Raw genomic sequence first — 72089 nt, forward strand, 5'->3', positions numbered from 1 at the left:
ACCGCAAATGTTGCAGAAGTTGATGAAGAAAAAGTTGAGGGGGGTGTCAAGACACTTACGGTCGTCGACGGAAAGGCAGTCCGACCTGGGGACATTTATGGTCCTCCCCAGATGGGGACTCCGAGGCTGGTGTAGGAGTAAATATATGATACGAGTATATTTACTAAAGCTTTTAGTCTGTGTTCATTTGCTTTTGATTTGCTTTTCGTAGGTACCATCACTGTCCTTGGTTCTTTCCAAGTCATTGGTATATTTTCACTTTCAAGTAGGTCTTATTTTTTTGTAGTTCCGTCATTAGTTGTTTGCTATTTAGAAATACTTTGTATATTTCAGGAATTTGTCTGTCAGTCGGCATAAGATCAAGATCAAGGTCATCAGTGATGCTGATGACAGAAGAATGGCAAGGCAGCAGGTCCAGATGATATACCATATGAGTTCTACAAGAGTGGTGGGGAGGTAGTGATAGACAGAATGACTGAATTATTTAACCGCGTGTGGATGAAGAGAGAGTGCCAAGAAAATGGAATACGAGCCGAGTGTGTCTGTTGCATAAGGGAGAATTTAAGAGTAAGAATGAGCTGAAGAGCTACAGGCCAATTGCATTAGTGAATAGGTAAAGTTTTCAGTGCAGTATTGAATGAGAGACTGTGTAAATGGATTGAGAGAGCTGGAGTGCTGGGTAAAGAACAAAATGGTTTTTGTGTGGATAGGGGAGCTGAGGACAATATGTTTGTGGTGAATGAAATGATTGAGAAGAAAAGAAGGATGGGGGTAAATTGTACCTTGGTTTTCTGGATATAGAGAAAGCTTATGATAGAGTGAACAGAGAAATGATAGGTAGATTCTCAGAAAAGATTGGATTGAGTGCAAAGATAGTTAACATAGTACAAAGTATGTATATGGACACAAGAGCTAGATACAGACTAGGAGACATAGAAACAGATTGGGTGAAGAATGAGAGAGGAGTTAGGCAAGGGTGTATATTGTCACCAATCCTTTTTAGAGTTGGTGACAATTTAGTTAGGGCCTTTAGTTAGGGCATGATAGGAATGAAAGATTGGAGAAGACAGGAAAGGAGTGGATGGTGTTGTTGCTGGGACTGTGTAGAGAAGCGAATGAAAGGATGATTGAGGCGGTGAAAGAGTTTCTGGAGAGAATGTGGCGTGCCAGATGTAGGAACAATTAGGACAGAGGATGCTTTTCGTTTCTCTTTTTTTTCCCCCCTTCTACAGAAGTTGCCGATCCAAAGGCCTGGCTCAGGAGTGATCCTGAGCTACCTGTACCATCAAGATGAAGACCAAGATACTACAATCTGGATACAGAATCTTAAGGTAATTCCTTTTTATTTCATATGTAACGTACACTGTCATGTTTCCAAGATGTTTCCAGAGTGATGTTGAGATGTTTTCAGTTTTTTTTTTTCCATATGGAGTGTTACGATGCCTGTGCCTGTGTGGCGCTTCTACGTGAACCTAAAGGCCCCTCCAGCTCGCCACAATTCAGCCGGTTCAGAGTGGATTTAGGATTTTTGTAATAATTGACGTATTTGTTATGACATCATGTTTTCACCTATTTTTCACCAGGTAGGATCAGCACGCCTAGCACTCACGTTTCACCAAGCCAAAATAAACAAGACATTTGTCAAAACGTAAGAGTGGAACATGATCCTGGATGATAGTGTGAAGGTGGCATGATGAAAAGTTAACACCTTCTTGTTAATTTGTTTAACGTTGACTTAATTGTTCTTTTATTGTATTTTCTTTTCCTCTGATTTCTCATACTCAGATTGCTCATTTAGTAATAGGGTATTATTGCAGTTTCAACCAATACACCGTAAGTAACTATAATCCTTCACAGGGTCTACAATTCCTTGTTTGGTGCATTTTTTTCTCCATTTTATCCTGTCGGAAATTAATAATGACTTAAGATGAGAATTTCGAAGGTTTAAGTCAATTCTAGCTTAGATCCACCATTCGTCGCTCGTAGGATAATGTGTTCATGTTTGTTATCAATAGTGCGCATGTCCAATGGCGACGTGACTATGATGAAGTTGGGTTACCTGCTACGAATCAGGTCACATGGAAATTTGTCGGGCAATCACATACAGGCACATGTGTTTAGAGGAGGAAGGAGCACCTGGGACTGTGCTGCGTCACTTAACTATAGCTACGTGGAAGAGACGTGTGCTGGCAGTTTACCGCCAGTTCCTTCAATTTCTTAAGGTATTTTTCGTTAAATAATTACTGTTGGTATGTGGTGATGACTGACAGAATGTACTGTAGGTTACAAAATGTTAGTTAGTTTACCTTATGGGGCTGTTTGGAGATAAGGTAATATTAGGTTAGTAACTTTTAGGGGGGGTGTCCAGGAGGGTCGAAGCTTCCCTGGGTAGGTTATGTTAGGTTAGGATAGCGTAGAAATTTTCCGTTTTCGAAATATGTAGTTCGTCATCCTTAGACTTTCCATGAATGTCAAAAATACCTAATTTTGGCTTTCCCCACCCCAAAAACCCTGCATTCCCACCAGGTCCCTCTGCTTGTTGGCTTTAGCGAAAGAGATAAAGAGGACAGGAGTATTAGTTGAAACTGCAAGTTTAATGGGAAATGGTTGGGTTTATATCTATCCCATTATTTTACTGTTTTTTATCTTTTATCCATATTCATAGTTCCTTTAAGTTTTATTCAAACTTGAAGTGATTTGATTTTCATTTCTTCACTGTATTCAGATTTTCAGAATTCTACATTACTTTTGGGTGAAATCAATTAATTACTGCAGCAGTAAAGCATTATGTTACAGCTTTGTTAAATGTTATTCCTAAGGTGAAGCACATTGGTATTACATTGCCCTATAGCTTCTCACATAAGCAAAAGAGAATCTGTCATTCAATATCCACTTAAAACAGAAAGCTTTCCACCATTATGGCCTCAAATGACAGACAGCTGTGGACATCAGTAAGAAGTTGAAGAAGGATAACTGTAGAAGAGACATCAAGAAGTATAGTTTTCCTCACAGAAGTGTGAACAAATGGAATTAACTCAGTGAAGAATGATAAAAAAAAAAATAATAATAATAATAAAAAAAAAATGTTGATTTCCATGATAAGACCAAGATTGGAATATGCAGCAGTGGTGTGGTCTCCTTAGACCCTTCAAAGCCCTTTGTACTTAAGACCGATGTATCCTGTGAGGGTTTGGGTGCTGTGTTGCTGCAGGAAAAGGACGGCGACATCTTCCCCGTGGCCTATCACAGCAGGAAGCTCAAACCAGCAGAGAACTACAGCACGATAAAACGTGAACTACTCGCCGTAGTAGACGGAATAAAGAAATTCTACTTCTACTTATACGGGGATGAGTTTGTATTGCAGACAGACCACATGGCCTGGAATCTCTGAGTACCTCTAAGAATGCAACTCCCGAATAAGGAGATGGGCTCTGTATTTGCAACAATTTCAGATGCGAGTTCAGTACATCCGTGGCTGAGACAATGTCGGGGCCAACGTGCTATCTCGCCTTCTAGAAGGAACTAGCGCGTCGGCTGAGACGAGCGAGTAGTACCTATTCGTCATCAGTAAATAGATGATCTTGCCATGCGTCTGGTTAGATCACTTTGTTAATATTCTAGATCTGTCTGAAGGAGTGTGCCTATACAAGGAGAAATATTATAACATTTTCCTTGGAAAGAGTTCAAAGAGCAGTCACTAAGATGGTTCTGGAGTTGAGAAATTCAACTTATGGAGAGATTAAGAATGTTGGAAATTCCTACCCTTGAAAACAAGAGAGAGAGAGAGAGAGAGAGAGAGAGAGAGAGAGAGAGAGAGAGAGAGAGAGAGAGAGAGAGAGAGAGAGAGAGAGAGAGAGAGAGAGAGAGAGGAAATTTAATAAATATCTATAAAATGATAAATAATATGGAAAATGTGACAAAGAATGTTTTATAACTTTAGACACACAGAGTACAAGGGGACACAGTAAGAAGTTGAAGAAGGATAACTGTAGAAGAGACATCAAGAAGTATAGTTTTCCTCACAGAAGTGTGAACAAATGGAATGAACTCAGTGAAGACATTATGAACTAAACTAGATAGATACGGAGATGGTATACTATGAGATTGCTCCCCTCCCATAAATCACAACTAAGTAAATGGACACACAGTGGAAAAGATTCATCACTCTCTGGAATTCCTTTTCACTCTCTACTAGTTAGACTTGCTACTCCAACCCACCCCACTCCTTTCCATGTCAGCCTCAGATGCACTAACATTTCCTACTTTAGTTTTCATCTTCCTCATAAAGCCATCCATAAAAATAATTAACAACCATGGAGACATTACTTCCTGCTGCAAAACTCCCTCCAATCTCTCCCTCCTTCCTCATACTCACACTTGTATCTCTATAAAAAGGCTTTAATTCCTTCTGACAACTGCCTCTTAATGCCATAAATCCTAAGAACATCCCAAAGGACTTCCCTGTCAATCCTGTCACATGCATTCTTCAGATTCATGAATGCTGCATACAACTTTTCATCCTATCCTAAGTACTTTTCTGTTATCATTTGAATTGCTAAATACTGATCCACACAGCCATTTCCTTTCCTGAATTCTCTCTGCTTCTCATCAACCTTCACTTCCATCAATTCCATCATTCTTTCACTCAAGACTTTCGTCGACTTTTCCTGGCACACTAAGCAAGCTTATCCCCCTACAACTATTGCATTAATTTCTACAACCGTTATCTTTTGTATAGAGGCATAACAACCATTCATTTGGTACTCCTGCCAGATCATATGCTAGAAGCATCCAGTCTTCTGATGCTTCATTTCCATACTTTTACATTTTTGGAGTTATTCCATTTCACTACAGCTTTAGTCACACTCCAACCTGGCTATCACTTTTTCTACCTCCATGCCAATTCCTCTTTGCATAATCATTCATTCTCTACATGCTTCTGTATCCACAGTAAATAGTATTGCTTCCCCTACTATCTTCTCATTCATTAAACATTCAGAATTCCTTTTCTACTCCTATGCCATCTCCTTGCTACCTACAAGAATTCCATTCTCTCTCTCTCTTCATTTTCATATTCTCATGCTTCTGTCCCCCATATCTCATTATCATTCTTCACATTATCATAATCATCATAACCTCCTATGATCTCATATCAAGATCAAGGTCTCTTCCCCTAACTTCCTCATTGGTGCCTGCTTCTATCCATTCAGGTCCATCTTAGCAAGTTCTCCATCTGCCCTGTTGTATTTCCTATCACTAAAATGCCAGTGTTATTTTTAATTGTCCATTTATTATCTGTTCTACACTTTGCTGGTTAGAAGCAGCTTTTAAGAGCACACTCATCATCGTTTTGTCTGTTAGGTGGTATATAATACCAAAATAAAATTATTAACTTACAAGAAAAACAAAATAAATAAGTAAAAAGAAACAACAATTAACATTTAGGCTTTATATAGCCACTCCAGAATTTAGCCAAAAGATGTGGTGAAACTATATATAGATGATCCTCCAGAAACCATCCCTTGTATTTCACAGGAAATAACTTATATATATATATATATATATATATATATATATATATATATATATATATATATATATATATATATATATATATATATATATATATATATATATATATATATATATATATATATATATATATATATATATATATATATATATATATATATATATATATATATATATATATATATATATATATATATATATATATATATATATATATATATATATATATATATATATAGGAGAGACACCGGCCAAGGGCAACAAAAATCCAATTAAAAAAAAGCCCACTGAGGTACCGGTCCCCGAATAGGATCTGAAGCATTAGTCAAATATTGAAGGATAAGTGTCTTGAAATATACCTCTTGAAGGAATTCAAATCATAGGCGGGTGGAAATACAGAAGCAGCTTGGGAGTTCCAGAATTTACCAGAGAAAGGGATGAATGATTGAGAATACTGATTAATTCTTGCATTAGAGAGGTGGACATAATATGGGTGAGAGAGAGAAGAAACTTTTGTGCAGTAAGGTTGCGGGAGGAGGGAAGGCCTGCAATTAGCAATAGAGAAAAGCAGTTAGCATGAAAATAGCAGTAGAAGATAGCAAGGGATGCAACATTGCAGTGATGAGAAAAACAATCAGACAGAGGCAAGGTGTTGATGAGACGAAAAGCTTTTTGATTCCACCCTGTCTAGAAGAGTGGAATGAGTGGAACCCCCTCTCCCCCAAACATATGAAGCATATTCCATACATAGACATAAGACCCTGTACAAAGTTAGTAGCCATGGGATGAGAAAAACTGGCGGAGATGTCTCAGAATGCCTAACTTCATAGAAGCTGTTTGAGCAAGAGATGAAATGTGAAGTTTACAGTTTAGATTATAAATAAAGGACAGACTGAGATTGTTCAGTGTAGAAGAGGAGGGCAGTCGAGTGTCACTGAAGAAGAGGAGATAGGTGTCTGGAAGGTTGTGTTGAATTTATAGATGAAGGAATTTCAGTTTTTGAGGCACTGAACAATACCAAGTTTGCTCTGCTCCAATCAGAAATTTTAGGTCAGAAATAAGAGGTCAGGCATTCTAAACTGCATGAACTGTAGCATGAGTTCCTGCAGATATTGCCAGTGGTGAAAGTTGAAAATGTTCTATACACATATGCATTTTGAGGTGTTTAGCTGGACATGAAATTCAAGTATGGCTGGGCGACATATACAACAGCTGAGTTGGGCAGGTAACCACATTGGAGAAACATCATTTCTGCATACTCCACATTACTCTAAAGTATGCAATACAATTTGAACGTATTCATTATCATTGTCTTGGTTGGAAACTGTGTGATGTGACTAAAAATCAGGTGATTTGCTGCTAGCCTCACTCCTTCCCACTCTCTGCCTGGGCGCGCATGGTGCCACACAGCCTGTTATTTTATCTGTTGTTTATTACATGCATGCTATCATTGTGTAATGTTTATCGGTAGTCAGTATTGGTATGTTGTTATCACTTGTCTTGTCATGGGATACTGTAAAGCTCCAGAACTTGTAGAAATCATGACTGAATCATTCACAATTTCAGGACTCCATCATGGATACCCACCTGGCCCTGCTGTTGTATCTGTTGCTAGTCCACGCTTGAATTTCATTCCATGGCTGAACAACGCCTCAGAAGGCACATGCGCATGAAATATTTTTCACTTAGAATAACCTGCACTTTTGACCTCTGGCAATATCTGCAGAAACTCGTGTTACACCCTGTATAATCAGGGATATGCGAGTGTTCCAGAGCTTATAAAACTCCCATACTTTCAATTTTCAACTCACAGGAGGGGGCAGTAGACACCTGCCGAAACGATAATTACTCCCAGTGAGGTCTAAAGCACTGTTCAGTGGGTGCTGTGAACTTATCATTAAACCCAGCTGTGATCTCACTGAACGTTTCCCTTTGTGTCTCACAACACAAGGGGGCAGTCACAGCCTGCCCTCTAAAGACAACTCTCTTCCTCCACACAAAACACTACAAGCACCTAATAACAGACACACCTTTCACTCAAAAATTTCAAAATTATTATGGCGATTCCTACACCAGCCTTAGGGTCTCCATCTGGGGAGGGGACGATAAATGTCCCCAGCATGGACTGCCTTTCTGTCGACGATCCTAAGAGTCTTGACACCCCCCTCAACTTTTTCTTCATTAACTTCTGCAACATTCACGGTCTAAGATCTAATTTTCAATCTGTAGAACACTACTTCTCCTCTTCTAAACCTCATCTTCTTTTCCTCAATGAAACTCGGGTGTCTGAGGCACCTGAGAGTAGCCCCTTTCCTGTTCCCTCCTACTTTCTCTATCCTCATTTTCGATCCAAAGCTGGATGTTGCGTTTATGTGCGTAATGACTTAACCTGCTCTCGTGCCCACGCTCTTGAATCTTCTGAGTTTTCCACCATCTGGCTACGACTACAGAGTCACTCTCAAACTAAATTTATCTGTGCTGTATACCTCTCACCTAACTCCTCTTATATAATAAATTCTTTGACTACTTAACTTCCAAAATGGAGCACATTCTGACTCTCTTCCCTTTTGCAGAGATCTCCATTCTTGGAGACTCCAATGTTCACCACCAGCTTTGGCTTTCCTCTCCCTTCACTGACCATCCTGGTGAACTAACCTTCAACTTTGCTATCCTCCATGACCTAGAGCAATTGGTGCAACACCCTACTCGTATTCCTGACCATCTTGGAGATACACCCAACATTCTTGACCTTTTTCTGGCCTCTAATCCTTCTGCTTATGCTGTCACCCTTTCTTCTCCATTGGGCTCCTACGATCACAATCTCATCTCTGTATCTTGTCCTATCGCTCCAGTCCCTCCTCAAGATCCCCCTAAGCGAAGGTGCCTCTGGCGTTTTGCCTCTGCTAGTTGGGGGAACCTGAGGAAGTATTTTGCTGATTTTTCTTGGAATGACTACTGCTTCCGTGTCAGAGACCCGTCTTTGTGTGCTAAGCTCATAACAGAGGTGATAGTGTCTGGCATGGAGGCGTACATTCCTCACTCTTTTTCTCGACCTAAACCTTGGTTTAACACAGCTTGTTCTCGTGCTATACATGATAGAGAGGTGGCCCACAAAAGGTACTTAAGCCTTCCATCACCAGTAATCTCATGCACTTTATATTTCTGCCCGGAACCATGCCAAGTCTGTTCTCCAACTAGCCAAAAGCTCCTTCATTAACAGAAAGTGTCAAAACCTTTCAAGATTTAACTCCCCTCGTGACTTCTGGCATCTAGCCAAAAATATCCCCAATAACTTTGCTTCTTCTTTCCCTCCTTTATTTCAACCAATTGGCACCACTGCTATCACATCTACTTCTAAAGCTGAACTCCTCGCTCAAACCGTTGATAAAAACTCTACCTTGGACGATTCTCCTCCACCCTCTGACTACTTCATGCTACCTATTAAAATTCTTCGCAATGATGTTTTCCATTCCCTAGCTGGCCTAAACCCTCGGAAGGCTTATGAACCTAATGGGGTCCCTCCTATTTTTCTCCGAAACTGTGCCTCCGTGCTTGCACCTTGCCTAGTCAAACTCTTTCAGCTCTGTCTGTCAATATCTACCTTTTCTTCTTGCTGGAAGTTTACCTACATTGGGCCTGTTCCTAAAAAGGGTGATTGTACTAATCCCTCAATGTACTGCCCTATTGCTTTAATTTCCTACCTATCTGTAGTTTTTCATTTTATCATCAATGGGAAAATTCTTAAACATCTATCACTTCACAGCCTTCTATCTTATCGCCAGTATGAGTTCTGTCAAGGCCGCCCTACTGGTGATCTTCTGGCTTTCCTTACTGAGTCTTGGTCATCCTCTTTTAGAGATTTTGGTGAAACTTTTGCTGTTGCCTTGGACATATTAAAGGTTTTGATAGAGTCTGGCACAAAGCTTTGATTTCCAAACTACTTTCCTATGGCTTCTATCCTTCTCTCTGTAATTTCATCTCAAGTTTCTTTTCTGACCGTTCTATTGCTGCTGTGGTAGACAGTCATTGTTCTTCTCCTAAATCTATTAACAGTGGTGTTCCTCAGGATTCTGTCCTGTTACCCACTCTCTTCTTATTATTCATTAATGATCTTGTAAACCAAACTTCATTTCCTATCCACTCCTATGCTGATGATACCACCCTACACTTTTCCACGTCTTTTTATAGACCCTTCAGGAAGTAAACATTTCACGTAGAGAAGTCACAGAACGCTTGACTTCTGATCTTTCTAAAATTTCTGATTGGGGCAGAGCAAACTTGGTATTGTTCAATGCCTCAAAAACTCAATTCTTTCATCTATCAACTCGACACAACCTTCCAGACAACTCTCCCCTCTTCTTCAATGACACTCAACTGTCCCCCTCTTCTACACTGAACATCCTCTGTCTGTCCTTTACTTATAATCTTAACTGGAAACTTCACATCTCATCTCTAGCTAAAATAACTTCTATGAAGTTAGGGGTTCTGAGACGTCTTCCCCAGTTTCCCCCCACTGCCACCTAGCTGCTAACTCTGTACAAGGGCTTTATCCGTCCATGTATGGAGTATGCTTCACATATCTGGGGGGGTTCCACTCATACTGCTCTTCTAGACAGGGTGGAATCAAAAGCTTTTCGTCTCATCAACTCCTCTCCTCTAACTGACTGTCTTCAGCCTCTCTCTCATTACCACAATGTTGCATCTCTAGCTGTCTTCTACTGCTATTTTCATGCTAACTGCTCTTCTGATCTTGCTAACTGCGTGCCTCCTCTCCTCCCACAGCCTCGCTGCACAAGACTTTCTTCTTTCTCTCACCCCTATTCTGTCCACCTCTCTAACGCAAGAGTTAACCAGTATTCTCAATCATTCATCCCTTTCTCTGGTAAACTCTGGAACTTCCTGCCTGCTTCTGTATTTCCACCTTCCTATGACTTGAATTCCTTTAAGAGTGAGGTTTCAAGATACTTATCCTTCAATTTTTTACTACCGCTTTGGACCCTTTTCATGAGACTGGCATTTCAGTGGGCATTTTTTTTTAATCGGATTTTTGTTGCCCTTGGACAGTGTCCCTCCTACATAAAAAAAAAAAAAAACTTTTGAGTTGCTGACGAATGACGCTAAGTTCACTCACTATGCTCCCATGTTTCGTTGGGGTGGGCTACACTCTTCTGTGCCTCTCATAAACCTCAGTAATCTAGCTTTCTTTTGATATCTGGATATTGTTATGACTAACTGGACCAGCTCTCTCCATGTCATCCCCTACATGACTAGCTACAGGGCTTTTGACTTGCACCCTTTACCCCTGGTCACAACTCCAGGGTAAATAAATGAGGTTGTCAGTCTGTTTCTCCTACCAGCAGACAAGAAAATATTTCCCCAACTACCAGTTCCAACAGCTGGGAAAGAATCGATCACCACGTTCTAGCGAAAAGACAATTATAACAGGCAACAACACATGTAAAGTCGAGGTATAATACCTTGGGGAATTACCGCCCAAGTAAACAGACTGTCCACATCTGACAAAGTATTATAGTCCTCTGCCAGGCACTATAATATCCCCCTTCCCAAAAGGAAGAAAGATAAACTACTTCCAGGCAGTGTAAAGTAATCCTCTACATCAAAAAGGGCGTTGGGGACGCCCCCCCCCAGATTGCAGTAGCATTTAACATGACAACACAAATACAGACGAGTGTTCACAAAATAATTAACTTCTCAGTGTAATCAAACTCAGCTTGCTTTTGGCCTTGCCGAGGAGTCACATCCTGATATGTAGTCAACGTGTTCCAAATAACTACACTCCAAGCCAGGCTGATATGGAGACTCGTACACTGCCCATGTAGGCTGGGGCGTACGGCCAGTAATTGCTCATTTATCCCCTTAAAGCAACTGGCTTGTCTAACTATAAAAACCCCCATTTTCCTCCAAGCAACACTGTCTGCATTTGTACGTCTATTTCATGTGGTAGCTGGACTGTGACTGACTGTGGGACTGACTGTTAGTAGAGAATGACTTCCATTTACTGGAGACATACGTGTCAAAGTAGTCTGAGAGAATACTCAAGAACCAATGAAAATTTTTCTCTCTCTTGTACATAGGGATATTATTGAACACATAGCAAGATAAACTAATGAATATACTGGCAAAGTCTGTGAATAAAGAAAAAAGGGAAAAATGATGAAGAGTAGAAATCTTATGTGGAAAGTAATGTTGCAGAGATGTATACCTTTATAGGTTTTGATTCCTGAAACTGTGCCTCCATGTTTGCACTTTGCCTAGTCAAACTCTTTCAGCTCTGTCTGTCAACATCTACCTTTCCTTCTCGCTGGAAGTTTACCTACATTCAGCCTGTTCCTAAAAAGGGTGATTGTTCTATTTCCTCAAACTAATGCCCTATTGCTTTAATTTCCTGCCAATCTGTAGTTTTTAAGTTTATCATAAATGGGAAAATTCTTAAACATCTATCACTTCACAGCCTTCTATCTGATCGCCAGTATGGGTTCTGTCAAGGCCGCTCTACTGGTGATCTTCTGGCTTTCCTTACTGAGTCTTGGTCATCCTCTTTTTAGAGATTTTGGTGAAACTTTTGCTGTGTCTTTAGACATATCAAAAGCTTTTGATAGAGTCTAGCACAAAGCTTTGATTTCCAAACTACCCTCCTATGGCTTCTATCCTTCTCTGTGTAACTTCATCTCATGTTTCCTTTCTGACCATCCTGTTGCTGATATGGTAGATGGTTACGCTACGCTGATGATACCAACCTGCACTTTTCCACGTCTTTTCATAGACGTCCAACACTTCAGAAAGTAAACATTTCACATAGGGAAGCCACAGAAAGCCTGACTTCTGATCTTTCAAAAAAATTCTGATTGTGGCAGAGCAAACATGGTATTTTTCAATGCCTCAAAAATTCAACTCCTCCATCTATCAACTCGACACGACCATCTAGACCTCTTCTACAATGGCACTCAATTGTCCCCCTCTTTTACACTGAACATCCTCAGTCTGTCCTTTACTTAAAGTCTGAACTAGAAACATATATTATCTCAGGCTAAAACGGCTTCCATGAAGTTAGGTATTCTGCCAGTTTTTCTCACCCCCCCTTCCCAGCTGCTAACTCTGTACAAGGGCCTTATCTCTCCATGTATGGAGTATGCTTCACATGTCAGGGGGTTGCATTCATACCGCTCTTCTAGACAGAGTGGAATCAAAAGCCTTTCATCTCATCAACTCTTCTTCTTTAAGTGACTGTCTTCAGCCTCTCTCTCATCGCTGCGATGTTGCATCTCTAGCTAACTTCTACCGGTAATGTTCATGCTAACAGCTCTTCTGATCTTGCTAACTGCATGCCTCCCCTCCTCCTGCAGCCTTACTGCACAAGATATTTTCTTTCTCTCATCCCTATTATGTCCATCTCTCTAATGCAAGAGTTAATGAGTATTCTCAATCATTCATCCCTTTCTCTGGTAAACTCTGGAACTCCCTTCCTGCTTCTGTATTTCCTTGAATTCCTTCATGAGGGAGATTTCAAGACACTTATCCTTCAAATTTTCACTGCTGCTTTGGACCTTTTTCTGGGACTGGCATCTTACTGGGCTTTTTTATTATTTTTTTATTGGAATTTTTTTTGCCCTTGGCCAGTGTCCCTCCTACATAAAAAATAAAAAAAAGATGGTAAAAATCCTACCATCTACTCATACAGTATCACTCCACTAACCATATGTTTGCAACACCATTGTTTGGGAATATTTACATCTTACTGACAACAAAAATTATGCTCACCCAGCCTGCAAGTATATGGAAGGGTTTGACATATATATATATATATATATATATATATATATATATATATATATATATATATATATATATATATATATATATATATATATATATATATATATATATATATATATATATATATATATATATATATATATATATATATATATATATATATATATATATATATATATATATATATATATATATATATATATATATATATATATATATATATATATATATATATATATATATATATATATATATATATATATATATATATATATATATATATATATATATATATATATATATATATATATATATGTGTGTGTGTGTGTGTGTGTGTGTGTGTGTGTGTGTGTGTATGTGTGTGTGTGTGTGTGTGTGTGTGTGTGTGTGTGTGTGTGTGTGTGTGTGTGTGTGTGTGTGTATAAATGTGAGAGCGTATAAATGGGCAGGAGGTTTTCTCTTGTACATATTTTGTTGAAAGTGATACTTAGTTCAGCGTTTATGATTTTCTTCATAATGTTTTCTTTTTTCTCGAATGAGTGTCTTATTCTCTTTTGTAAGAATATTGATGATTTTCCCGCAGGATCGCGATTTCAGGTCCTTGACCCTTCTTCAGTGGGAGAGGAGGTTGTTGTCTTCTCGGAGGTTGTGTAGAGAATGACAGGCCAACTGACTGACTGACTGATAGATTGCCACTTCGTGGAGTGGCGCGGGCCTTTTAGCCTAAAGTCGGCCCACAGGTGGCTGGACAGGCCAATGCCGCAAGCTCTTTTTATACAGCTGCCTCGGGTCTCGGCTCGGGCAGCTCGGCTTCTGATTGGCTGGGAGCGGCTGGGTTTAGGCTTTGCTTCATACTCGGGAGCGCTTGTAGGTCTTGGTTCTATATGTTAAGCTTCGGCTGTAAACTCTTGACATGTAGGGCTTCTAAGATAGGAAGGCGTCTGTTATCCTTGCATGTGGTGATGGTCTCCATTTTTCCTTCAAGGTATTTTCTAGTGGGTGCGGTTTTGTGCACTTGGGTCACGTGGGTCTTGGGCGCGCCAGATGTTAGGTGGTAACTGAGTCTTCTACTTAATTGCATTGTCGTCATGCCGATATAGGTTGATTGAAGGGCTGCACAGTTTCCTTGGATGCAAGTGAACTTATACACGATATAAGACTGCTGCATTTTCTCCTTTTGTTGTGGTGGACTGTTTTCAGATTAGTAGTGTTTCTCTACACAACCTCCGAGAAGACAACAACCTCCCCTGCCACTGATAAAGAGTCAAGGACCCGAAATCGTGATTTGGCTAAGATGATATCCTATGGGAAAATCATCAGTATTCTTACAAAAGAGAATAAGAAACTCCTTCGAGAAAAAGAAAACATCATGAAGGAAATCATAAACGCTGAACTAAGTATCACTTTCAACGATATATATATATATATATATATATATATATATATATATATATATATATATATATATATATATATATATATATATATATATATATATATATATATATATATATATATATATATATATATATATATATATACGAGTATATATATATATATATATATACTATACATACACACACACACACACACACACACACACCATCTGATGCAAATATAAGGCAAACATTTTGTAAGGGAGAGTGAAGAGAAACCACATCCAAGTCACTATTCTTGGACACAGCTTTGGCTGTGGGCAAGAGTGACTCTTTTCACCTAACTTATATAAATATAAAAAATGGGCATTTGAAAGTTTATGTTTTTATATTGTTGTGAGCAGTGATGTAAAGTAAAGAGAAGAAGTAAGAATGAATGGAAGAAGAAGTGAGTGAGATAAAGAATGAAGGAAGAGAGAGAGAGAGAGAGAGAGAGAGAGAGAGAGAGAGAGAGAGAGAGAGAGAGAGAGAGAGAGAGAGAGAGAGAGAGAGAGAGAGAGAGAGAGAGAGGTAGGGAGTACAGAAGCCAGACATATGATTAAGGGTGGCTGTTTGTCCCCTGAGATTTCTATGAAAATCCCTGCACCCATAGACTTTCTTTCCCATGTTAATTTACCCTATCTTTAAATGTTCATTTTAATTGAATCTCACACAGTTAATAGCAGAAGAGTTGCCCTTGAAGATAAAGTGACCAGTATCCACCCAGCCCCTATAGGTTAGTTGTGAGAATCGTCAGAAGTGAAATGTTTTTATTCATATAAGGTGAGGTGCAGCGGACGGGATGCTTGTGTATGTGTGCATCATCCCTCCCTTCCTTGTAACACTACCGGCCCCTTCCCCGTAGCAGCAGAGTGGGAGAAAGTTTTGGCGTGCTTTTCCCATAGTCAGTCACTACCCAGCACTTATACAAGATGGACGTACTGAGACAGGCAGTAGTATTTGGCAGAAACTGGGGATGGAATACAGCTAGTGTGGTCAGTTGCTTTACGGGGATAAGTGAATAATTACTGGCTGTACGTCCCGGCCTATTTAAGCTTTTCGTCTCATCAACTCCTCTTCTCTAACTGACTGTCTTCAGCCTCTCTCTCACCGCCGCAATGTTGCATATCTAGCTGTCTTCCACCGCTATTTTCATGCTAACTGCTCTTCTGATCTTGCTAACTGCATGCCTCCCCTCCTTCCGCGGCCTCGCTGCACAAGACTTTCTTCTTTCTCTCACCCCTTTTCTGTCCACCTCTCTGACGCAAGAGTTAACCAGTATTCTCAATCATTCATCCCTTTCTCTGGTAAACTCTGGAACTCCCTGCCTGCTTCTGTATTTCCACCTTCCTATGACTTGAATTCCTTCAAGAGGAAGGTTTCAAGACACTTATTCATCAATTTTTGACCACTGCTTTGACCCATTTATGGGACTGGCATTTCAGTGAGTATATTTTTATTAGATTTTTGTTGCTCTTGGCCAGTGTCCTTCCTACATAAAAAAAAAAAAAGTAGCATAGGAGTCTCCATAGTAGTCTACCAGGACGTGTACTTAATTATAACGCGTTCCAAATCCAGGGAAGTGACTCCTCAGCAGGCCAGGCCAGCAGGCCAAGTTCTTATACAGTGAGAGATGAACTACCCTACTGTGTGTTTGTAGGGCCTTGTCTATAGTCATGTCTCTTGTTAGAGAGCTTGTTTTGTGTCAAATGCTACTGTTGGCTGAGGCTGCTAAGCCACAGAGGTCTTAAGTGATTAGCAGTGTAGTGAAATTTACTCCCTCCTCAATCCCTGATCAGGCCTGCCATCCAGGAGATGGTAAACGACATGACTAGGTTAGTGGCTATAAGACACTGGTGAAGAGGTGGAGGATTCGTTAGATGGTGATTGTCTAGTAATGTTTTATACCTTGACCACATATATTCTGTTGCTCATTACAATTGTTTCTTTCTAGACGTGGCTAGGCTAGAGGCTATAACACGTGGGTGGACAGTGGGAGGATTTGTTATATGGGGTTTTATACCTTGACCATAAATGTTTTCTTGCTTTTTTTTTTTTTTATGTAGGAAGGACACTGGCCAAGGGCAACAAAAATCTAATAAAAAAAAAATGCCCACTGAAATGCCAGTCCCGTAAAAGGGTCAAAGCAGTGGTCAAAAATTGGTGGATAAGTGTCTTGAAACCTCCCTCTTGAAGGAATTCAAGTCATAGGAAGGTGGAAATACAGAAGCAGGCAGGGAGTTCCAGAGTTTACCAGAGAAAGGGATGAATGATTGAGAATACTGGTTAACTCTTGCGTTAGAGAGGTGGACAGAATAGGGGTGAGAAAAAGAAGCAAGTCTTGTGCAGCGAGGCAGCAGGAGGGGAGGCATGCAGTTAGCAAAATCGGAAGAGCAGTTAGCATGAAAAATAGCGATAGAAGACAGCTAGAGATGCAACATTGCGGCGGTGAGAGAGAGGCTGAAGACAGACAGTTAGAGGAGAGTTGATGAGACGAAAAGCTTTTGATCCCACACTGTCTAGAGGAGCAGTACGAGTGTGAAGCATACTCCATATATGGACGGATAAGGCCCCTGTACAGAGTTAGCAGCTGGGGCGGTGAAAAAAAAACTGGCGGAGACGTCTCAAAATGCCTAACTTCATAGAAGCTGTTTTAGCTAAAGATGAGATGTGAAGTTTCCAGTTCAGATTATAAGTAAAGGACAGACCGAGGATGTTCAATGTAGAAGAGGGGGAGAGTTGAGTGTCAGTGAAGAAGAGGGGATAGTTGTCTGGAAGGTTGTGTCGAGTTGATAGATGGAGGAATTGAGTTTTTGAGGCATTGAACAATACCAAGTTTGCTCTGCCCCAATCAGAAATTTTAGAAAGATCAGAAGTCAAGCGTTCTGTTGCTTCCCTGCGTGAAATGTCTACTTCCTGAAGGCTTGGACGTCTATGAAAAGACGTGGAAAAGTGCAGGGTGATATCATCAGTGTAGGAGTGGATAGGACAAGAAGTTTGGTTTAGAAGATCATTAATGAATAATAAGAAGAGAGTGGGTGACAGGACAGAACCCTGAGGAACAATTCTGTGGCTTCCCTGCGTGAAATGTCTACTTCCTGAAGGGTTGGACGTCTATGAAAAGACGTGGAAAAGTGCAGGGTGGTATCATCAGTATAGGAGTGGATAGGGCAAGAAGTTTGGTTTAGAAGATCATTAATCAATAATAAGAAGAGGATGGGTGACAGGACAGAACCCTGAGGAACACCACTGTTAATATATTTAGGAGAACAGTGACCTTCTACCACAGCAGAAATAGAACGGTCAGAAAGGAAACTTGAGATGAAGTTACAGAGAGAAGGATAGAAGCCAGAGGAGGATAGTTTGGAAATCAAAGTTTTGTGCAAGACTCTATCAAAAGCTTTTGATATGTCCAAGGCAACAGCAAAAGTTTCACCGAAATCTCTAAAAGAGGATGACCAAGACTCAGTAAGGAAAGCCAGAAGATCACCAGTAGAGCGGCCTTGACGGAAACCATACTGGCGATCAGATAGAAGGTTGTGAAGTGATAGATGTTTAAGAAACTTCCTGTTGAGGATAGATTCAAAAACTTTATATAGGCAGGAAATTAAAGCAATAGGATGGTAGTTTGAGGGGTTAGAACGGTCACCCTTTTTAGGAACAGGCTGACTGTAGGCAAACTTCCAGCAAGAAGGAAAGGTAGATGTTGACAGACATAGCTGAAAGAGCTTGACTAAGCAAGGTGCAAGCACGGAGGCACAGTTTCGGAGAAAAATGGGAGAGACCCCATCAGGTCCATAAGCCTTCCGAGGGTTTAGGCCAGCGAGGGCATGGAAAACATCATTGCGAAGAATTTTAATAGGTAGCACGAAGTAGTCAGAGGGTGGAGGAGAGGGAGGAACAAGGCCAGAATCTTCCGAGTTAGAGTTTTTAGCAAAGGTTTGAGCGAAGGGTTCAGCTTTAGAAATAGATGTGATAGCAGTGGTGCCATCTGGTTCAAATAAAGGAGGGAAAGGAGAAGAAGCAAAGTTATTGCAGATATTTTTGGCTAAATGCCAGAAGTCACGAGGGGAGTTAGATCTTGAAAGGTTTTGACACTTTCTATTAATGAAGGAGTTTTTGGCTAGTTGGAGAACAGATTTTGCATGGTTCCGGCCAGAAATATAAAGTGTATGAGATTTTTTTTACCTTTTGGTACCTTTTAGTACTTAAGGCCACTTCTCTATCATGTATAGCACGAGAACAAGCTGTGTTAAACCAAGGTTTGGAAGGTTTAGATCGAGAAAAAGAGTGAGGAATGTACGCCTCCATGCCAGACACTATCACCTCTATTATACGCTCAGCACACAAGGACGGGTCTCTGACACGGAAGCAGTAGTCATTCCAAAGAAAATCAGCAAAATACCTCCTCGGGTCCCCTCAAATAGCAGAGGCAAAATGCCAGACGTACCTCCGCTTAGGGGGATCCTGAGGAGGGATTGAAGCACTAGGACAAGATACATATATGAGATTGTGAACGGAGGTTTGGAAGGTTTAGGTTGAGAAAAAGAGTGAGGAATTTACTCCTCCATGCCAGACACTATCATCTCCATTATTCGCTCAGCACACAAAGACGGGTCTCTGACACAGAAGCAGTAATCATTCCAAGGAAAATCAGCAAAATACCTCCTCAACTAGAAGAGGCAAAACGCAAGAGGCACCTCCGCTTAGCGGGATCTTGAGGAGGGACTGGAGCAATAGGACAAGATTCAGGTATGAGACTGTGATCGGAGGAGCCCAACGGAGAAGAAAGGGTGACAGCATAAGCAGAAGGATTAGAGGTCAGGAAAAGGTCAAGAATGTTGGGCGTATCTCCAAGACGGTCAAGAATACGAGTAGGGTGTTTCACCAATTGCTCTAGGTAGTGGAGGATAGCAAAGTTGAAGGCTAGTTCACCAGGGTTGTCAGTGAAGGGAGAGGAAAGCCAAAGGTGGTGGTGAACATTGAAGTCTCCAAGAATGGAGATCTCTGCAAAATCGAAGAGGGTCAGAATGTGCTCCACTTTGGAAGTTAAGTAGTCAAAAAATTTCTTATAGTCAGAGGAGTTAGGTGAGAGGTATACAGCACAGATAAATTTAGTTTGAGAGTCACTCTGTAGTCGTAGCCAGATGGTGGAAAACTCGTAAGATTCAAGAGCACATAAACACAACATCCAGCTTTTGATAGAAGATGAGGATAGAGAAAGTAGGAGGGAACAGAAAAGGGGCGACTATCAGTTGCCTCAGACACTTGAGTTTCAGTGAGGAAAATATGAGGAGATTTAGAAAAGGAGAGGTGGTGTTCTACAGATTGAAAATTAGATCTTAGACCGCGAATGTTCCAGAAGTTAATGAAGAAAAAGTTGAGGGGGGGGGTGTCAAGACAGGTCGTCGACAGTAAGGCAGTCCGACCTGGGGACATTTATGGTCCCCTCCCCAGATGGGGACTCCGAGGCTGGTGTAGGAGTCGCCATGATGATTTTGAAATTTTTGAGTGAAGGGTGTGTGTGTTATTAGGTGCTTGTAGTTTTGTGTGGAGGAAGAGAGTTGTCTTTAGAGGGCAGGCTGTGACTGCCCCCTTGTGTTGTGAGACACAAAGGGAAACGTTCAGTGAGGTCACAGCTGGGTTTAATGATAAGTTCACAGCACCCCCTGAACAGTGCATTAGACCTCACTGGGAGTAATTATCGTTTCGGCAGGTGTCTACTGCCTGCCTGCCTTGTTACATTTGTTTGTTTTTTCTAGACGTGGCTAGGCTAGAAGCTAAAACAAGTCAGTGGACAGTGGAGGGATTTGTTATGTGGGCAGTTATCCAAGAGAGTTTTATACCTCAACCATATGTTTTGTTGCTTGTTGCAATTGTTTCTTTCAAGACATGGTTGGCGATTCTTACCCAGCTGGTAGAGTTTCTTGTAGTTGTTGTATTTCCCTTGTCTGTGAGTGGGTAAGACAGACTGGCAACCTCATTTGTGTAATCTGGTGTTAGGACAGTTGGTAAGAAGGGTGCATGAGTCAAAAGTGGACCTTGTAATCCATATTAAGCCCTGCACTCAGTCACGTAGGAAGTGACTTGGGAGAAGCTAGTCCAGCTTTGTGAAAGGGTTGTAACAATATGATAAGCATATAGCAATTGTTCCCTATTATGGTATAATTTAAATATAGATCATGTTAAAACACTCCATTATGCAGTGCATACTAACTATAAATAGACATTTTTCTAATTTGGAGACTTCATAGTGGCTACTGCTATCAGCTAAGGGTTAACTACACCCGGATATTTATATGATATTTCCATATGTTCATCTCTTGTGTATTGTTATAAGATTTCCAGCTGAAAAATGTAACAAATTCAAGAGAGTTGGAGCTTGAAAAAGAAATCTCTTGGTGTAGGATGTGACAAGTTGTGACCCCAAAAAATTCCTATATAATAACATAAGAAAACAAGGGAAACTGCAATAAGCCACATGGCCCACACATGGCAGTCCCTGCAAGAAATCTATTTACCTATTTTCACCTGTCATCTTCATCCATAAACTTGTCAAATCTTTTAAAACTCAATAATGACTCAGCACTAACAACCTGATTATTGAGTATTTTTTTTATCTACTACTTTACTTGAGAACCATTTCTTTTTATCTCTTTTAAATCAAACTTTGTCAAGCTTGAATCCATAATTTCTTGTATGATTTGGCACATATTAGTGTTGTATGTGTCATTATTTTAGAATAATGAAAATAAAAAAAGTTGCCTATAATTTTACCAGTATGGAGATCGAGAAGCGAGTGAATTGTGGTCCCACCTACAGTTGAAGATACCACAATATTTCTCAGTTGTTGAAGTGTTCCCATCCCTCCTCCATGGTGACCTGTGGAGCGGCAGTGCAGCAGAGATGGCAGATGGCCCAGGTGAGTTGTATTGGATTTTGCATGTCATTCCATCATTCTCTCTCTCTCTCTCTCTCTCTCTCTCTCTCTCTCTCTCTCTCTCTCTCTCTCTCTCTCTCTCTCTCTCTCTCTCTATCTATCTATCTATCTATCTATCTATCTATCTCTCTCTCTCTCTCTCCCCCTCTCTCTCTCTCTCTCTCTCTCTCTCTCTCTCTCTCTCTCTCTCTCTCTCTCTCTCTCTCTCTCTCTATCTATCTATCTATCTATCTATCTCTCTCTCTCTCTCCCCCCCCCCCCCCCCCCCCTCTCTCTCTCTCTCTCTCTCTCTCTCTCTCTCTCTCTCTCTCTCTCTCTCTCTCTCTCTCTCTGTCTCTCCCACCCCAGTCAGTGGCAGTTTGTATATAGGCACTGCAGAACTGCAGCATCCCTATATTTACTCAATAGCATAAAATGTAATGATTCTTTTTGCCTTTCATTTTTTTCTTGAAATCTTTATACACTATATTCAGTACTGGTATCAATAACCATAATGCTTAATGTCAGTAGCCATCATCTCATTCATGAAAAAAAAAAAATACAAAAATCCTTACCTGGAATTATGGACTCCATAGTTTCAGTGATGTAGTCTTTGGCTGTTGCACACAGGTCCAAGGGAGAGAGAGAGCACTGTCGCTCATGCAGTTCTCATCTTATCTGTGTGGGAAGTAATGTTTCACGGTTGAAGTAGAAAGGTTGGCTGACATGCAGGCTGGGGTGTGAAATGTTGGGGAGAACAGCATCAAGTGCATGCTGAGGGATACATCATTCCGACTTAACTATGCATCTTTTTTTTTTTTTTTTGGTGTTAAAACAGTAAAAAAAAAAAAAAACAGTGAACACTGGCATTTGTTATTCTCAGTTTCTGAAGGAGAAGAAGCTGAAACATATGCATCAATTTATGTTGTTGAAATGAACACTTTAATGCAGACCATGGGGTAGTTTGTTTAGTTCACTTTATAGATACTGAGAGAGAGAGAGAGAGAGAGAGAGAGAGAGAGAGAGAGAGAGAGAGAGAGAGAGAGAGAGAGAGAGAGAGAGAGAGAGAGAGAGAGAGAGAGAGAGAGAGAGAGAGAGAGAGAGAGAGAGAGAGAGAGAGAGGAGAGAGAGAGAGAGAGGAAGTGTGTAGTGTAGATCCAACTGATGGTATGCACTCTAGATCTACATCTGTTGGGCTGATCTATTTTTTTTTATCTCAACTTTGTGTTTATGTTATGGATCAGCATGTATATTGCTTAAAAACTCTGTACAATATCAAGAGTATTTGAATGTGATGAATTGTAGATGTCATATAGATATATGTATAAAGTATATAAATACATTTTTTTGTTTGGTATTTTATCATTATATATAAATTTTATTTAAGTATGCATATTTTCTATTATACAATAGTAAAACAATGCCTAATTTTTTTTCTAGAGCTGCACCCCTACTAATTCAAGCCACAAGCTATCCCTGCTCCTCATCATATGAAGTATGTGTCCTAAAACTTTACCTTGAAGGATGCCACAACTAACACCAGTACCATCTGATGAGTTTTCATTTATAATCATTTGATGCTTGTTTGCATTGACAGCCAGTTTTCTGTCCAGTTCCAATTGTTATACCATGAGATATTCACTTTGCTGATGAAATGTTTATGTAGAATTTTATCAGATGATTTTTAGGGTGAGTACACATTATATCACTTGCTCCAGAGTTATTGTACTCTGTCTACATTATGAGTGATCACATATTGGAATGAAAGTGAGTTGTGGCTGGGATTGGAAGGAGTGGCATGGTGTGTTATGGATGAGAAAAGTAAGGGCAGAGGAAAAGAAAGGTTTGCTTTACTAATGTTCCCAACAATATGGAAGGGTACAGAGGTACATGTGTGGTTTGGATCAGAGATAATATAGGTGGTGGGGAAGACAGAAATAGTTAAGCATGTATAGGTCTGTGTATACACATATGTATAGTGGCACACAAAATGCTGAAGGGTTACTTTGTCCAAACAAGGTTCTTTGAAAATGAAGAAAATTTGCAGATAGCATCATCTTTCCTTAGCAACACCAGAAGCTTATACCAGCAACAACTAATAAGAAAGAATAAGAATGCCAAAACTCTTATTTCTGGACCACAGACAGAGAAAGGTGCACTACGGTGGCTGAAACAGTCACCTGCTGTACCGTCAACAAGGATTGCCACTGTCAAGGATCAGAGTAAACGAAAAGGTTGATGAAGCAAAAATCCTGGAAGCCATTAATATATTTATAAAGACAAAGATAACCAACTCAAGTCTTGTCACTTAACACTTGCAACACAAACACAGGGATAGATGCTCCAACATGGTGAGGCCCCTGGATGACAGACAAGCTCCAACAAGCCCACCCCAGAAACAATTACTCCTCCAAGACATTCCACTCATTGCAGAGGAAGAGGGAACTTGGCCAAGACAATACACTTACATAAACTAAGACCAATCTAGAGGCATAGTGGTTGGAGTTGGCAGATACCCAGGGCCAACCCATGACTCCAAAGGTGTCCAAAAAGAGGGAGCTGCCAGGAGCACAAGAGGCAGGAAGTGCTCAGGAGAGAGCTCAGTTGCTGTCTGCCTTCACCAGCATAAACTAACCACCAGATCACTTGACGCTCCCTAGAGTAAGTTGGTGAAGCCAACTGAGTCAGTTGAAACTTACCTTCAATCCTGAGCCTAAGCCAGATGAAGCAGAGTGAAAGCAGTGAAGCCTGCTTCATGCCAGGCATCTGAGCAGACTAGTGAAGCAAGGAGAATGAGTAGTGAAGCTGCTGGACTGAAGAAAAGTTATTTATCCCTGTAAGAGTTGTGGTAGTTGCCTCCTTACAGTGTGCCATGGAATCACTTGTAGGAGGCATGAAAGGGATAAGTGTGTTCATGGATATAAGGAGACATTTAAGAGATATCCTGGCAACGCTGATATTTACATTAAAAAAAAAAATGGATATTGAATATGGCACAGCAGTCAAGAGTGCATGTTGTGAAAATCAGTTGTCTCATAGGATACATTAAGAGTTAAGATGGGATAAGGAAAGCAATGCAAGCATATACGAGAAATGGTATGAGCACCTTTAGTTTGAATGTTTCGTTTCTAATGGTCTGTTGACATAAACTGTCAGTGTTTAAAGTGATTTTTTTTTTTATTTTTATGTAGGAAGGGCACTGGCTAAGGACAACAAAAATCCAATTAAAAAAAAATGTCCCCTTTAATGACAGCTAGAGGTGCAACATTGCAGTGGTGAGAGAGAGGTTGAAGACAGTCAGTTAGAAGAGAGGAGTTGATGAGACGAAAAACTTTTGATTCCATCCTGTCTAGAAGAGCAGTATGAGTGGAACCCCCCCAGACATGTGAAGCATACTCTATACATGGACGGATAAGGCCCTTTTACAGAGTTAGCAGCTGGGGGGTGAGAAAAACTAGCGGAGACGTCTCATTTATCCACATACATTGTTTTTCCAGTTATCTTTGACCCAGCACCATTTTATGGCCACCATGAGTACGACTTAGCCATTGCTGCCATGTTTGGAGGATTCTCACAACAGTTCTGGGATGAATACCATGCCCTGATTCCAAAGACAGCTGGCTGGAACAATTGACACAAGCTGTACAAATTGTTCCATAATCTGAATCACTGGTCAGTAACTTATAAGAAATACTGGTCATTCTTACAAAGTATTTGTTTTTTTAGTAATGGCTTGTGTTGTTAGCAATGTAATTGTTTGTCACAGTTTTTTTTTTTTCATGTAGACAAGAAAAAATTTTACTGATTATCATGTGAAACTTAATAGTAATTACTTTTTAGTGTTAGTAATCATAGGTGTATAAGCCAGGGAGGGCAGGGGCTACAGTCCTCCACAGATCAAGGCATACAAAAAAATGGGAAGGCAGAAAAGGCAACAAACCAAAACACACACACACACACACACACACACACACACACACACACACACACACACACACACACACACACACACACACACACACACACACACGCACACACACACACACACTACTACTTAAAGAACAATAAACCAGATGTGGTATGTTTAATAGAAACCAAACTAAAAGAGGAAATATAGTTGGAATTTGCAAAGGAAGGATATAACACATGGAGAAGAGACAGGAGAAGAAAGGGAGGAGGAAGAGTGATTATATTGGTAAAAGAGGATATTGTTGTTGAGGAAATGGAATATGGTGATGGAATGGCAGAAACTTTGAGTGTTGTAAGTAAGGTCAAATGAACTGAAAAAAAGGAAAATCATTGTGACATACATACCACCAAAAACTAATGCATAGGACACCAATAAATTTAAAAGTATGCAACTAGTAAGAAAAAAAAAAAAAAAAACAGTATAGAGGAAATGATAAAGAAAAGTAACAAAGTGCACTTAGTAAGTGACTTCATCACTAAAGGAATTAACTGGGAGGAGATGGAAGTGAAGGAAAATGTCGGGACATGGGGTGAAAAACTTATGCAAACAATGATAGTGAATACAGTGAAACACTGGGTGAATGAGCATATAAGATGCAGAGATGAAGAACCATCACAGTTGGAGTTTGTGTTTACAGAAACCCCAGAAATTAGACCAAGCATACATTGTCTGAGCCTACTGGAAAGAAATGATTATGTAATAATAGAAATAGTACCACAGGAGGAAAAAGTGTTGCACAGGAATGAACAATATAGAAATGGGAGACAGAAGGCAAACTTTGCAGAACTTAAAATGAAAAAAAAAAATATGGAAAAATAAAATGGAAAGAGCTATTTGAAAGTAAAGTAGTGCAAGTATAGAGAGGGGGTGCAACAGTTTGTGCCAAGTTATAAAGTGAAAATTAAAAACATGAATGATATAATGCCAGGAGTCTAGAAGCAAGAAAAAAAAAGGACAGGACATGGAAGGAAATGATGAGACAACATAACAGAAATGCTAGAGAAGAATACAAAAAGGCAAGGAATGAATATAGCATAAGAAAAAGAGAAAAAACTTTCAAAGTGACATAGTAAGAAAATGCAAGGAAGAACCCAAACTCTTCCACAGATACATAAACGGGAAAAATGAAGCATAAGGATGACATAAACAAGTTAAAAAGGGAAGGAAGAATTTATAAAACTACTGAGGAAATGAGTGAACTAATGAATGAGAGTTTTCAATCTATATTTACAAAGGAAACCGAATTTGTGGCACCGAAAGCTCTATCACAAAATGAGGGAATACAAGAGATATAAGTAAAGAGACAAGAAATCAAGAAACTGCTAGAAGAGCTGCATGTTAAAAAAGCTATGGGACCAGATAAAAAAAATGGATGGATATTAAAAGAATGCAGAGAACAAATGCAGGAGGTAAAAATTTCACGCAGGGAAGCCACAGAACGCCTGACTTCTGATCTTTCTAAATTTTCTGATTGGTGCAGAGCAAACTTGGTATTGTTCAATGCCTCAAAACTCAATTCCTCCATCTATCAACTCAACACAACCTTCCAGGCAACTATTCCCTCTTCTTCAATGACACTCAACTGTCCCCTTCTTCTACACTGAACATCCTTGGTCTGTCATTTACTTATAATCTGAACTGGAAACTTCACATCTCATCTCTAGCTAAAACAGCTTCTATGAAGTTAGGTGTTCTGAGACGTCTCCGCCAGTTTTTCTCACCCTTCCAGCTGCTAACTCTGTACAAGGGCCTTATCCGTCCATGTATGGAGTATGCTTCGCATGTCTGGGGTGTTCCACTCATAATGCTCTTCTAGACAGAGTGGAATCAAAAGCTTTTCGTCTCCTCATCTCCTCTCCTCTAACTGACTGTCTTCAGCCTCTCTCTCACCGCCGCAATGTTGCATCTCTAGCTGTCTTCTGCCTCTATTTTCATGCTAACTGCTCTTCTGATCTTGCTAACTGTATGCCTCCCCTCCTTCCGCGGCCTCACTGCACAAGACTTTCTTCTTTCTCTCACCCCTATTCTGTCCACCTCTCTAACGCAAGAGTTAACCAGTATTCTCAATCATTCATCCCTTTCTCTGGTAAACTCTGGAACTCCCTGCCTGCTTCTGTATTTCCACCTTCCTATGACTTGAATTCCTTCAAGAGGGAGGTTTAAGACACTTATTCATAAATTTTTGACCACTGCTTTGACCCTTTTATGAGACTGGCATTTCAGTGGGCATTTTTTTTAATTGCATTTTTGTTGCCCTTGGCCAGTGTCCTTTCTACATAATAAAAAAAAAAAAAAAATGGAAGAACCCATATGGGATATAATTAATAGCTTGTTGAGAGAAGAAAAAGGTACCAAGGGAATGGAAAAGAGCTAACATAGTGCCAGTGTACAAAGGGATAAAATGGAACCATTAAATTATAGACCAGTGTCACTAACAAGTATTGTAAGCAAGCTTTGTGAAATAGTAATGAAAGAGATGGGTGGAATATCTAGATGAAAAGATAATTACAGAAAAGCAATTTAGATTCAGGAAAGAGAGATCCTGTGTCAAGAATCTATTAAGCTTCTATATGAAGGTAATAGATGGGAGTGTAAGAGAGGGACAGATGGTTGATGTGGTATACCTGGATCTCTAAAAAGCATTTGATAAAATTCTTCGGAAAAGCCTTGTCTGAAAGCTAGAGAATGGAGGATGACTAAAAGGAACAACACTGAGATGGATGGATGATTATTAAAGGGAGGGAAATAACAACAGTAATCAGAGACACTAATTCAAGTTGGTACAAAGTGACAATGATCTGTGATGGCATCTATTATGTTTCATATATATTATATATGTATATTATATTATATATGTATATTATATTATATTATATATATATATATATATATATATATATATATATATATATATATATATATATATATATATATATATATATATATATATATATATATATATATATATATATATATATATATATATATATATATATATATATATATATATATATATATATATATATATATATATATATATATATATATATATATATATATATATATATATATATATATATATATATATATATATATATATATATATATATATATATATATATATATATATATATATATATATATATATATATATATATATATATATATATATATATATATATATATATATATATATATATATATATATATATATATATATATATATATATATATATATATATATATATATATATATATATATATATATATATATATATATATATATATATATATATATATATATATATATATATATATATATATATATATATATATATATATATATATATATATATATATATATATATATATATATATATATATATATATATATATATATGATATGACAGAGGATCTAAATAGTTATTTAAACCTGTTTGTTGATGATACAAAAATAATGAAAGTAATAAAAAATAAAAGGGACCACAAGGAGTTACAAAAGGATATTGACAAGATATATGCATGGAGCCAAAGATGGAAACTAGAATTTAATGCCAGAAAATGTCATGTGTTGGAAATATGAAAAAAAAGTAAAAAAAAGGCCTTCATGGGAGAAGAAATAATAATGAAAAGTAATGAAGAAAAAGATTTTGGAGTAATGATTCAGGACACATTATCACCTGAAAGACACATAAATGGGATATTTGGCTCTACATACATTATGACAAGCATTAATGGGGCGTTTAACTATTTAGATAAAGAAATGATGAATAAAATTTTAACAAGCATGATACATCCTTAATTGGAATACGCAGCAGTAGTTTGGGCTTCAGATAGAAAAGAAAAGATAAATGGAAACTGGAAAAAAATACAAAGGATAGCAATTAAGATGGTAAGAGAAATGAAAGACTTAAGCTATGAAGAAAGACTTGGAAATGGGATTACCAACACTACAAGAGAGAAGATAAGGAGATTTTAGTTTTTTTTTTTAATGTAGGAAGGATACTGGCCAAGGGCAACAAAAATCTAATAAAAAAAATACCCACTAAAATGCCAGTCCCATGAAAGGGTCGAAGCAGTGGTCAAAAATTGGTGGATAAGTGTCTTGAAACCTCCCTCTTGAAGGAATTCAAGTCATAGGAAGGTGGAAATACAGAAGCAGGCAGGGAGTTCCAGAGTTTACCAGAGAAAGGGATGAATGATTGAGAATACTGGTTAACTCTTGCGTTAGAGAGGTGGACAGAATAGGAGTGAGAGAAAGAAGAAAGTCTTGTGCAGCGAGGACGCGGAAGGAGGGGAGGCATGCAGTTAGCAAGATCAGAAGAGCAGTTGGCATGAAAATAGCGGTAGAAGACAGCTAGATATCCAACATTGCGGCGGTGAGAGAGGGGCTGAAGACAGTCAGTTAGAGGAGAGGAGTTGATGAGACGAAAAGCTTTTGATTCCATCCTGTCTTGAAGAGCAGTATGAGTGGAACCCCCCCAGACATGTGAAGCATACTCCATACATGGACGGATAAGGCCCTTGTACAGAGTTAGCAGCTGGGGGCGGGTGAGAAAAACTGGCGGAGACGTCTTAGAACACCTAACTTCATAGAAGCTGTTTTAGCTAGAGATGAGATGTGAAGTTTCCAGTTCAGATTATAAGTAAAGGACGGATCGAGGATGTTCAGTGTAGAAGAGGGGGACAGTTGAGTGTCATTGAAGAAGAGGAGATAGTTGTCTGGAAGGTTGTTTCGAGTTGATAGATGAAGGAATTGAGTTTTTGAGGCATTAAACAATACCAAGTTTGCTCTGCCCCAATCAGAAATTTTAGAAAGATCAGAAGTCTGGCGTTCTGTGGCTTCCCTGCGTGATATGTTTACCTCCTGAAGGGTTGGACGCCTATGAAAAGACATGGAAAAGTGCAGGGTGGTATCATCAGCGTAGGAGTGGATAGGACAAAAAGTTTGGTTTAGAAGATCATTAATGAATAATAAAAAGAGTGTGGGTGACAGGACAGAACCCTGAGGAACACCACTGTTAATAGATTTAGGAGAAGAACAGTGACCGTCTACCACAGCAGCAATAGAACGGACAGAAAGGAAACTTGAGATGAAGTTACAGAGAGAAGGATAGAAACCGTAGGAGGGTAGTTTGGAAATCAAAGCTTTGTGCCAGACTCTATCAAAGGCTTTTGAGATGTCCAAGGCAACAGCAAAAGTTTCACCAAAGTCTCTAAAAGAGGATGACCAAGACTCAGTAAGGAAAGCCAGAAGATCACCAGTAGAGCGGCCTTGACGGAACCCATACTGGCGATCAGATAGAAGGTTGTGAAATGATAGATGTTTCAGAATCTTCCTGTTGAGGATAGATTCAAAAACTTTAGATAAGCAGGAAATTAAAGCAATAGGACGGTAGTTTGAGGGATTAGAGCGGTCACCCTTTTTTGGGAACAGGTTGAATGTAGGCAAACCTCCAGCAAGAAGGAAAGGTAGATGTTGACAGACAGAGCAGAAAGAGTTTGACTAGGTAAGGTGCAAGCACAGAGGCACAGTTTCGGAGAACAATAGGAGGAACCCCATCAGGTCCATAAGCCTTCCGAGGGTTTAGGCCAGCGTGGGCATGGAAAACATCATTGCGAAGAATTTTAATACGTGGCATGAAGTAGTCAGAGGGTGGAGGAGAGGGAGGAACAAGCCCAGAATCATCCAAGGTAGAGTTTTTAGCAAAGGTTTGAGCAAAGAGTTCAGCTTTAAAAATAGATGTGATAGCAGTGGTGCCATCTGGTTGAAGTAGAGGAGGGAAAGAAGAAGAAGCAAAGTTATTGGAGATATTTTTGGCTAGATGCCAGAAATCACGAGTGGAGTTAGATCTTGAAAGGTTTTGACATTTTCTGTTGATGGAGTTTTTGGCTAGTTGGAGAACAGACTTGGTATGGTTCCGGGCAGAAATATAAAGTGCATGAGATTCTGGTGATGGCAGGCTTAAGTACCTTTTGTGGGCCACCTCTCTATCATGTATAGCACGAGAATAAGCTCTGTTAAACCAAGGTTTAGAAGGTTTAGGACGAGAAAAAGAGTGAGGAATGTACGCCTCCATGCCAGATTCTATCACCTCTGTTATGCGCTTAGCACACAAAGACGGGTCTCTGACACGGAAGCAGTAGTCATTCCAAGGAAAATCAGCAAAATACCTCCTCAGGTCCCCCCAGCTAGCATTGGCAAAACGCCAGAGGCACCTTCGCTTAGGGGGATCCTGAGGAGGGATTGGAGTGATAGGACAAGATAAAGATATGAGATTGTGATCGGAGGAGCCCAACGGAGAAGAAAGGGTGACAGCATAAGCAGAAGGATTAGAGGTCAGGAAAAGGTCAAGAATGTTGGGCGTATCTCCAAGACGGTCAGGAATACGAGTAGGGTGTTGCACCAATTGCTCTAGGTCATGGAGGATAGCAAAGTTGTAGGCTAGTTCACCAGGATGGTCAGTGAAGGGAGAGGAAAGCCAAAGCTGGTGGTGAACATTGAAGTCTCCAAGAATGGAGATCTCTGCAAAAGGGAAGAGGGTCAGAATGTGCTCCACTTTGGAAGTTAAGTAGTCAAAGAATTTCTTATAGTCAGAGGAGTTAGGAGAGAGGTATACAGCACAGATAAATTTAGTATGAGAATGCCTCTGTAGTCGTAGCCAGATGGTGGAAAACTTGGAAGATTCAAGAGCGTGGGCACGAGAGCAAGTTAAGTCATTGCGCACATAAACGCAGCATCCAGCTTTTGATCGAAAATGAGGATAGAGAAAGTAGGAGGGAACAGAAAAGAGGCTACTGTCAGTTGCCTCAGACACCTGAGTTTCAGTGAGGAAAAGAAGATGAGGTTTAGAAGAGGATAGGTGGTGTTCTACAGATTGAAAATTAGATCTTAGACCGCGAATGTTGTAGAAGTTAATGAAGAAAAAGTTGAGGGGGGTGTCAAGACACTTAGGGTCGTCGACGGAAAGGCAGTCCGACCTGGGGACATTTATGGTCCCCTCCCCAGATGGGGACTCCGAGAAGGTGTAGGAGTCGCCATGATTTTAAAATTTTTGAGTGAAGGGTGTGTGTGTTATTAGGTGCTTGTAGTTTTGTGTGGAGGAAGAGAGTTGTCTTTAGAGGGCAGACTGTGACTGCCCCCTTGTGTTGTGAGACACAAAGGGAAACGTTCAGTGAGGCCACAGCTGTGTTTAATGATAATTTCACAGAACCCCCTGAACAGTGCTTTAGACCTCACTGGGAGTAATTATCGTTTCGGCAGGTGTCTACTGCCTCCTCCTCCGAGATATAATAACAATGTACAAATTAGTAAATGATATGGAAAGAATAGACAGTACCACAGATGGAGGAGAGACAGAGAGAGAGAGGCAGATGAAGGGGCATGGGAAGAAAATAAAACAAGAGTGGATGTTTAAGCAACATCATGTAATGCAGCTTCCCACACACACACACACACACACACACACACACACACACACACACACACACACACACACACACACACACACACACACACACACACACACACACACACACACACATTTTGCTGTAGATAAATGTTATGTGATAAGGTTTGGAAGAAATTGAAAGAGACCTGAATTATAAATTGGATATCAGTACAATCCAAGCATCTGAAAAGGAAAAAGTCCTAGGTGTAATAATAAAAAGTAGGCCATCACCTGAATACCATGTAAATGACAAAGTAAGGAACATGAAGCACTTGGCAAATATGAGGATGGCATTTAAATACACAGATGAGGAAAGAGAAAATAATCACAACGTTTGTAAGACCAACACTTGGATATACAGCAGTAGTTTTGAATCCACATCTGAAAAAAAAGAAATGTTGAAAAGCTAGAGGAAGTGCAAAGAGCAGCTACAGAAATGGTATCAGACTTGAAAGACCTTACCAATGAAGAAATTTTTGACAAACTGAGGCTCCTAACAGTAAAGGAGAGACAAAAACAAGGTGACATGATCATGATGTATAAATGTGTAGGAGGAAAAGAAAATGTTGTTACCATAGGTTTTGTGATACAACACTGAACACAGTAAGACATTGCACAAAAAAAAAAAAAATGTATGGAAATATAATTTTCCTGACAGTAGTCAGTAATATTGTTTCTGTTGCCCTGCTAAATCCTGAGGACTAAAGAGGATTTCATGCTTATAAATTGCTGCAAAACAAGATTGAGTTCCTGAGGTAGGCTGTCACCAAAGTTTTAGATATCTACTGCCTAACCTGTTCTCCTGATGGTGGTGGTGGTGGCAACTGTTTCATCATGTGGGAGCAAGTCTCCCGCCATCACTGATTGCCTGATGGGCCCCCCAGCTGCTGATTGGTCACGGAAGTCACGTGGTCAAGAGCTGGATCTTGATTGGAAGCGGCATGAGGGGCAGCGAGGGGACGCGGCAGGCAGGAAACAAAGACCGGCGGCGGCGTGGAGTGATGCACCCGCATCGGCAGGGAGTGGTCCTGCACTCCGATTTGAGTCGCCCAAAAGTTTTGTAAGCGGTTCGTGCTCCTTCAAGAACTCTTTCGAGGGTCAGTAAGTGATCCGGGAGGGGAGCGCGAACTCGTAATAGGTTTCTGTACACCGGTAACGGACAATACACGGAAATTGAAAGACATTGTTTATTTAACCGGCCTGGCTGGGAACAAAGGGTGGCAGGCGGGCGAGGGCGAGAACACCGGGAGCGAGGCCAGCTGGCTAGGTGATTCATGCAGAGAAAGAGGTGAGTTACAGGTCACTTTGCCATTGGAGATAGGGCCGTCACCACCGTCCACACACGACGAACCGGGCTGGCCAGGGTACAGAGGGCCAGGGAGCAACGAGACCGAGGACAAAAGGTGGGTTTTCGTTACATTATGTTTAGTATGTTTATTTGCTGGTTAAGTTTTTGCCCCTCCTAAAATATTGATGTATGTTAACAATTGCAGGAATCATTTTGGCAGTGGGTATCGCAGCGGAAGCCTGAGACTGATGCGAGATTTGTGCTCTTAGATTGTCCTGCTTAAAACCTTAATTGAATGTTTTAGGGAGGTATAGTGTATTGTAAGAACTGTGACATTTTAGTTCATTTCTAGTAAAGTCTGTTGTTTAAGATACAGGTTATTTAAATAAAAGGTACTATAAGAAACAAATCTTAGACTTAGAAGTGTGGATACTTTACTGGATATTGCTTACTGCGTAAGATGTAGCAGTATGAAGACACTAAATTGCCTACCACAAATTAGAAGGGCACTGCTAAAATAAAGTAGGATTCACCATGCTGGAATGCAGTGGCATAGCTACAATGAAAGTCACGTGGTAGAGTGGTTCAATTGACATGGGCAATGGTAGCAGTGTATGAAAGAGGTTGAGTGTTTGGTTCACTGAAGTAGCTCTACTTATAACCATGATGTCATCTTGGCACTGTGACTTCATAGTCATTTGAAAAGACATGACAATTATATCCTTCATTAGTTTGATGAAATACCCTTTAAGATGCATATTTGAAAATTTGCCCCTTTACCTCTCAGATGAAATTCTGACCTTATTGCCTACCACCATGAGTTTATATATATATATATATATATATATATATATATATATATATATATATATATATATATATATATATATATATATATATATATATATATATATATATATATATATATATATATATATATATTTTTTTTTTTTTTTTTTTTTTTTTTTTTTTTTTCATGTAGGAAGGACACTGGCCAAGGGCAACAAAAATCTAATAAAAAAAATGCCCACTTAAATGCCAGTCCCATAAAAGGGTCAAAGCAGTGGTCAAAAATTGATGAATAAGTGTCTTGAAACCTCCCTTTTGAAGGAATTCAAATCATAGGAAGGTGGAAATACAGAAGCAGGCAGGGAGTTCCAGAGTTTACCAAAAAAGGGATGAATGATTGAGAATACTGGTTAACTCTTGCGTTAGAGAGGTGGACAGAATAGGGTTTAGAGAAAGAAGAAAGTCTTGTGCTGCGAGGCCGTGGAAGGAGGGGAGGCATGCAGTTAGCAAGATCAGAAGAGCAGTTAGCATGAAAATAGCGGTAGAAGACAGCTAGATATGCAACATTGCGGCGGTGAGAGAGAGGCTGAAGACAGTCAGTTATAGGAGAGGAGTTGATGAGAGGAAAAGCTTTTGATTCCATCCTGTCTAGAAGAGCAATATGAGTGGAACCCCCCAGAAGCATACTCCATACATGGAAGGATAAGGGCCTTGTACAGAGCTAGCAGCTGGGGGCGGGTGAGAAAAACTGGCGGAGACGTCTCAGAACGCCTAACTTCATAGAAGCTGTTTTAGCTAGAGATGAGATGTGAAGCTTCCAGTTCAGATTATAAGTAAAGGACAGACCGAGGATGTTCAGTGTACAAGAGGGGGACAGTTGAGTGTCATTGAAGAAGAGGGGATAGTTGTCTGGAAGGTTGTGTCGAGTTGATAGATGGAGGAATTGAGTTTTTGAGGCATTGAACAATACCAAGTTTGCTCTGCCCCAATCAGAAATTTTAGAAAGATCAGAAGTCAAGCGTTCTGTGGCTTCCCTGCGTGATATGTTTACCTCTTGAATGGTTGGAAAATGCCGTCAGTCATGTGGCAAAACGCTGCAAGAATAAAACCTCACTTCGCCAAAGTTGGTCTCAACACCTGTGTTATATATATATATATATATATATATATATATATATATATATATATATATATATATATATATATATATATATATATATATATATATATATATATATATATATACCGGGTGGTCCAAAAAAATGTATCCATTTTATTATCGCTATCATTTCTATAAAAATTAACCCAGGCTTCTGTTTTTCAGGTGAAATAGAACAGGCAACAAGATATTCCGTGCAGGAGAGGATCAAGATTGTAGAGGTCTACTTCGCGACGAAATCGGTTATCCAAACTCAACAAAAATTTCGGAGGAACTTTCCAGGGAGAGACGCTCCAACCAGACTCACAATAAAGTGCCTCCTGGACAAATTCAGGGAGATGGGAAGTGTACAGGATAACACTGAAGGTTGCAATGGCTGACCAGTCAGGACAGAAAATAACATTGTGACTGTGAGACAGCGTTTGGAGTAGTCTCCAAGGAAATCTACAAGATGTTTGTCCCAGGAGACTGATCTTTCAAGGAGTTCAGTTATGTGCATAATGTGCCAGGATCTTCAACTATTTCCATATAAGATACAGATATTAAAACATCAGACCGATGCAAATAAGGCTGAGAAACATACCTTTGGGCAAACCATCAGTCAGAGAATCGAAGACCATCTTGATTTCTTGGTATTATTATTATTTTTTTTTTCAGTGACGAGGCAAATTTCCACCTTAGTGGTCTTGTGAACAAACAGAATATGTGCTTTTGGGCTATGGCTCAGCCTCATGAATATCGCCCACCTAATGTGGAGAAAGTGACCGTTTGGTGCGCATTGGGTCGTAATGCCATTATCGGCCCATACTGGTTCGAGGATGCTGATGCACGTCCGGTAACTGTGAAAACAGAGCAATATATTACACTAATGAGAAGAAAATTCATCTCTGCACTGAGATGCAAGTGAGGTGGTGACATGTATACTATGATTTATTAGCAGGATAGAGTAACACTGCATTGCTCCAATGTTTCACTGGAATACCTCCATTGCTACATCCCTGAAGACAGGCTCATCTCCCGTTGTAAGGACCACCCTTGGCCTGCACATTCTCTAGACCTGTTCTCTTTGGATTATTTTCTGTGGGGATACCTAAAAGACAGGATCTATGCTAACAATTCCCAAACTATTGCTGCGCTCAAGAATAACATTCAAACAGAGATTAAGAGAATTCCCCATGACATGCTAAACAAGGTCATTAGAAACTTCAGTGTGCGAGTAGCCACAGTGATTCAGCGCCAAGGAGCTTGGATTGAGCACATTATAAACTACTGAGCTGTGCTCACAAAATGGTGGTATACGGGAAAAAAACCTACACCACACAAAACTTACATGTCTGTAAGCCTGGTCTATAAAAAAAAAAAAAAATGTAAAGTTTTCCTTACAATAATAAAGGCTACTTTATCACAAATGGATACATCTTTTTGGACCACCCTGTATATATATATATATATATATATATATATATATATATATATATATATATATATATATATATATATATATATATATATATATATATATATATATATATATATATATATATATATATATATATATATATATATATATATATATATTAATTTGACAGATTTGAGGACTGTGAGCTAGTGGGACGGTGATTACAAGAACTTACTTCAGCTATGCCTTGAAATGGCACAGGAGTTGCCTTACATTCAAATCCTGTTTGAGAAGGGAACAAGTACACCAGAGAATGGGTAGTGACTCCTTTGGCAGTCTTTACCCAATCAATTCAGGGTTTCCCATTCCATGCCAGTGATTCTACTCAGTTTCTATGGGAACTGAGTAGAATCACATGCAAACATCATGGGATTGAGACAACATCCCATTCATGTTAGACACTTTTCTAGATATTAGTACTACTATTAGACTTAGTAGATATTCATCTCTTCACCTTTTCCACTGCTTAGTAGATATTTTAGAAATGTAAGACTTATCACTTATTGTTTGGTTAGATATATCAGTGGGATCTAATTTATTTTGTGTGTTACTGGATTAAGCAAAAGACCTTAACCTGTAACCCTGCACTGATTGAGAGCAAGTAAACAGATGCAGTTTATATAGATCATTATCCACATAAGTCAAGGGTTTGACATTAATGGCAGCTCTTAATTCCATAAAAATACTATGGAGTTTGTTAGTTACATAAGGTAACTCTAGTGAAAAGTCTTTTTCACTCCTGTGAGTGGCTGTTGATGGCATTACCAGTAGCTGTCAGCCTTTCACAAGGAATGAATGTATCACATATCAATCCATTTAGGTTCATGTTTGATCATCATACCCCTCATATGTTTTCTCTTTTCACACTCTGGGGCCACTAAAGCTCAAAGAACCCAACATTGAAGCCATATGTGCAATTGTTAGAAAAAAAAAAAAGTATCTGCAAACACAGGACTCTTCGCAGCGAACTCTGCAGCATTGGACCCCCCAAAAAATATTGTATTTCTTGGACATATGTTTTGCCAGCCCCACACAAGCAAGCAGGACCTAAGGAAGAAGCTAGAGAAAGGACTTTGAATGTTATTTATAAGGAGATAGAACCCTAACCTGGCATTACAGGTAGGGAAATTAATGAGAAAATCCCACATTTGCTGGCAGGAATATCTGAGCAAACAGTGAGAGATTATTTCAAGAGGGACCTAGATTACAGGTCTATGCCTAAATCATGGGTAACACATGCCTATCATCCTAAAAAAAAAAAAAAAATAGAAAATTAGCTTTAGCTGCTCAGTACAAAGACTGGGTTCTTGATGAGTGGTGCAGGGTGTTATAGTCTGATGAGGCAAACTTTGAAGTGGCTGATATGGCCTTCCTGTTTTGGGCCACGACATCATTGTGTTCAGGTACAATGCCATAATGCAGTGTGAGATCTTGAAAGATACATCCAATTCACACTAAAATACTCTGCAGAGTGGCTTGTATATGTACAGATGAAATAGGACAGGACTGAAACAGCGATACACGGGATAGAATGTTTCCTTAACATGGCTGAATATGAACAGCAGGGCAAGGGATCTTGCTCTCGCCCCTGTGAATGACCTGTTATCTAGAGAGCTGCTAGACCTGCTCCCTGCATCACAGTTTCCCCTAGCTCCATTTCATAATTGATAATTAACGATATTTTGTTATATTATAATATTTGCAGTATATCTAGACAGAATAGGATAATAAAGGAAGAGGCAGTAGACACCTGCCGAAACGATAATTACTCCCAGTGAAATCTAAAGCATTGTTCAGGGGGTGCTGTGAACTTATCATTAAACCCAGCTGTGACCTCACTGAACGTTTCCCTTTGTGTCTCACAACACAAGGGGGCAGTCACAGCCTATCCTCTAAAGACAACTCTCTTCCTCCACACAAAACTGCAGGCACCTAATAACACACACATTTCACTCAAAAATTTCAAAATCATCATGGAGACTCCTACACCAGACTCGGAGTCCCTATCTGGGGAGGGGACCATAAATGTCCCCAGGTCGGACTGCCTTTCTGTCGACGACCCTAAGTGTCTTGACACCCCTCTCAACTTTTTTCTCCATTAACTTCTGCAACATTCGCGGTCTAAGATCTAATTTTCAATCTGTAGAACACCACCTCTCCTCTTCTAAACCTCATCTTCTTTTCCTCACTGAAACTCAGGTGTCTGAGGCAACTAACAGTAGTCCCTTTTCTGTTCCTCCTACTTTATTTATCCTCATTTTCGATCCAAAGCTGGATGTTGCGTTTATGTGCGCAATGATTTAACCTGCTCTCGTGCCCACGCTCTTGAATCTTCCGAGTTTTTCACCATCTGCCTACGACTGCAGAGTCACTCTTAAACTAAATTTAATTGTGCTGTATACCTCTCACCTAACTCCTCTGACTATAAGAAATTCTTTAACTACTTAACTTCCAAAGTGTAGCACATTCTGACCCTCTTCCCTTTTGCAGAGATCTTCATTCTTGGAGACTTTAATGTTCACCACCAGCTTTGGCTTTCCTCTCCCTTCACTGATCATCCTGATGAACTAGCCTTCAACTCTGCTATCCTCCACGACCTAGAGCAATTGGTGAAACACCCTACTCGTACTCCCGACCGTCTTGGAGATACACCCAACATTCTTGAAATTTTCCTGACCTCTAATCCTTCTGCTTATGCTGTCACCCTTTCTTATCCGTTGGGCTCCTCCGATCACAATCTCATATCTGTATCTTGTCCTATCGCTCCAATCCCCTCCTCAGGATCCCAATAAGCGAAGGTACATCTGGCGTTTTGCCTCTGCTAGTTGAGGGGACTTGAGGAGGTATTTTGCTGATTTTCCTTGGAATGACTACTGCTTCCGTGTCAGAGACCCGTCTTTGTGTGCTGAGCTCATAAGTGAGATGATAGTGTCTGGCATGCAGGCGTACATTCCTCACTCTTATTTTCGACCTAAATCTTGGTTTAACACAGCTTGTTATCTTGCTATACATGATAGAGAGGTGGCCCGCAGAAGGTACTTAAGCCTTACATCACCAAAATCTCATGCATTTTGTATATCTGCCCAGAACCATGCCAAGTCTGTTCTTCAACTAGCCAAAAACTCCTCCCTTAACAGAAAGTGTCAAAACCTTTCAAGATCTAACTCAACTCGTGACTTTTGGCATCTAGCCAAAAATATCTCCAATAACTTTTCTTCTTTTTCCTTCCCTCCTTTATTTCAACCAGATGGCACTACTGCTATCACATCTATTTCTAAAGCTGAACTCTTTGCTCAAAACATTTGCTAAAAAATCTATCTTGGACGATTCTGGGCTTGTTCCTTCCTCTCCTCCACCTTCTGACTACTTCATGCCACCTATTAAAATTCTTCACAATGATGTTTTCCATGCCCATGCTGGCCTAAATCCTAGTAAGGCTTATGGACCTGATGGGGTCCCTCCTATTGTTCTCCGAAAATGTACCTCCGTGCTTGCACCTTGCCTAGTCAAACTCTTTCAGCTCTGTCTGTCAATATCTACCTTTCCTTTTTCCTGGAAGTTTACCTACATTCAGCCTGTTCCTAAAAAGGGTGACCGTTCTAATCCCACAAACTACCGTCCTATTGCTTTAATTTCCTGCCTATCTAAAGTTTTTGAATCTATCCTTAACAGGAAAATTCTTAAACATCTATCACTTCACAACCTTCTATGTGACCCATAAAAGGGTCAAAGCAGTAGTAAAAAATTGATGCATACGTGTCTTGAAACCTCCCTCTTTTCAAGGAATTCAAGTCATAGGAAAGTGGAAATACAGAAGCAGGCAGGGAGTTCCAGAGTTTACCAGAGAAGGGGATGAATGATTGAGAATACTGGTTAATTATTGTTTTAGAGAGGTGAACAGAATAGGTGTGAGAGAAAGTAGAAAGACTTGTGCAGCGAGGCCGCGGGAGGGGGGAAGGCATGCAGTTAGCAAGATCAGAAGAGCAGTTAGCAAGATCAGAAGAGCAGTTAGCATGAAAATAGCGGTAGAAGACAGCTAGAGATGCAACATTGCGACGGTGAGAGAGAGGCTGAAGACAGTAGGTTAGAGGAGACGAGCTGATGAGACGAAAAGCTTTTGATTCCACTTTGTCTAGAAGAGCAGTATGAGTGGAACCTCCCCCCAGACATGTGAAGCATACTCGATACATGGACGGATAAAGCCCTTGTACAGAGTTAGCAGCTGGGGGAGTGAGAAAAACTGGCGGAGACGTCTCAGAACGCCTAACTTCATAGAAGATGTTTTAGCTAGAAATGAGATGTGAAGTTTCCAGTTAAGATTATAAGTAAAGGACAGACCAAGGATATTCAGTGTAGAAATGGGGGAACGGGTGAGTGTCATTGAAGAAGAGGGGATAGTTGTCTGGAAGGTTGTGTCGAGTTGATAGATGGAGGAATTGAGTTTTTGGGGCATTGAACAATAGCAAATTTGCTCTGCCCTAATCAAAAATTTTAGAAAGATCAGAAGTCAAACGTTCTGTGGCTTCCTTGCATGAAATGTTTACCTCCTGAAGGGCTGGAAGTCTATGAAAAGACGTGGAAAAGAGCAGGGTAGTATCATCAGCGTAGGATAGATCGGTCAAGAAGTTTGGTTGAGAAGATCATTAATGAATAATAAGAAGAGAGTGGGTGACAGGACACTACCCTGAGGAACATCACTGTTAATAGATTTAGGAGAAGAACAGTAACTGTCTACAACAGCAGTAGTAAAACGGTCAGAAAGGAAAAAAGGTTTAGGCCAGCGAGGGCATGGAAAACATCATTGCGAAGAATTTTATTAAGTGGCATGAAGTAGTCAGAGGGTGGAGGAAAGGGAGGAAAAAGCCCAGAATCGTCCAAGATAGAGTTTTTAGCAAAGGTTTTAGCGAAGAGTTCAGCTTGAGAAATACATATGATAGCAGTAGTGCCATCTGGTTGAAATAAAGGAGGGAAAGAGGAAGAAGCAAAGTTATTGGAGATATTTTTGGCTAGATGCCAGAAGTCACGAGGGGAGTTAGATCTTGAAAGGTTTTGACACTTTCTGTTAATGAAGGAGTTTTTGGCTAGTTGGAGAACAGACTTGGCATGTTTCTGGGCAGAAATATAAAGTACATGAGATTCTGGTGATGGAAGGCTTAAGTACCTTTTGTGGGCCACCTCTCTGTCATGTATAGCACGAGAACAAATTGTGTTAAACCAAGGTTTGGTCGAGAATAAGAGTGAGGAATGTACGCCTCCATGCCAGACACTATCACCTCTGTTATGCACTCAGCTCACAAAGACGGGTTTCTGACACAGAAGCAGTAGTCATTCCAAGGAAAATCACCAAAATACCTCCTCAGATCCCCCCAACTAGCAGAGGCAAAACGCAAGAGGCACCTTCGATTAGAGCGATAGGACAAGATACAGATATGAGATTGTGATCGGAGGAAACCAACGGAGAAGAAAGGGTGACAGAATAAGCAGAAGGATTAGAGGTCAGAAAAAGGTCAAGAATGTTGGGCGTATCTCCAAGACGGTCAGGAATACGAGTAGGGTGTTGCACCAATTGCTCTAGGTCGTGGAGGATAGCAAAGTTGAAGGCTAGTTCACCAGGATGGTCAGTGAAGGGAGAGGAAAGCCAAAGCTGGTGGTGAACATTGAAGTCTCCAAGAATGGAGATCTTTGCAAAAGTGAAGAGAGTCAGAATGTGCTCCACTTTGGAAGTTAGTTGGAATATTAGTCATATTGGCCAACATCAGGCATCGTTTTGACACGGAATGTCTTAACGAGGTTATTACACATTAGTATATGCCTGTTTTTTAAATGTAACAATTATTAAACAAGAATAACCAATGTGTCTACCTGTCTCTTTCCTTCGATAAAGAAAAAAAAAATCGGATATATATATATATATATATATATATATATATATATATATATATATATATATATATATATATATATATATATATATATATATATATATATATATATATATATATATATATATATATATATATATATATATATATATATACTCGTATATTTTTTATTTTTTTTTATGGAGGTTGGACACTGGCCAAGTGCAACAAAAATCCAGTGAAAAAAATAAATAAATAAATGCCCACTGAAATGCCAGTTCCATAAAAGGGTCCAAAGTGGTATTCAAAAATTGAAGGATAAGTGTCTTGAAACCTCCCTCTTGAAGGAATTCAAGTCATTGGAATGAGGAAAGACAGAAGAAGCAGGGAGTTCCAGAGTTTACCAGAGAAAGGCATGAATAATGCCTTTCTCAATGGTATTGAACAATACCAAGTTTGCTTTGCCCCAATCAGAAATTTTAGAAAGATTATAAGTCAAGCGTTCTGTGGTTTCCCTGTGTGAAATGTTTACTTCCTGAAGGGTTGGACGTCTATGAAAAGACGTGAAAAAGTGCAGGGTGGTATCATGAGCGTAGAAGTGGAAAGGACAAGAAGTTTGGTTTAGAAGATAATTAATGAATAGCAAGAAGAGAGTGGGTGATAGGACAGAACCCTGAGGAACACCACTTTTAATAGATTTAGAAGAACAGTGACCGTCTACCACAGCAGCAATTGAACGGTCAGAAAGGAAACTTGAGGTGAAGTTACAGAGATAAATATAGAAGCCGCAGAAGGGTAGTTTGGAAAACAAAGCTTTGTGCCAGGCTTTATCAAAAGCTTTTGATATGTCCAAGGCAACAGCGAAAGTTTCAGCAAAATCTCTAAAAGAGGATGACCAAGACTTAGTAAGGAAAGCCAGAATATCACCAGTAGAGCGTCTTTGATGGAACCCATACTGGCGATTAGATAGAAGGTTGTGAAGTGATAGACGTTTAAGAATCTTCTTGTTGAGGATAGATTCAATAACTTTAGATAGGCAGGAAATTAAAGCAATAGGACGGTAGTATGAGGGATTAGAACAATCACCCTTTTTAGGAACAGGTTGAATGTAGGCAAACTTCCAACAAGAAGGAAAGGTAGATATAAATAGACAGAGCTGAAAGAATTCGACTAAGGAAGGTGCAAGCACTGAGGCACAGTTTCGGAGAACAATAGGAGAGACCTCATCAGGTCCATAAGCCTTCCGATGGTTTAGGCCAGTAAGGGCATGGAAAACATCATTGCGAAGAATTTTAATAGGTGGCACGAAGTAGTTCAGAGGGTGGAGGAGAGGGAGGAACATGCCCAGAATCGTCCAAGGTAGAGTTTTTAGCAAAGGTTTGAGCGAAGAGTTCAGATTTAGAAATAGATGTGATAGCAGTGGTGCCATCTGGTTGAAATAAATGAGGGAAAGAGGAGGAAGCAAAGTTATTGGATATATTTTTGGCTAGATGCCAGAAGTCACGAGAGGAGTTTTATCTTGAAAAGTTTTGACACTTTCTGTTAATGAAGGAGTTTTTGGCTAGTTGGAGAACAGATTTGGCATGGTTCCGGGCAGAAATATAAAGTGCATGAGATTTTGGTGATGGAAGGCTTAAATAGCTTTTGTAGGCCACCTCTCTATTATGAACAGCACAAGAACAAGCTGTGTTAATCCAAGGTTTGGAAGTTTTATGTTGAGATAAAGAGTGAGGAATGTACGGCTCCATGCCATAAACTATCACCTCTGTTATGAGCTCATCCCACAAAGATGGGTCTCTAATATGGAAGCTGTAGTCATTCCAAGGGAAATCAGCAAAATACCTCCTCAGGTCCCCCCAACTAGCAGAGGCAAAACGGCAGAGGCACCTTCGCTTAGGGGGATCCTAGGAAGGGGATTGGAGCGATAGGACAAGATAAAGATATGAGATTGTGATCGGAGGAGCCCAACGCATAAGAAAGGGTGACAGCATAAGCAGATTTAGAAGTCAGGAAAAGGTCAAGAATGTTGAGCGTATCTCCAAGACGGTCAGGAATACGAGTTGGGTGTTGCACCAATTGCTCTAGGTCGTGGAGGATAACAAAGTTGAAGGCTAGTTCACCAGGATGGTCAGTGAAGGGAGAGGAAAGCCAAAGCTGGAGGTGATTAATTTTATTCAACTGATAATATCATAAAGCTTGGAAGACCAGCAATTCACTTCTAAATAACATAAACTTTAAGGAGCAAGTGGTTAAGGCTGCTGCAGTCTCTGTGAGGGACACATTGCCAGTGAACTATATGACTTTTTCTTTGAGCAGCACGCCAGGCAACTCTACTGGTCTGTTCTTCAGTGGTCAAGTGGGTGGAGCTCCAAGGAACTAAAATTCTAAGCCTTTGTGACAACTGAAAAAAAAAATGTCTTTTCCTACTATGGTGTTGGTAAACTGTTGTTTTTACTATAGAATATTTGAATGAACCAATCCAGGTACTCTTGAGCTCATTCTGAATGAACTTGAAGACTGCATGAACCAGTTTCAAGTAGAAGTGTTCATTCAGGATGGGGTACCATGCCACACAGCATAACTATGTATTAATGAACTCGGAAATCCACGGAAACTTAATTCAATAGAGAACATCTGGGCATTCATCAATCATCAGCTGCTGGACATGGACACATATACCCTTCTGTGCCTTTAAAGTGCCATTAAGATAATTGGGACAGCATTAACCATAATTATCTACAAAATCCTTTTGATGCCTTTTCCAAGCATCTTAAGAAGGTTAAGAAGATCCAAAGTTACCCTATATATTGATAATTTTGGTGATCACTTCGGGATCACTCCTAAGCCAGGCCTTTGGATCTGCAACTCCTGTAGAAAGGGGTAAAAAAAAAAGGAGAAACGAATAGCTTCCTCTACACTAATTTTTCCTACATCCTACACGCCACATTCTCTCCAGAAACTCTTTCACCGCCTCGATCATTCTTTCATTCGCCTCTCTTCACAGTCCCAGCAACAACACTATCCATTTCTCCACTCTTTCATTCCTATCATGCCCTAACTCAGCCAGTATCACTTGCATCATCTCATTCCTGTCTCTGGCATACTTCACACATTCCAACACCACATATTCCACCGTCTCATCTTCTCCCATGTCACACATCTGGCACATTTGTAACTCCTTGCATTCACATCCTTACACTGTGCCCTTACTCAGAAGAGATCACCAGCCAGGCTTCCATCATACCACCTTTCATACCTCAGGACGCCTTTCTTCTTGTACCATTCCAGGGTCTTCTTTCTTTCCATCTAATTCTTCCATTCATTCAGCCCCACACATTTCACTTCTTTGTCTATCTCATTTTTCCATTTTCTCACTTCCACTTCAGCTCCCACTTTGCTTCCTCTTGTTACCACCCATTCACACTCATTTTGATTCCTCCCAGCCATTCTTTTCGCCCACACAACTTGTAATCCACTCCTGTCTGTCATTCTCATGCACCTCTTCCTCCATTTGCTTCCACTTTCATTCCTTTGTACTTTCATTCCTTTCATGCCCATCAGCCAGCCTGGGCTCACCTTAACTTCACCACTGGAATGAAAACTAAAAAAAATATCCTGCCTGGGTAAACAAACATAAAACATACAAATAACACTTTAATGGATATCAAAATAAATTAATACACAACTCGTGTAAACTCACAACAACAACAAAAAAAAGAAGAAATAACTAAATGAAACTTATACACCTCAAAATTTCCAGTTGAGGGAAACCACGGGTAATCTTCGTTCACACGAACGCTTTTTTTCCCCTGCTGAGTGATGACAGGCGTCTCCCTCTTGTCACCACAGACTGATAGGGCTCAGGATGGCCACACACTACACCACTCCTCCAGTAGACAGGCACACACTGGTGAAGAGGGCTGCGGCTACGGTCTTTAAGCATCACCGTGAAACTCCTGCAACACACCCATGGTGCACTCTAATCATCCTCTCTCCCGCTCCCTACATTTCATTAACATCCAACGTTTTGCCCAACAATATCTTCACACTGAAATACATTATCACATACCTGCTATGCTGATAAAGCTACACAGTCCAGACCTCTAAAACAACCCCTCATGTGTCCGCGTTCCGCGCCAAAATCCCTTTCGTTCCAAAACAAACACTTCCCATCAAACCCCACGCTAAGCAGCTGAACATCACGATGCGTCTAGCTCCGCCTAACTCCTCACACCTTCCTTGCTAATCTTGCATCATCCATTCTCTCAAGCCTAATCTTGTACCTAAGTGTGGCTTTTGTGTGTCTTTCCCTAAAGGTGAAAGACCATATCCCATATCCCATATCACCTCTCAAGGTTTCAACTGCTGTGCACCTCGGTGCACTCAGTGCCATCCCTGCTACTCTATTCTGGCCCACTTCTAACTTATCAATTTAACTTTCATTCCATGGAATCACATCCATACCATACATTATACTTGGCACAGCCACACTCTTCCACACTTCTCTCAGCACATCATACTTACTTGCTCTCATCCTTGCTGCTCTTCTCAATCGACCTACCCACTGGTTTACCATATCTATCTTTTCATTCTTTGCCTTTCCACAACCACTAGGACTCATCCACATCCCTAAGTACTTGTATTCTTGCACCTGTTTCAACTTATTCTCTCCAAGTCTCCATACCACATTACTTTCATCCTTTGACATATTCACAACCTTGCTTTTCTCACTGCTAAACCTTACTCCAAAGTCTTTTCCATACCCATCCACAACATCCAATAAACTTTGAAGCTCGTCTGCCAATTCACTCATAATAACCACATCATCTGCATAAAGAAGCACACATACTTTATCATTCCCCACACTTACCCCTACATTCATTCTTCTCATTCTAGCTGCTAACTCCTCTGTATACAGGCTAAGAAGGGTTGGTGACAATATACAGCCTTGCCTAACTCCTTTCTCTCACTCTTCACCCAGTCTGTTTCTGTCTCCAAGCCTGTATCTAGCTCTTGTGTCCACATACATACTTTGCACTATGTTAACTATCTTTGCACTCAATCCAGTCTTTTCTAAGACTCTACCTAGCATTTTTCTATTCACTCTGTCATAAGCTTTCTCTATATCCAGAAAACCTAGGTACAATTTCTCCCCATCCTTCTTTTTCTTCTCAGTCATTTAATTAACCACAAACATATTGTCCTCAGCTCTCCTATCCACACCAAATCCATTCTATTCTTAACCCAGCGCTCTAACTCTCTCAATCCATTTATACAATCTCTCATTCAACACTGCACTGAAAACTTTATCTATTGTATTCACTAATGCAATTGGCCTGTAGTTCTTCAACTTATTCTTACTCTTAAATCCTCTCTTATGTAACAGACACACTCTGCTCTCATTCCACTTGCTTGGCACTCTCTCTTCCTCCCCACACTGTTGAAAAATTCAGTCAATAACTACCTCCTCACCATTCTTGTAGAACGCATACGGTATATCATCTGAACCTGCTTCCTTGCTATTCTTCTCTCGTTTCACACACCTCTCCACTTCCTTCCTGCTGATTCTTTCATTCAGTTCATCTGCATTCTTCCTTTCCAGTGTCACACATCCTTCTCTCTCACACTAAACATCTCACCTACCCCACCTACTTCTTCCCAGAACCCTTTGATTGCCTCCCTGGTTCCCTCCTTCTCTGTTATAACTACACCATCCACTTTTAGACTCCACACCAATACTGTCTGACATATTCTCACCTCTCATGAAGTTGTACCATTCACGGCCACCTTTCATACCTTTCTCCCTTAAAGATTGAATCACACTTCTTTCACTCTTCACTTAAGCATTCATTATCATTCGTCTTGTCAACCGCTGCTGCTTCACATACGCTGCCCATGCAATCTAATGCTCATTCTCTGCCTTAAAGCTTTCATGCCTCTTTTTCCTCAGCCGTCTACACTGTCTATTCATTATCTTTCGCTCCTTTCTAAACGCTCTGATTTCATCATTCCACCATGGTTTACATACATTCTTTCTTCTACCTATTCTCAGAAACCCTATCTGGTTCTCAGCAGCACCCCTCACGTCCTCAACCAGTTTCTCATTCAGATGCTCCACGTCATGCACACTTTCGTCATCCCAGCTTCTCTCACTCAGATCAACCTGAAAGTTCTCCTACACTATATCCCTCAGTCTCTACTTCTTTTTCTTACTTGCCACTTTCACTTCATTCGCACCCTGCATCAAGCACTCCACAACTAGCATGTTGTGATCAGACACAATATCAACCAAACCATCCTCATCTATCCACATATGAGACACAATTTCACCCATTCTTCCATTCATGAACATGTAGTCAATTGCCGATTCCTACTCTCTTGCACACTAAGTCATATGCCCCTTAGCCAAAGTAACATTCAGATTTTCCAGCTCCAGTTTATCAACAAACTTCCCAAGCATTTCACCATTCCTGTTTACCTGTTCCCCTAGTATTCCCACATGTGCATTCATGTCACCCATAACTAGCACTTTCTCCTCTCCATACTCTCTCACAGCTTTCTTAAGTATGTCATACTTTCTCCTATTCTCCCTATCTGCTCTTTCACCCATGACAGTCATGTACGCTACCACCAGTACTACCTTCTCTGGTCTGCCACGACCATACATGTATTCCACTCTGACTGCAAGCACATCCTCACTACATGTACACTCCCCCACATCAATCTCCTCTACTTTCAGCCCCCTTTCTTTCTTGTAGAGTAGAGCTACGCCTCCTCCCAATGTTTCCTGTGTCTTACGCCCCTTTCCAATCATAACATACTCATATTCCTCCATTCATACATCATTTCTCAGGTGAGTCTCAGTGAGCCCGACTAAATCGAACCTCCACTCGTTGAGCTCCTTGCATACATCCTCAAACTTGCCCACACCCCATCCTCTCACATTCATGCAGCCAATCTTCACACCTTTACTTACCTGGTTAGTCTCTTCTCTTCCATGTTTGCTGACATCAGTGGGTCCTTCTCGTCATGCCTCGTCCACACAACACACCTGCCTCGCCTTCATCTACTCGGCCAGTCGACGTCATAGCCTCTCATTCCCATTGTAGATGAGGTGGACCCCGTCTCTTCCATAGAATTTGTCCTGGTCGAGGATCCCATCCATGTCTAGGAAGCTCACGTTGCCCTTCTTCTCTGTCATCCATTCCATCTTGACCTTCATGAGTTCTATGCATATCTTGCGGCTCGTTTCTCTTCTGACCTTCTCGTACTGCACTTCTTCCCGTGGGCGCCGCAGGACCCCCTCCTTAGCCACACACATCTTCTTTTTCTCTGCTGCCTTCACTGCTGCTATCACTTCCTTTATTGTTTCTTCAGCACCTGCCTCTACTAAGTTGTTGCCTCCTCCTTGAATCACTAGCAGGCATCTCTCTCCCATTTCTTGCACTTGCCAGTTTTTCTCACCCTTCAAGCTGCTAACTCTGTACAAGGGCCTTATCCGTCCATGTATGGAGCATGCTTCACATGTCTGGGGGGGTTCCACTCATACTGCTCTTCTAGACAGGGTGGAATCAAAAGCTTTTCGTCTCCTCAACTCCTCTCCTCTAACTGACTGTCTTCAGCCTCTCTCTCACCGCCGCAATGTTGCATCTCTAGCTGCCTTCTACCGCTATTTCCATGCTAACTGCTCTTCTGATCTTGGTAACTGCATGCCTCCCCTCCTTCCGCTGCCGGCCTCGCTGCACAAGACTTTCTTCTTTCTCTCACCCCTGTTCTGTCCACCTCTCTAACGCAAGAGTTAACCATTATTCTCAGTCATTCATCCCTTTCTCTGGTAAACTCTGGAACTCCCTGCCTGCTTCTTTATTTCCACCTTCCTATGACTTGAATTCCTTCAAGAGGGAGGTTTCAAGACACTTATTCATCAAATTCTGACCAGTGCTTTGACCCTTTTATGGGACTGGCATTTCAGTGGGCATATTTTTTTTTTATTGGATTTTTGTTGCCCTTGGCCAGTGTCGTTCCTACATAAAAAAAAATAAATAAATAATAATAATAATAATCTAAAGGATATCTGAATAAATAAATTAAAACCAGTATATGAAAACAGTTTTTGAACCTGTGAGGGTACCTTAAGGTTAACTAGTGAACAGAAGCTTTGACATTTAATCAGTTATTGAAATGTACTTCGGTACTGAAGTACCAAAGTATTCATGTCAGGAACAGGGAACCTGATAATTCCCTTGTAAAGAATTACAATCCCAATAATCTTCTTGTAAAGAATAGTGAATCCTGCTGTGAGTGGCTTCACTAATCTTGACATGACCCCAGCACTGTGTTAATTGTTTGCCGGGGAAGTTTGAACCTGACGCTGAGCAACTGACAACCAGGAGCGGTGTATACAGACAGAGGCCCTTTGATACAGTATAGCAGAGGAATTAAGATGCAGACCAGTAAACTGGAATAAAAGACAACAGGATCAAAATACTTCAGAAGAGATTCCTTCAAAGCCAAAGCAAATTGAGTGGTTAGAAAACTGGTTTATGGAACACGTTTATAACAAAAGTCAATAATTAGCTAAAGAAATGTTCTGAAGCACTGTGATGGGGAAAGAGTTGAGTAGTGGACATGTTAGAGGCAAATGCTTCACATGGTTGCTGTGAGGAAAAGTTTGACAGATTAGTAGATTTCACATACTGTAAGTGTCATGAACTGCATTTGACCCAATGATATGCATCGTTTCATTTAGAGAAGTGAGAGCAAGAAAGAGCACCCGAGAGAAAAATAAATAATGGTATCCATGGAATGAGCTGTGATAAGTAAATTCTGGAACCACATGAGTATGTTGCCCAAGAATGGCTGAATAACAAAAATTATTTAACAGCTAATATGATTTCACATGAAATATCAGCAACAGTCAAAACACAAAAAAAATAATTGTTGTTGTTGTTATTATTGGAGAGAGACAAAATAAAAAAAAGAAAATATATATATATATATATATATATATATATATATATATATATATATATATATATATATATATATATATATATATATATATATATATATATATATATATATATATATATATATATATATATATATATATATATATATATATAGTTGGATGTGGCAATGTAAAACAAAAAGAAGTAAGCACTAATAAAAGAAGGAGTGAGAGAACGAAGCAGGAAAAAATGAAGAGAGACAGAGAGAGAGAAAGAGAGAGAGAGGAGAAAAAATATAGATTAGTGAGAGAGTGAGTGGGCGAGAGTGAAGGTGGGGGTGCCCCCTGTTCGATGAGTCTTTGTTCTGCCGATCATTACCTTGAAAGTTGTATATTCTCCTCCCAGTCTCCTTCCCTACTTAATTTTAATACTTTCCCTTTATCCCTTCATGTTGAGCCTCATATAGTTAATAGCAGAAGAGTTGTTCTTAATGATAAAGTAATCAGTATTTACCCAGCCCCCAAAGCTTGGTCACTAGAATTTTCATAAGTAAAGCATTTCATTCATGTAAGCCAGTGTTGAGTGAGGCGTGACAGCAAACGAGTGGTTGGGTGTATGTATGTATGTCGCCAGCCAACCCCTCTCTCTTGTATCCTCCCCATAGTAGCAGAGTAGGAGAGCATCTGGCTCTCGTTCCCACAGTCAGTCACAGCCCACCCTTGAGAGGAGTTGGATCTATGGTCAGGGGGCAGATGCACAGAAGAGACTGGGTGGGGGTTTTACAAGTAGACAGGCCTTTTGTTCTAAGGGGATAATTGAGTAATCACACAGTAAGTCCCTGCATATATGTGTAGCTTTAGGTCTCTCTCTCCAGCTGCCTGTTAGTATACATTACTATAACTTATGTCAGATATTTGGGACATGACTCCTTGGCTAAGTGTGTATGTAAGCCGGGTTTTGTTGCAGTGAGTGGTTTCTGACCCTCCTGTTTGTTTTTGTGGGCAGGTTGTCTACGTGTGTATTGTTTTGTTAAATGTTACTTTTATCCATTGCTCTCATAGAGGGCCTGGAAGCAGAGGATATGCTGCTGCATAGTAGAATATTCTCCTTTCCCGGATCATATTGTTTCTGTGAAAGGGGGCATGTTTGTCTCCCAGGAAAGTGAATACAACAGTCCACAGCAGGAGGAGATAGTTTTCTACAGAAGTGGGAGGAAACTATCTCGGTGTTTGTGAGGCCGGTATCCCGTAGAACGAATTATCATTGTACATGTTTGTCGCTTATATTGTAATTATCTTCTTCGTAGAACGTGGCTGGCGATTCCTTCCCAGCTGTTGGGCTGTTGGAATTAGTAGTTGTTGTATTATGCTCCTTTGCTTGTGGGTGGGTAAAAATAATAATAATAATAATAATAATAATAATAATAATAATAATAATAATAATAATAATAAATACTTTATTGTCACGTATAATACATGAAAATTGCTTCATGAGCTCTCAGTAAAAGTGATAAAACCGCACATACGTCATACACTCCTCGTACTACTCACACACATTGGTCATTTACAGGCCACAGGAACAAACCCGGTCTGTGCTACTGGTAGATTGTCTGTTGTTCATTTAACATTTTAATATTGCTAGGTACAAAAGATCTTGAATATCTTGATGTTCTACAGTATAATGACCTCAACCTTCTTCCCAAGGGTAACATTTGATAATATTGGTTTAAAGGATGAATGGGATCATGTCGTACTACCTCACATCTCCGGACAACTGCTTTCTTATAAATTTCCACAAGAGGGATGATGTTCTCAACCCCAAGTTTCCCACAATTTTTCATTATTTTACAATGTTTGTTTTTTAATTCAATGTTACAATTTCCGTACCAGCAAGTTATATTAAACGAAAGAACAGATTGTATTATTGCTGAATAGAATATATCCATAATCTTTCTGTCAATTCTTAGTTTACTTAATTGCCTTACAAAATACATTATAGAATTGACTTTTTTGTAAAGTGTCTCAACATTATTATTAAAAGAAAATTTATCATCAATTATTGTTCCTAAGTATTTATATTCCTTGACTCGCTCCACCATCTCACCATTTACAAACAGAGGAGGGTGATCATATAATGAAGTGCTATAGTCTACGACCATCTCTTTTGTTTTCTTTACATTTAACTCTAAAAAGTTACTGCTGCACCAATCCACAAACTTTTCCACCTCCTCTCGGTATGCAGTGTCATCATTACCACACCGACCCACAAGGACAGTATCATCAGCATACTTAAACAAACGGCAGTTCACATCCCGACACACACAGTCACTTGTGTATATAGTAAAAAGCATGGGTGACAACACACAACCCTGAGGAGCACCTGTGTTTGTAATGACGACACTCGATTTTGCACCCTGAAAGCTGACATATTGTGGTCGATTTGTCAAGAAATTATTAATCCATAAAATCAAGTTAGAATTTACTTTCATGTTTTTCAATTTAGTCATCATTAGGTGAGGCTGAATTGTATTAAAAGCGCTCGAAAAGTCTACAAAGAGGATCCTAGCATAGCGTTTAAAACTGGAGGTATTTCCTTTATCTAAAAAATTTAAAAGATAGTCAGTGAAAGACAGGGTTGCATCCTCAACACACCGGTTTTTGGTATAAGCAAATTGATAATTATCTACGAAATGGGTAGCCTGCTCTAACAATATATCTTTAACTATTTTTTTCAAGACATTTCATGATGACAGATGTTAAAGCTACCGGGCGATAATCATTCTTACACATAGGCGGTGATTTCTTTGGTATCGGTATAACTTCAGGTGTTTTCCATATTGCTGGTATGTAAGCTTCATCAAGTGATTGCTGAAAAATCCTACACAATATTGGAGCTAAAGGTTCCTTACACATTCTCAGGAAATTGCCGTTGATCTTATCTGGACCTGACACTTTACCTATTTTAATTGATTGTAGACTTTTAAGTACATTTGCCTCTGAAATTACAATTTTTGAAAAGACATATTTATCAAATCTGGAATAAAAAACATTGAGTTCATTACAAAAATCTTTAGAATTGTTAACAATGTGATTACCTGCACTTTTTTGCATACCTGTTAACTGCTTAATACCATTCCATGCTGACTTTGTGTCTTTTTTTTAACATATTTTTCACCTTTTGTTTATATCTATCTTTACATACTTTAATTGCTGTATCAATTTCCCTTTGAACACTTTTTGCTCCAGTTTTATCATTTATGCCATAACAATATTTTTTTTATTTATTAGTTCTTTTAGTTCCTTTGTAACCCATGATCTGTTGTTTGGAAAACATCTAACTTTCTTTGTAGGTACAACATTGCTTATGCAAAAGTGCAAATAGGAATTTAATACATCCACATTTTTGTCTAGAGAGTCCCTGCTGTCATATAAAATATCAAAAATCTGTTGTTTCCATACATCCTAAAAGGGTATCATTTACATCTTTGTTCCACGAGTATATTAATTTTTCAACTGGCTTACTACGCTTCAATAATTGTCTGTATACTGGCGTAAGCAGACACATATTATGGTCAGAGACGCCCAATGGCTCTAGTTTCTTCGCCACATAGCTATTTCGAACATTACAAAAGAATGGATCTAATAATTTATCGTCTCTTGTTGGGAAACTTATAAATTGTTGGGAATGGGGGATACTTTTCCTAAAATTACAGTGATTAAAATCATCTGTTATAATCTTAATGGCATCTGGATCACTATTTTCTATTTTTCTAACCACTTCAGATAGAATATTCTCAGCCTCCTTTGCATTAGAACTCAGAGGGATGTATACTACAATAAGATATATTTTGTTAAATTCTCGAGGTAGATAAAAAGGCCTCAGAGATAGTACTATATACTCAATATTACCATTACAGCATTTCTCGTACATGGAAACAGCACTACACCATTTGCTATTGATGTAAGCACAAACGCCACCCCCGCTCGACTTGCCTGAATCAACAGTCCTATCACCTCGCATTAACGTAAAACCATCTAAAGTAAAGGCAGAGTCGGGATCTTTATCTTCTTGGAGCCAAGTCTCTGTTAAGCATATCAAAGAAGATTCTCTAAAGGACCAATCCCATCTTACAAGTCCATGTAATTCATCAATCTTGTTTCTTAAACTGCGTACATTACCGCACAACACCATAGGTACTGGAACTCTTCCACCTCGTCTTCTACATTGTACTCTAATTCCCCCACGCCTACCTCGCTTCTTAACACGTCGTTTCACTTCCTCTGGCACATCAAAACTGGTAGGCGATGTGTACTCCTGTCTTGATAACAGTAGGAGTTCATGACGGGTGTATGTGAGCCTGTCAGGTGTTGTTGGACTGGGTGAGGCACCATGTTTGTTTACATCCTGTCCTCTTGCTCCTCCGCCACCACGGGTTGGGCTAGCAGCTGTCCCGTCGATTATAAAAGTCTGGTATATCAGCGTAATACACAGTAGCACAGCCCAGCTCCGCCTCAGCGACATCCTGGTGTACTCCTAGATGATTTGTCACAGTCACACAAAGCCAGGCGGCTCCAAAATACGAAATATGAGAAGAAATAGTGGGAGGTGGAGTAGCTCACTGGTCGCCGCTGTGCAGCGCCCTCTGCACAGACTGGTGACCTCATTAGAGTGACCTGGCATTATGACTGGTCATGTAAAGGGTGCAGGAATCAGAACGGACCCTGTACACCTTTAATTAAGCCCTGCACCAAGTCACATAACTGGTGACTTGGAGAAACAAGAATAGTCTGCAGCAGTTGGGAGAAGGGCAGAAAATTAAGCCCTGCATCAAATCACATAGGTGGTGACTTGGGGAAACTAGCCCAGTCTGTGGCAGTTGAAAGAAATGTAGGAAGCTGTGGTCGTAACAGAATCTGGCGATCTCGACAGGATTGTTGGTAGCTTCGTAGCCACGTAGGGGAGGCAGTTGTTTTTTATTTGTTTCGTTGTTTTTATGTGTGCCCCACAAACTGAATCCCCTGCCACATAAATGTTAGCCCTGTCTACAGTGTTGGCAACTTCTCCAGATAGAAGGTATGTCTTAGGAAATGACATACAAGTTGGAAATGAAAAGTCTGGAGATGGAAGAGACTGGAGAGAAGGAGGAGCGAGAGCTGAGATTGCTCCAGTTGGAAGCTGAAGCTGAAGAAAGGAGGCAGAAGAATGAGGGGGCTAGAGAAGCCAGGAGGCTTGAGGTCGAGGAGAAAGTGAGATTACTTGAGCAAGAAAAAGCGCTGAGGTTACCTAAAACCGAGAAAAAGACAAAGTTACTTGAGACAGAGAAGGAGGCATGAGAAGGAAGAAGCTAAACAGAATAGAATGTTTGAGTTGGAGAATATGCAGATAGAAGTTAATTCATCTCATGGTTTGAGGAGAGGAGGAGTGAAGGAGGATGCAGTAGAAATCCAGATGGTGAGGAGTTTGAAATTGATACCAAAGTTTGATGAGAAGAAGGTGACAGAGTGGTTCAGGAGGTTTGAGAAAAAAAACAGCCGAATTTCATTGGCCTCAATAGTGATGGATTGGTCTTGTGGCAAATATGTTAAAGGGCAAAGCGATGGAGAGGCTCAGCTCTCCAAACTTATCTCCTACATAGACTGGTGCAAGGTAAAACCAACAAGTGAGGTCACCAGCCTGTTTACCAACCAAGAGGCAAGAAATTACAAATACTGCCAATATGTACTAGCAACTGGAAAGAATTACAAACCATGCCTAGGAAACAGCACAACGAAAGACAAATACATATCAGGTCGGTATATAATACCAAGGGGGAAAATTGCCCTTGTAATGGATCACCCACTTCCTGCAAGGTATTATAACACTCTCCCTGCACAGTAACACAATATCCCTTGAAGGGAAGAGAGATAAATTACCGTAAGGCAGTTCAAAAGAATTCTCTGCATGCTAACCCAGAAGTGGCTTTGCAATGCAGTAATATTTAACAAGACACAGTACACCGACAAAATGCCCATGAAAATATACAGAACGGTAATTCACCTCTCACTGCATCACAAAGTACTCTACCTGCTCCAGCAACTCAGAGGAGCTACGTCCCAATATAAGTGTTTTACAAATAGCTGCACTCACAGGCAGACTGATGTGGAGACTCCTAAAGCTACCTGGATGGGCCAGGGCGTAAGTCCGGTAGTTACTCAACTATCTCCTTAGAACAACTGCCCTGTCAAGCTATAAAACCTTCCCTGTGTCTTCCAAACAACGGTGCCCACCTTAGTATGTCCATCTCTTGTAAGGTATGGACAGTGACTGACTTGAGAGTGCAAGGCTAACACTCTCACACCCTGCTAATAAGGCGGGTACAAGAGAGCAAGTGGGTGGTGATATACGAGTACATATGTACACTGTCCACTGCCTCACCCCATGATGACCTATATGAACAAAACACTTTCCTTCTGAAAGTCTAGTAACAAATCTATTGGAGCTGGATGAATACTGATCACTTTATCATCAAGAGCAACTCATCTACTAAGTGTTGAAAAAAGACTCAAATTGAATGAACAACAGGAAGTAAGAAAAATAAGTGAGAAACATAATAGACATCTGCGTAGGTAAATATCATACTAAGAACTATAGGCTAGGCTACTTGTCGGAGATATGCCAAGTTCCCATCCCCAGGCTGTCTTTCTTCTTATCTCTCTCTCTCTCTCTCTCTCTCTCTCTCTCTCTCTCTCTCTCTCTCTCTCTCTCTCTCTCTCTCTCTCTCTCTCTCTCTCTCTCTCTCTCTCTCTCTCTCTCTCATTCATTCGTTCTTATTTTCTTCTTTATAATCACACTCTACATGACAATATATATATATATATATATATATATATATATATATATATATATATATATATATATATATATATATATATATATATATATATATATATATATATATATATATATATATATATATATATATATATATATATATATATATATTTTTTTTTCTATGTAGGAGGGCCGCCGGCCAAAAGCAACAAAAATACAATAAGGTAAAAATAGGAAAAATCACTGAGATGCCAGTCCCCAAACAAAGTCCGAAGCGATAGTCAAAAATTGAAAGATAAGTGTCTTGAAACCTCCCTCTTGAAGGAATTGAAATCATAGGAAGGTGGAAATACAGAAACAGGCAAGGAGTTCCAGAGTTTACCAGAGAAAGGAATGAATGATTGAAAATATTGGTTAACTTTTTCATTAGAGAGGTGAACAGAATAGGAGTGAGAGAGGCCGCGGGAAGAGGGGTGGCATGCAGTTAACAAGATCAGAAGAGCAGTTAGCATGAAAATAGCGGTAGAAGATAGCTAGAAATGCAACACTGCGGCGATGAGAATGGCTGAAGACAGTCAGTTGGAGGAGAAGAGTTGATGAGATGAAAAGCTTTAGATTCCATCCTGTCTAAAAGAGCAGTATGAGTGGAACCCTTCCCCAACAAATATGTGAAGCATACTCCATACATGGACGGATAAGGCCCTTGTACAGAGTTAGCAGCTGGAAGAGGGGGATGAGAAAAATTGGCGGAGGAGTCTCAGAACGCTTAACTTCATAGAAACTGTCTTAGCTAGAGATGAGATTTAAAGTTTCCAGTTTAGATTATAAGAAAAGGACAGATGGAGGATGTTCTGTTTAGAAGAGGGGGACAGTTGAAAAAGAGGGGGATAGTTGTTTGGAAGAGTGTGTCAAGTTGACAGATGGAGGAATTGAGTTTTTGAGGCATTAAACAGTACCAAGTTTGCTCTGCCCTAATCAGAAATTTTAGAAAAATCACAAGTTAGGCGTTCTGTGGCTTCCCTGCATGAAATGTTTACTTTATTAAGGGTTGGATGTCTATGAAAAGACGTGGAAAAGTACAGGGTGGTATTATCTGCGTAGGAGTGGATAGGGCAATAAGTTTGGTTTAGAATATCATTGATGAATAATAGCAAGAGAGTGAGTGACAGGACAGAACCCTGAGGAACACCACTGTTAATAGATTTAGGAGAGATCATCAGCAGCAATAGAACGGTCAGAAAGGAAAATTGAGATGAAGTTTCAGAGAGAAGGATAGAAGCTGTAGGAAGATAGTCTGGAAAGCAAATGTTTGTGCCAGACTCTATCAAAAGTTTTTGATATGTCTAAGGTAACAGCAAAAGTTTCACCAAAATCTCTAAAAGAGGATGACCAAGACTCAGTAAGGAAAACCAGATCACCAGCAGAGCAGCCTTGACGGAACCCACACTGGCGATCAGATAGAAGGTTATGAAGTGATAGATGTTTAAAAATCTTCCTGTTGAGGATAGATTAAAAAACTTTAGGTAGACAGGAAATTAAAAGAATAGGACGGTAGTTTGAGGGATTAGAACGGCCATCCTTTTTAGAAACAGGGTGAATGTAGGCAAACTTCCAGCAAGAAGGAAAGGCAGATGTTGACAGACAGAGTTGAAAGAGTTTGAAGAGGGAAGGTACAGGGTACAAGGCCAGCGATGGCATAGAAAACATGTGGGGAACAAGCCCTGAATCATCCTGTTAAGGATAGATTAAAAAACTTCAGATAGATAGGAAATTAAAGCAATAGGACGGTAGTTTGAGGAATTAGAACAGTCACCCTTTTTAGGAACAGGCTGAATATAAGCAAACTTCCAGTAAGAAGGAAAGGTAAATGTTGACAGATAGAGTTGAAAGAGTTACATTAGGCATTTTTCAAGCACGGAGGCGCAGTTTTGGAGAACAATAAGATGGACCCCATCAGGTCAATAACCCTTCTGAAGATTTAGGCCAGTGATGGAATTTAAAACATGGGAGGGAACAATCCCTGAATCATCCTATGTAGCGTTTTCCCAAAGGTTTGAGCGAAGAGTTGAGCTATCGATATAGATGTGATAGCAGTGGTGCCATATGATCGTATATATATATATATATATATATATATATATATATATATATATATATATATATATATATATATATATATATATATATATATATATATATATATATATATATATATATATTTATATATGTATATATATATATATATATATATATATATATATATATATATATATATATATATATATATATATATATATATATATATATATATATATATATATATGTATATATGTATATATATATATATATATATATATATATATATATATATATATATATATATATATATATATATATATATATATATATATATATATATATATATATATATATATATATATATATATATATATATATATATATATATATATATATATATATATATATATATATATATATATATATATATATATGTGTGTGTGTGTGTGTGTATGTGTGTGTGTGTGTGTATGTGTGTGTTCCACTCTCTTATTTTATGAGTCATTAAAATAATTAATCTGTCAAATCTGATTCTTCGTGTATTTGCCCGAATCAGGGAACAAAGCTTCTGAAGCGCTCAGTATTATTTCATAAATTAAAGATATAATTATCATATTTTTCCATTGAACACATTGACTAAAGACATTGCAATTATACCGTGCACTTTTACTTAAATAAAATACATAAAGACTGAAAACCTATACATTTCTGGCATTCTCATCACGTTCTAAAATAAGCTGGAGCCATTATTATTGTGGACATAATATAGATTAAATGTTTACTTTTTCTCACAAAATGGTGATGCTTTATGACCGCAACTGATGTCATGGAAGTAATGGTTGTTTGGCTTGTAGAGAATCGCACAGTTCTCTCCGCGACCTCCGCGCGGCTCTTCTGTGTTTCTGAAAATTGATGATATTATGATTTAATACTTTGTGTGTGTGCGCCTGTGAAAGCTCACAGATACATGAGTGTGGAAGACAGTCATCGAAACTGAAGTTGCAAATTTCTCAAAAGTACAAAAAATGAAACAGAAAACATATTCCACTAAGCTGGAAGACCTAATTATTCCTCAAGTATATACTGAAGCCATTATAAACAAAAAATCCATAGGATAAGGCACCACTTTTCAAATTTTTATAGTTTCATAAACATCACTTACTATAAGATAAGAAAAAAAAAATGCACTTACGGAACGTCTTTCTCTGTTCAAGCCTATTTGTTCGATTAATTAAAAACACTAATCGTTCCTAAGAAAAACTTGAATGGAGAAGCGACAGTGCGTTACTCCGTACTTGATTCTGAGTTAAGATTTGTCGCAATAACTAGTCATTCAGAAAGCAGCTTACATTATTCATAATATTAATGATAATAATAATAATAATAATAATAATAATAATAATAATAATAATAATAATAATAATTTTAATAATAATAATGCGGCGATGAGAAAGAGGCTGAAGACAGTCAGTTAGAGCTGAGGAATTGATAAGACGAAAAGCTTTTGATTCCCCCTGTCTAAAAGAGCGGTATGAGTGGAACCCCCTCTTACATATGAAGCATACTAATTACATGAATGAATAATGCCTCTGTATAGAGTTAGCAGCTGGGGTGAAGGTGGGGAGGAATGAGAAAAAAAACTGGCGGAGACGACTCAGAAAACCAAACTTAATAGAAGCTGTTTTAGCTAGAGATGAGATGTGAAATTTCCAGTTTAGATTATGAGTAAAGGACAGACCGGGGATATTCAATGTAGAAGAGGGGGACAGTTGAGTGTCATTGAAGAAGAGGAGATAGTTGTCTGGAAGGTTGTGTCGAGCTGATAGATGAAGGAATTGAGTTTTCGAGGCATTGAACAATACTAAGTTTGCTCTGCTCCGATCAGAAATTTTAGAGAGATCAGAAGTCAGGTGGTCTACGGCTTCCCTACGTAAACGTTTTACGTCCTGAAGGGTTGGACGTCGACGAAAAGATGTGGAAAAGTGCAGAGTGGTATCATCAGCGTAGGAGTGGATGAGGCAAGAAGTTTGGTTTAGAAGATCATTAATGAATAATAGGAAGAGAGTGGGTGACAGAACAGAATCTTGAGGAACACCATTATTAATAGATTTAAAAGAACAGTGACCGTTTACCACAGGAGCAATAGAAAGGTCAGGAAATCACAGAGAAGGATAGAAGCAGTAAGAGGGTAGTTTGAAAATCAAAGTTTTCAGACAGACTATATCAAAAACTTTTGATATGTCTTAGGCGACAGCAAAAGTTTCACCAAAATCTGTAAAAGAGGATGACCAAGAACTGCCATGAGAGAACCCATACTGGTGATCAGATAGAAGCTTGTGAAGTGATAGATGTTTAAGAATATCACTGTTAAGGATATTTAAAAAAAAAAAGATAGACAGGAAATTAAAGATGTCACAGGAGTTCAGGCACATCACAACAATGATAAATAAGAATAACACTTAGTTAACTTACAAAGAAACAGATCCCCAAAATGGTGCTCCTTCTGGCATAAGGTCCCCATCAATCCATCGCCACACGCCCTCCACTTCCTCGTCAGAGCCACCGATCCAAACATTGTTGACGGTATTTACAGAGTCTGGAAAGAACAAAAATTCTCTCTCTCTCTCTCTCTCTCTCTCTCTCTCTCTCTCTCTCTCTCTCTCTCTCTCTCTCTCTCTCTCTCTCTCTCTCTCTCTCTCTCTCTCTCTCTGTGTGTGTCTGTCTGTCTGTCTGTCTGTCTGTCTGTCTGGCAGCAGCTGGTCTGGGACAGGAACTGTTTTCTACCTCCCACCTACTGCATCAGCTACACATCTGAGAGGTGATATCCCTATGACTCGTCCTATTCTAAATAAAAAGGATCAAGTTGCCAAAGGGAATTCCTTTTCTATTTCCTTGGACTGCCTCTCCCTAGATAGTATCCACGCTCCTTCAATGGAACTGCTGTGCTTTGCGGACGTCTTTGAAGAAATTACACATGCTTGCCTCCCATTTTTGTGCCAGCATGTACACTCGTATCTGCCTCCAGGAAACAGTGGATGGAGATGCTGTCTCTTCCGATCATCCTAGCTATCGTACATAGTATTCTGATTCTCTTCCTGAGCTAGCCCATCACGGTGGCACTGCTATTCTGGAGCACCAAAATATGTCCTGACGATTGGCATCCCTCTGTAGGGTTTTATTTACCGTTTTTATAAGGTCTGTACTCTCTACCTGCATCTTAGCATTCCTTTTGATAGGCCTGATTCTGACCGACCTGTGCATGACCTCCCTTCTTTTCCTTTATTAGGGGATATGGATGCTCGCTAGCCACTGTAGAACAATTTTCCAAATAACTCGTAGTTTTATTTACCTCTATGTTTGGTAATGAGGAATTTGGTGTACTGAACGCAGAGGATAAGACGTCTTTTTTTCTGTTTACACCTGTACTTTTACAACCATTATTATTTTTCTTTGTTCCGCAACCGCTGTTCTAGACTTTTGGAGGTGGTTGTTGCCACATTGCTAGACAATGACCATTTTTCCGCTGCCGATTCTGAAGCTTGGGCTTCTCTTCCCGGCCGGCAACTAGAACCAGTTGACTGGCAGCTACAAATGAAATTCTCTTCTTCAGTTCGATTCGCGGATAATTTTGATTTCTTTGAGAAGGCAGAGATATGTTTTATAAATCTGATGCACTGAATATCTCCTTCCTCTATCCATAGGACGTCTGGTCATTTCTCCTGTTTTTTTTTTCTTATGTAGGAGGAACACTGGCCAAGGGCCCAAAAAAAAATTCAATAAGTAATAAAAGCCCACTGAGATGCCAGTCCCATAAAAGGCTCCAAAGTGGTACTCAAAAGTTGAAGGATAACTGTCTTGAAACCTCCCTCTTGAAAAAATTCAAGTCATATAGGAAGGTGGAAAAACAGAAGCAGGTAGGGAGTTCCAGAGTTTACCAGAGAAAGGGATGAATGATTGAGAATACTGGTTAATTCTTACATTAGAGAGGTGAGAGAAGGAAGAAAGTCTTGTACAGCGAGGCTGTAGGAGGAGGGGAGGCATGCAGTTAGCAAGATCAAAAGAGCAGTTAGCATGAAAATAACGTTAGAAGACAACTAGAGATGCAACATTGCGGCGATGAGAGAGATGCTGAAGACAGTCAGTTAGAGGAGAGGAGTTGATGAGATGCTTTTAATTCCATCCTCTCTAGAACAACGGTATGAGTGGAACACCCCAGACATGTGAAGCATACTCCATACATGGACGGATAAGGCCCTTGTACAGAGTTAGCAGCTGGGGGAGGGGGAGGGATGAGAAAAACTGGCGGAGACGTATCAGAAAGACTAATTTCATATAAGTTGTTTTAGCTTGAGATGAGATGAGAAGTTTCCAGTTCAGGTTATAAGTAAAGTACAGACCGAGGATGTTCAGTGTACAAGAGGGGGACAGGTGAGTGTCATAGAGAAAGAGGGGATAGTTGTCTGGAAGGATGCATTGATTTGATAGATGGAGGAATTAAATTTTTGAGGCATTGAACAATACCAAGTCTGCTCTGCCCCGATCAGAAATTTTTGAAAGATCAGAAGTCAGGCGTTCTGTGGCTTCCCTGTGTGAAATGTTTACTTCCTGAAGGGTTGGACATCTATGAAAAGACGTGGAAAAGTGCAGGGTGGAAAAGGGCAGCAGCAATAGAACGGACAGAAAGGAAACTTGAGATGAAGTTACAGAGAGAAGGAAAGAAGCTGTAGGAGGGTAGTTTGGAAATCAAAGCTTTGTGCCAGACTCTATCAAAAGCTTTTGATATGTCCAAGGCAACAACAAAAGTTTCACCAAAATCTCTAAAATAGGATGACCGTGAGGAGGCCTCCCCTACGTGGCTACGAAGCTACCAACAATCCTGTCGAGATCGCCAGATTCTGTTACGACCACAGCTTCCTACATTTCTTTCAACTGCCACAGACTGGGCTAGTTTCCCCAAGTCACCACCTATGTGATTTGATGCAGGGCTTAATTTTCTGCCCTTCTCCCAACTGCTGCAGACTATTCTTGTTTCTCCAAGTCACCAGTTATGTGACTTGGTGCAGGGCTTAATTAAAGGTGTACAGGGTCCGTTCTGATTCCTGCACCCTTTACATGAACAGTCATAATGCCAGGTCACTCTAATGAGGTCACCAGTCTGTGCAGAGGGCGCTGCACAGCGGCGACCAGTGAGCTACTCCACCTCTCACTATTTCTTCTCATATTTCGTATTTTGGAGCCGCCTGGCTTTGTGTGACTGTGACAAATCATCTAGGAGTACACCAGGATGTCGCTGAGGCGGAGCTGGGCTGTGCTACTGTGTATTACGCTGATATACCAGACTTTTATAATCGACGGGACAGCTGCTAGCCCAACCCGTGGTGGCGGAGGAGCAAGAGGACAGGATGTAAACAAACATGGTGCCTCACCAAGTCCAACAACACCTGACAGGCTCACATACACCCGTCACGAACTCCTACTGTTATCAAGACTGGAGTACACATCGCCTACCAGTTTTGATGTGCCAGAGGAAGTGAAACGACGTGTTAAGAAGCGAGGTAGGCGTGGGGGAATTAGAGTACGATGTAGAAGACGAGGTGGAAGAGTTCCAGTACCTATGGTGTTGTGCGGTAATGTACGCAGTTTAAGAAACAAGATTGATGAATTACATGGACTTGTAAGATGGGATTGGTCCTTTAGAGAATCTTCTTTGATATGCTTAACAGAGACTTGGCTCCGAGAAGATAAAGATCCCGACTCTGTCTTTACTTTAGATGGTTTTACGTTAATGCGAGGTGATAGGACTGTTGATTCAGGCAAGTCGAGCGGGGGTGGCGTTTGTGCTTACATCAGTAGCAAATGGTGTAGTGCTGTTTCCATGTACGAGAAATGCTGTAATGGTAATATTGAGTATATAGTACTATCTCTGAGGCCTTTTTACTTTTTATCTACCTCGAGAATTTAACAAAATATATCTTATTGTAGTATACATCCCTCTGAGTTCTAATGCAAAGGAGGCTGAGAATATTCTATCTGAGGTGGTTAGAAAAATAGAAAATAGTGATCCAGATGCCATTAAGATTATAACAGGTGATTTTAATCACTGTAATTTTAGGAAAAGTCTACAATCAATTAAAATAGGTAAAGTGTCAGGTCCAGATAAGATCAACGGCAATTTCCTGAGAATGTGTAAGGAACCTTTAGCTCCAATTTTGTGTAGGATTTTTCAGCAATCACTTGATGAAGCTTACATACCAGCAATATGGAAAACATCTGAAGTTATACCGATACCAAAGAAATCACCGCCTATGTGTAAGAATGATTATCGCCCGGTAGCTTTAACATCTGTCATCATGAAATGTCTTGAAAAAATAGTTAAAGATATATTGTTAGAGCAGGCTACCCATTTCGTAGATAATTATCAATTTGCTTATACCAAAAACCGGTGTGTTGAGGATGCAACCCTGTCTTTCACTGACTATGTTTTAAATTTTTTAGATAAAGGAAATACCTCCAGTTTTAAACGCTATGCTAGGATCCTCTTTGTAGACTTTTCGAGCGCTTTTAATACAATTCAGCCTCACCTAATGATGACTAAATTGAAAAACATGAACGTAAATTCTAACTTGATTTTATGGATTAATAATTTCTTGACACATCGACCACAATATGTCAGCTTTCAGGGTGCAAAATCGAGTGTCGTCATTACAAACACAGGTGCTCCTCAGGGTTGTGTGTTGTCACCCATGCTTTTTACTATATACACAAGTGACTGTGTGTGGCGGGATGTGAACTGCCGTTTGTTTAAGTATGCTGATGATACTGTCCTTGTGGGTCGGTGTGGTAATGATGACACTGCATACCGAGAGGAGGTGGAAAAGTTTGTGGACTGGTGCAGCAGCAACTTTTTAGAGTTAAATGTAAAGAAAACAAAAGAGATGGTCGTAGACTATAGCACTTCATTATATGATCACCCTCCTCTGTTTGTAAATGGTGAGATGGTGGAGCGAGTCAAGGAATATAAATACTTAGGAACGATAATTGATGATAAATTTTCTTTTAATAATAATGTTGAGACACTTTACAAAAAAGTCAATTCTATAATGTATTTTGTAAGGCAATTAAGTAAACTAAGAATTGACAGAAAGATTATGGATATATTCTATATTCTATTCAGCAATAATACAATCTGTTCTTTCGTTTAATATAACTTGCTGGTACGGAAATTGTAACATTGAATTAAAAAACAAACATTGTAAAATAATGAAAAATTGTGGGAAACTTGGGGTTGAGAACATCATCCCTCTTGTAGAAATTTATAAGAAAGCAGTTGTCCGGAGATGTGAGGTAGTACGACATGATCCCATTCATCCTTTAAACCAATATTATCAAATGTTACCCTTGGGAAGAAGGTTGAGGTCATTATACTGTAGAACATCAAGATATTTAAGATCTTTTGTACCTAGCAGTATTAAAATGTTAAATGAACAACAGACAATCTACCAGTAGCACAGACCGGGTTTGTTCCTGTGGCCTGTAAATGACCAATGTGTGTGAGTAGTACGAGGAGTGTATGACGTATGTGCGGTTTTATCACTTTTACTGAGAGCTCATGAAGCAATTTTCATGTATTATACGTGGCAATAAAGTATTTATTATTATTATTATTATTATTATTATTATTATTATTATTATTATTATTTTTACCCACCCACAAGCAAAGGAGCATAATACAACAACTACTAATTCCAACAGCCCAACAGCTGGGCAGGAATCGCCAGCCACGTTCTACGAAGAAGATAATTACAATATAAGCGACAAACATGTACAAGGATAACTCGTTCTACGGGATACCGGCCTCACAAACACCGAGATAGTTTCCTCCCACTTCTGTAGAAAACTATCTCCTTCTGGTGTGCACTGTTGTATTCACTTTCCTGGGAGACAAACATGCCCCCTTTCACAGAAACAATATGATCCGGGAAAGGAGAATATTCTACTATTCAGCAGCATATCCTCTGCTTCCAGGCCCTCTATGAGAGCAATGGATAAAAGTAACATTTAACAAAACAATACACACGTAGACAACCTGCCCACAAAAACATACAGGAGGGTCAGAAACCACTCACTGCAACAAAACCCGGCTTACATACACACTTAGCCAAGGAGTCATGTCCCAAATATCTGACATAAGTTATAGTAATGTATACTAATAGGCAGCTGGAGAGAGAGACCTAAAGCTACACATATAATATTGTGCAGGGACTTACTGTGTGATTACTCAATTATCCCCTTAGAACAAAAGGCCTGTCTACTTGTAAAACCCCCACCCAGTCTCTTCTGTGCATCTGCCCCCTGACCATAGATCCAACTCCTCTCAAGGGTGGGCTGTAACTGACTGGGAACGAGAGCCAGATGCTCTCCTACTCTGCTACTATGGGGAGGATACAAGAGAGAGGGGTTGGCTGGCGACATACATACATACACCCAACCACTCGTTTGCTGTCACGCCTCACTCAACACTGGCTTACATGAATGAAATGCTTTACTTATGATTATGATTATAATTCTAGTGACTAAGCTTTGGGGGCTGGGTAAATACTGATTACTTTATCATTAAGAACAACTCTTCTGCTATTAACTATATGAGGCTCAACATGAAGGGATAAAGGGAAAGTATTAAAATTAAGTAGGGAAGGAGACTGGGAGGAGAATATACAACTTTCAAGGTAATGATCGGCAGAACAAAGACTCATCGAACAGGGGGCACCCCCACCTTCACTCTCGCCCACTCACTCTCTCACTAATCTATCTTTTTTCTCCTCTCTCTCTCTTTCTCTCTCTCTGTCTCTCTTCATTTTTTCCTGCTTCGTTCTCTCACTCCTTCTTTTATTAGTGCTTACTTCTTTTTGTTTTACATTGCCACATCCAACAATATATATATATATATATATATATATATATATATATATATATATATATATATATATATATATATATATATATATATATATATATATATATATATATATATATATATATATATATATATATATTTTTTTTTTTATTTTGTCTCTCTCCAATAATAACAACAACAACAATTATTTTTTTTGTGTTTTGACTGTTGCTGATATTTCATGTGAAATCATATTAGCTGTTAAATAATTTTTGTTATTCAGCCATTCTTGGGCAACATACTCATGTGGTTCCAGAATTTACTTATCACAGCTCATTCCATGGATACCATTATTTATTTTTCTCTCGGGTGCTCTTTCTTGCTCTCACTTCTCTAAATGAAACGATGCATATCATTGGGTCAAATGCAGTTCATGACACTTACAGTATGTGAAATCTGCTAATCTGACAAACTTTTCCTCACAACAACCATGTGAAGCATTTGCCGCTAACATGTCCACTACTCAACTCTTTTCCCATCACAGTGCTTCAGAACATTTCTTTAGCTAATTATTGACTTTTGTTATAAACGTGTTCCATAAACCAGTTTTCTAACCACTCAATTTGCTTTGGCTTTGAAGGAATCTCTTCTGAAGTATTTTGATCCTGTTGTCTTTTATTCCAGTTTACTGGTCTGCATCTTAATTCCTCTGCTATACTGTATCAAAGGGCCTCTGTCTGTATACACCGCTCCTGGTTGTCAGTTGCTCAGCGTCAGGTTCAAACTTCCCCGGCAAACAATTAACACAGTGCTGGGGTCATGTCAAGATTAGTGAAGCCACTCACAGCAGGATTCACTATTCTTTACAAGAAGATTATTGGGATTGTTATTCTTTACAAGGGAATAATCAGGTTCCCTGTTCCTGACATGAATACTTTGGTACTTCAGTACCGAAGTACATTTCAATAACTGATTAAATATCAAAGCTTCTGTTCACTAGTTAACCTTAAGGTACCCTCACAGGTTCAAAAACTGTTTTCATATACTGGTTTTAATTTATTTATTCAGATATCCTTTAGATTATTATTATTATTATTTATTTATTTTTTTTATGTAGGAAGGACACTGGCCAAGGGCAACAAAAATCCAATAAAAAAAAAATATGCCCACTGAAATGCCAGTCCCATAAAAGGGTCAAAGCACTGGTCAGAATTTGATGAATAAGTGTCTTGAAACCTCCCTCTTGAAGGAATTCAAGTCATAGGAAGGTGGAAATAAAGAAGCAGGCAGGGAGTTCCAGAGTTTACCAGAGAAAGGGATGAATGACTGAGAATAATGGTTAACTCTTGCGTTAGAGAGGTGGACAGAACAGGGGTGAGAGAAAGAAGAAAGTCTTGTGCAGCGAGGCCGGCAGCGGAAGGAGGGGAGGCATGCAGTTACCAAGATCAGAAGAGCAGTTAGCATGGAAATAGCGGTAGAAGGCAGCTAGATATGCAACATTGCGGCGGTGAGAGAGAGGCTGAAGACAGTCAGTTAGAGGAGAGGAGCTGATTAGACGAAAAGCTTTTGATTCCACCCTGTCTAGAAGAGCAGTATGAGTGGAAAATGCTCCATAAATGGACGGATAAGGCCCTTGTACAGAGTTAGCAGCTGGAAGGGTGAGAAAAACTGGCGGAGACGTCTCAGAACGCCTGACTTCATAGAAGCTGTTTTAGCTAG

At 39.7% G+C, this 72089-nt stretch overlaps 1 pseudogene; it reads left to right on the plus strand.

Annotated features, from left to right (window-relative positions):
• Nucleotides 1–14082: 14082 nt before the first annotated feature.
• On the plus strand, nt 14083–34638 carry LOC135095494 (ketosamine-3-kinase-like; annotated as a pseudogene).
• Nucleotides 34639–72089: the final 37451 nt, after the last annotated feature.

Source organism: Scylla paramamosain, chromosome 49 (assembly GCF_035594125.1).
Source record: "Scylla paramamosain isolate STU-SP2022 chromosome 49, ASM3559412v1, whole genome shotgun sequence".
NCBI classification, from domain to species: domain Eukaryota; kingdom Metazoa; phylum Arthropoda; class Malacostraca; order Decapoda; family Portunidae; genus Scylla; species Scylla paramamosain.